Below are 60,948 nucleotides of genomic sequence, written 5' to 3'. Positions count from 1 at the left end.
TTATGTCTGTGTCTCTTTTCCAGCCCTGCAAGTTGCAAGGTTTGAATCTGACCCAGAGATTCATCTTTGTCTAATCCTGGAAAGGGAATTTTGATGTGAAACCATCCAAGAGTTCACACCAATCAAATAGGAAGAGAAAGGGCAGTTGGGGTACCCACCGGTGGGAGGAGCTCCTGAGCCCAGCCCTGGAGGCCTCAAGGGTTTAGGGGCCCCTCGGATCGTGCCAGAGAGCGGAACTGGGGTAAGCAAGTATTGTGGCTTTGTGTTTCCTGTTTCAGCAAGGCTGCTGTGCAAAAAGAAAGACAGTACCAGGAAGGGAAACGCTCAGGGGGCCCCGAGCCATGGATTGAGATCTTGCCCCTTTGTGGAGACCACAGCCAAGACCTGCCCAGGAGCTGGGATGCTTTCCTGATCTGCTGGGGTTGGCGCCTGGGACCTCAGGTAACTGAGAAGGAGGAGGCTTCTGCATCCAGGTTGGGGACCTCCGACTCTGGGGTGGGGCGGAAGACGCTGTCTGCCAGCTTCCCTGGGCTGAAGGGGGAGACACTGTCCACTCCAGTGGTTTGAGTGTTGGATGTGGGGAACCAGGGAAGTGTCCCGTGTTGGTCTCCGGAGGCCCAGCTCCCAGTGTCCTCTGCTCCATCCATTGGATGAGACGAGCCGGGAGTCAGACACCTGAGGTTGTAGGCTCCCAGGAATGGGCCGTACACTTTACAGCTCCCTTCCCCGGAGGGACCCCGTAGCACCCAGCTGCCTTCCCAGCGGCGTGGGTGCAGGCCCTTCGCTCCTAGCTCGTGCTGAGAGCTCTGGACTAGGAAGGTCTGACCATTCATTCATGCAGGAGGCCACTCATCACACACGCAGCCAGGAAGTAGGAGCCAAGACTGGGAAGGGCAGCGACAAAGCACTGTCCGGTGAGGGCAGCGCCCTGGCCTCCCCAGTGGCACCGAGGACAGCGCCCCCGGGCCAGTACCACCTCTTCCCAGAGCTCCAGCTGAGGCCTGTCAAGCTGCCAAGGGCTGCCTGGGCAGTGGCCCAGTGACCTCTCTTTGAACCACACGGGGAGCAGTTCCTTTTTCTCCCACAGCGCATCTCTGTCAGTCAGCCGTCCACATGGCTGCTTGTGTTTAGAGCAAATCAGAATAGTTGAGACCTCCCGAAGAGCTGGGATGATTCTACCCAGCTGTGCCACACCAAATCCCCCAGCTGTGAGAGCCTGGAGTCCGGGAGGGTCTCCTCCTTCCCTGAAGAGCCTTTTCTACTGCCACCCCCAGCTTGGGCAACAGGTGTCAACGTCTGCCCCACAGGAAGTAAAGCAGGGCAGCCACGTGTTTCAACGAACCGGTGCAGACAAAGCCCGTACACTTATCTCCCCTCCACAGCCCTCTGCTCTTCACAGCTGGAGGAGGCAGGAGTGTTCTGCCCAGTTTCCTCTACGAAGCCTGAGGGATAACCTGGAACCACACAGGGAGGGGATCTAGCGCCCCACTTTTAAAGGTGGGAGGCAGGCAGGCGGCACACCGGTTCTTCACTCACCCCCCTTTGCCTCTCTGCCGGGCCTAACTGAGATGGTGGCTGTTTCTAGACCACAAGGCAGCCCTTTCTCCCTGTAGCCCACACCCAGAAGTCAGACCAACAGAGCAACAGTGAATACGGTCTCAACCCGGGACCAGCATCCCTTCCGTGGGGTAAACAATACCTCTCAAAGAGGAAGGGGGCGGGGGGGATTGGAGGACTGGGCATTCTGGGTCCTGGAGTGCTAGGTTGGCTTGGAACCTCTGTCGTATAGCACTGAGTCTTCAATATCCAAGATCAGGAGGACGGGAGTAATAATAATGCTATTATTAAAAGCTAACATTTATTGTGTGTTACGGCCCTGATGCTTAGCATGCATTTTAAGCATCATAACCTTAGGAGGCAGGTTCCCACTTTACAGATGAGGAGACAGAGACACAAAGACAATCAATAGCTTTTCAAAAGCACACGGGTGGTCGGCAGCAGGGCCAGGAGTCCACAGAGTCTGAGCCCATGGCCAGGGGTCCTCGCCTCCCCCATCTGCGGCAGAATAACCAAGGCTGATGGCCTGGGACACCATGAGCAGAGCTTCTGAACATGGAGTTTCCTGCATATCCATTCGTAATTTAATAGGAATGGGCCTCTCAGATCCTTTCCTAAGCTTTAAATGGAGAAAGTGGTAGGTGAGATGTGAAGGGGACCCTGCAGAGTAGGAGCAGGGAAGAAAGCCAAAAGAAACGGGAGAGACACCCAGAGACGGGACGAGCGGACGGGCACTGACAGCTTCACAGTTCTGCCGGGGCTCAGTGCTGCCTGAGACCAGAGGATGCCCCCTCCACACCTGGAGAGTCAGGCACCGGACAGCGGACAGGGCCTGAACACGAAGACTACCCGACTCAGGGTGTGAGCCTGTCCCACCCACCCATGACCCCCGAGAAGGAATGGAATGATCACAGATAGAGAGCAAGAATCCTGCAGAGAGTTCCAGACTGAGCTGGGAGGTGCAGGGACGTGCCAATGATAAGGGCAGAGAGGCTGCTACCTGTTGAGTCTGTCTGACCTCTAAAAAGACCCAAGGGGCCAGAGCCGGCAAACACCTGTGGGCTGAAGCTGAGAAACCCTTCTCTGACCTACGATGCAGGAACTAGGTTTCCAAGGCGGTGGGGAGTGAGGCTGTGGATGGACAGAAGCAGCAGCTGTAAGGGGAAGTCCCTCTCGCTTCATGAGTCTCTGGGCTAACTCCAGGGACCAGTGGAGGCAGGGACCAGAATTTCCAGGGCTCAGAATCCAGCTCAGCCAAAGTGAAAGTTGCTCAGTTGTGTCCAACTCTTTGCAACCCGAGAGACTATGCAGTCCATGAAATTAATCCTTCAGGCCAGAATACTGGAGTGGGTAGACATTTCCTTCTCCAGGGGGATCTTCCCAAACCAGGGATCGAACCCAGGTCTCCCGCACTGCAGGTGGGTTCTTTACCAGCTGAGCCACCAGGGAAGCCCTAAGTCCGGCCCAATTTAGCCAAGCTCCCCGAGGGTTCTGGGAGAACAGACAAAGTTGCACAAGGTAGGTGAGGGAGAGTAGGAAAGAGACAGCAGGAGAAGGGGCGAGGGCTGGGGGTGACGTGAGCAAGCAGGTAAGAGCGTGTGAAGGCACAGCAAGCGTGGCCTCTACACCAAGCCTGGTTCCCTGGGGACTTCTGGTTACTGAGTTTGTTTGTTTGCTTTTGTTTCATTTTTGAAACACAGCCTTATTTAGGTATAACCCGTGTGGTTGCAGAAGACACAATTTGGCTCCGGACGAAGGAAAGCAGACATGCCACCACACTTAGCCCTAACAGGGAGGGGATTCTAAAAAGCAAAGGAACCCTCTGCTCCAAGAGATACTGAGCTGAGAGCTCTGAAATGGCTTTTGGCCAGTAACGGACAGGTGCTCAGCCAATACTGATTTGGGTGATCTGAACCTGAGAGTCAGAGCTCAGTTTATTGGTCCAGGAGTGGAATGTCAAGGGACCGATGTCAGGATCCCACGCCTGGAGGCAATAGTGCGGGGTTTCCCTCCTAAACCACGCCCAGAACCAGGCTCATGAGCCCGCTGCGTAAGGCTAAGCAGAGGGCAGTGGGCGCTGCTCATGGACTGGCTGCACCTTGCAGGGTCTGGCTGTCTGTCCAGGCCTCGAGAAAAGTCACTTGCCTATTAGTACTTGAGTAACTAGGCCAAGAGAGCATAAAGATGCTGGCCTTCCTTTCAGATGGAGGAAGAGGGAGCCAATTTAACTGCTTCTCTAGAAGTTCCTGGAAAAGGCACACGTCCGCATCTGCCATCCAAAGGGCTATAGGCTTTTGGTGATTTTTATCAATTATTTCTCATGTTCCCCTAACTTGGAGGCAGGCTGAGATGTTCAGTCAAGGAAAAAGTGGCAGCCAGAGGAATCTCGCCACTTTACAGAAGGGGAGGCACAGGCCAGAGAAGAGCAGAGATTAGTCGAGAGACTGGACCCACAAGTCCTGAATTCCCGCGTGACATCATCCCCGCCTCAGTTTTCAAGCCACATGTGTGGGACACAGTGCTACTTCTGCCCCTCATCTAGAGAAGTGGTCACTTTTCTGCCCATCTCCTGACCCCTCCCCTTTGCCTCCCTCTTGGCACTGGGCAGACCCGGGCAGCTATTCCAGGAACTGGAAGCCAAGCAACAACAGGTGCTCAGGAGGTCATCATGATCGGCCCAGACCCCAGGCCTGCCCCTGGCTTGGCCCGGTGGGCTGAGAGCTACGAGGCTAAGAGCGAGCGCCGGCAGGAGACCCGCGAGAGCCGCCGCTGCCGCCCCAACGTGACCACTTGCCGCCTCGTGGGGAAGGCCCCGAGGACCCAGCAGAGGGAACAGCTCCGGAGAGCGCGCCAGCAGCAGTTTTTCAGACGGAGGAACCTGGAGGTGGAGGAGAAAGGCGAGGCACAGAGCCCGCCAGCCAGGGAGCCAGGCCCCTCCAGGAGGACAGGCCAGGCCACTGACCTCAAGGAGCCCTTGTCTTGGGCCAACAGGATCTCTTCCCCCAGACAGCAGGTGGGCCATGTTGAGGGACACACTGCCCTGGAGCGGATGGGCTGCGGGAGCAAGGCAGGTGGGTGGGCTCAAGGTCACCGAAAACTGATTTAAATGAAGTCCCTCCTTCCTCAGTCATCACAGAGTCTCCCTTAGCCAGTTACTCGTTCTGACGTTTTTCTTCTTGTGTTGTTTTTTTTGGGGGGGGGGCCTGGGTAAGGGGGGGCTTGTTTACCTACTTTTTATTGTTGTTTTGCACTTGCCTTTTAGGAAAGAGAAAAATAATTTCACAGCTAATTCCTAGTATCCGTTCCAATTCAGTCTATCTAGATATATCTTCTACAGCATTCATTCATCATTGTTCAACAAACATTCACTGAATGCTTACTGTGGGCCAGGGACACAAGCCAGATCTTCTTAATGTCCCGCTTGACTCACACACACACACACACACACACACACGTTTCTTGTCTCCATTCTCCTATAAGGCGGCTGCATCGCCCACCTTCTCTCGGGCAATCCCAGTTCTACTAACTTCACTCACCTAAGGCCACGTCTGGTCCAGGAAACCTTAGCTGCCCTAGCTTCTTCAGGCCACCTCTGCTCCCTGTGGTCCTTACGGGGCTATGAATCCTCGAAGATTGTATAACTCTTAGAGGGCCCGTCAGTCTGGCCTGGGAAGGAGCGGTGTTGACAAAAAAAACCAGGGTATGTTGAAATGAGCTCAGCCAGCAAACCATCTGTGTCTTCCTATCCACGCCGTGAGCACATGGACAGCAGGGACGGGTCCTCTAACGTCCCTGGAGGTGCCTGATATTGTCCCATCCCCAGAGTAGGTGTTCTATCAGGCTTTCTTAGCCAGTGCATCTGTTATCCAACACAGGAGGTGCTGTTCAGAAAAAGGATCCTTGAGTCCAACTGTAAAAGAAAACCAGCGGTGTACTTTCTAAGGCAAGAAGGTTTCTGAATGCTTTCATGGAAAAAAAAAAATTTTAAGAAGAAAACACACACACACACACACACACACACACACACAGTTGCCTAAAGAACTCCTCCTGAACCTGTCAGTTCTGTAAGGTTTATTGAGATTTAATCTGCACGATTAGCTGCCATAGGCATTCCTTAGCCTTTTTGTGTTACATTACAAACATAGAATTTACTAGATTTTAGTTTTAGTTTGTAAGAAGAAAATATTTGCAGACTAATTGTGACGACTGCTACACATTCCTCCCTGTTGCTGGCCTACTTTCTCTTCAGTGACCCTTAGCCATCTTCCAGCTGGCGCTGAGAGGAAGGCAGTCCCCTCTAGAATATGGAAGGCACCCTGGCGACCATCTACTCCAAACTCATCGCTACACAGACAGGAGCCTGAGACCAAGGGAAGGCAGGACCCGACCCCGGTCCCCCTCACTCCCTCCTCAGACCAGTTCTCTTTCCACAGCGCCATGATGGGGGCTTTGTAAGGGGCTGGGATCATGGTTTTGAGAGAAAGTAACAGGAGACCTGGTAAAGAATCTGCCTGCAATGAGGGAGACCTGGGTTCAATTCCTGGGTTGGGAAGAACCACTGGAGAAGGACATGGCTACCCACTCCAGTATTCTTGCCTGGAGAATCCCACGGACTGAGGAGTCCATGGAGTCTCAGAGTCAGACACGACCGAGTGACTAAGCCTTTATGCTTTTAACTGGAGACCAGCCCCGCTCCCCATGTGCCTGGCCTGAGGAGGAGCTGATCCCACCAGCCAGGACCAGTGAGGGCAGGAGCAGGGGGAAGCTTGGGGCTGTGAAGACTAGAATGGCTTCCTTTGGTGTTCTGGACCCGAAACTTAATCACTGGCTCACGTTTCTGCAGTCAGCCAGAGAACCCTGTTCTAAGACGCTCTATCTAGGCTCGCAGCAACACCCTCCTCCCCACTTGCTTTCCAGGTGTCAGGGACCAGTTGCGAGGTCTTTGCGACCCAGCACCATCCTCCTTCAGGCGCCTGGAGGGATCCAGCTGGCCACTGCCCCACCCAGGCTGGTGGCCTTCCACCACAGGCCTCTCCCACCAAGAAGGCACCCAAACACCACCGTGGTAAGAGCTTCCCGCCCTCACTGGGGCCGGCAGAGTATCCTGCCCCAGCTGTCTCAGCTCGCCGGCAGTGGAGAGTCCCCTCACCTCCCCACTCCCCTCACTGCCTCTCCCAGGCCTCCCGAATCATCTTATCCCCTCCCTCTCAGGCACTCAGACAAAGGCAGGAGAAACACAGTCAACAATCAAGAATGATGCCAGTCAGCAAACCAAGTGAGTACCTTTCATGTTCCTGGCCCCAGCTCCCCCGCAGCCCATCCATTCCTCTCTTCTAAGCTTTCACTTGAATACCCTCCCCCAGCATTTTGTGGAGTGGAACACAAGGAACTTCCACATCCACCTTAATTAAGAAAAAGGAGGGCCTTCCCCACCCTATTGGCTCTCCAGAAGAGATGAGAGAAGGAATCTATGCCCTGCCTCCTGACGCGCCTGTGTCTTTAATCCACTGCCGGTTTTGTTTTTCTTCTCTTCCAGTTATGGAGTTGCAGTTCTAGATAAGGTAAGAAAATCCTCATGGTGGAGGTGTAGAATCACATGGCATCTAATCTTCTCCAAGCTCTGGAATTCACTGGTAAACTCAGCTGGGATGGATGGGGCATCCTCTCCCTGGATGAGCACAGACAAGGAAGCCTGGAGGGACCCTGAGTCCAGGAAGAAAATTCACTTAGCACAAGCCAATCCTGGCTCAGATTCCATGTTCTAGGATTTCGGGGAAGCCACAATCTTCTTAAACACCCTTTTTCTTTCTCTCTAGGAAATCATCCAGCTTTCTGAGTACCTCAAAGTAAGTAGCATGAACTCTCCCCTTAGCTCCTCCATCTGTCCGCTCACGTCTCCTCCAGGTTAATTTTAACCCACTTGCATTTTGCCCCTCAGGAGGCCCTACAAAGGGAGCTGATTCTAAAACAGAAAATGGTGATTCTCCAAGACCTGCTGTCTACCTTGATTCAGGCCTCTGACAGCACTTGGAAGGTAAGGGAAACCTTTGTTTGAACAAAGCTCGGGGGCTTCTATATGTGTCCATCTCGTTCTTCTTTCCGTACCATTGCAGCAAGAGAAGGAGCTTTCTCACTACAGAAGAGGCCGAAGGTAGGGTTAGACATCCAACATGTCACAGTAGATATATGGGAGAGCTTGGCTGAATCCAGGGTCGTCAGCTGAGGACCATGTTGCCACTCACCCAGGGAAGACCCAGAATCAAAAAAAGGCCCTCCTTTTTTTAATTTGTTGGAAGAAACAAAAGAAGGTCTCAATACAGTTCTTGTTACTGACTGTGGTAAATATCAACTGTTTTTGTATGGAATTCATATCAATATTAACTTTCAGCCACCATGCACCTACTTCTCGCCCCAGACATGAATGGGAAAGCAGGAAGGGACCTAGCGATTACCTAGTCTAATTTTCTCATTTTGTCCATGAGGAAACTGTCAGGGAAGTCAGGTGACTTGCTAAAGTCACAGTGCTAGTCAGAGGCAGAACTGGAACTAAATTCAGACCTCCTGATTTTAGTTCATTCATTCAACAAATATTCACAGATCATGTTCCCTGCACTGAGCACTAGAAATAATGAGATTAACCAGACAGGGTTCCTGCTTTTAGAAAGCTTGTGGTTTTCTCAGGGAGACAAGATGCCTAAACAGTGAAGAGATATGAGAAATAAAAGAGGTGTTTTCAGGATATAGTAGAATACAAGGGGAGAACCAGGGAAGTATTTATAGTTATATTTCAAGGCATTGACTATCCATATTGTATTTTCCAGGCAAATGTGACAACAAGAACTATATTCTGGTCAGGGATACAGCACAGGCAAAGAACCAGAGGCATGATATAGTCTCCAGCTTTTTATTATCAGGACCCCTTTATATTCTTTAAAAATTATTAACATCCAGGGGCTTCCCTGGTGGTCCGCTGGTTAAGACTCTGTACTTCCAGTGAAACAGGGTACAGTTTCAAAGCCTGGTTGGGGAGCCAAGACCCCACATTAGCGTTACTATTAAAAAATAATATTAAAATCCAAAGAATCTTTATATTTACCATTTAGAAGTGAAAACAGGAATTTTAAAATATGCACTAAGTTTAAAATAACAGTAGACAGATTACATGGGAACTTATAGACTGTTTGAAAAATATTTTTTTTAATTTTATTTTATTTTTAAACTTTACATAATTGTATTAGTTTTGCCAAATATCAAAATGAATCAGAGAAGTGGCCGTGCTTTACACTTATGCAAATATTTTTAATGTCTGAACAGAAGACAGCTAGATTCCCACATTTGCATCTGCATTCAATCTGTTGTTAATACATTGTTTTGTTAAAATACCGGAGGAAAATCTAACCTTACACAGAAATACAGTTGGAAAAGGGAAGACCTTGCAGATCCTGGATTCCAGGGGGTCCACTGAAATTCCTAGACTGCATGTTCACGCAGTTTAATGCCACCAGAGCAGAAAGCCACAGGTGCACAGGCAGAACACAGAGCCTCGCGGGCCTCTGTGAGCATCTGACCGTCCACGCAGATGGCCATGCTTAGAAAGCCAGCCCACCCGGGACAGGAAGGCATGGGGCAAAACTGCGAAGCCCGCAGTGATGTCAGAGACCTCCAGGGCTCAGCCAGCCCTCTTCCCATCGGTCATTGTACCTGGATTTGGGTGTCTGTATTCAGGGCTCCTGCTGCTTAAGGAAGTGGTTTTCATAGCAGAGTAGTTCCCTGAGACAGACAGCTGTGCATGCCAGGTGCTTTCCGGGGCTGAACTAAACTGAGACTGTCTCATTCATTTATTCAGCAGACGTCTGATAAGTCCCGACTATGTGCTGGGTTGGGTGCGGCAGGCACAGAAGGCAGTAGATTTCCCACAGCAGCCAGGAAGAGAAAGACAAGTCATAAATAAACCTAACTGCTGCGTGCTCAAGCTCTAACAGTGCTTTCTACAAAGGGACCCCCCAGACAGAAGAGAAGGGAGCGATTCTTCTGCCTGTGGCGGAACAGGATAGGCTTCAGAGGCAAGGGACCACTTTAGTTGCCTCTAGAAGGACTAAGGAGGAGTTTATCACGACAGAGTGAAAGTCGCTCAGTCATGTCCGACCCTGTGATCCTGTGGACTACACAGTCCATGGAATTCTCCAGGCTTTTGGAATTCTCCACAATACTGGAGTGGGAAGCCATTCCCTTCTCCAGGGGATCTTCCCAACCCAGAGATCAAACCCAGGTCTCCTGCATTGCAGGCCGATTCTTTACCGGCTGAGCCACAAGGGAAGCCCAACAAAGAGAGTAGCAGGAATGATGAAGGGGGAGAGAAAGTAGAAAGGATAAGGGTGCTTACGATAAAGCAATCTAAATGACAACAGGCCTGGGAGTAACAGAGCGTGGGGCAGGGCCGAGTGTGACGGAAATTAAGGGATTGTGTCAGAGGAGCTTCAAAGAGAAGACCTCAGAGAGGTCTCTAGTATTATGGCTCTTAAATTTTCTGCTGAATAGGGTATGTCGAACTTAAATAGTCATGGATTCGCTTTTAAAGGACGTGTGTGTGTGTGTGTGTGTGTGTGTGTGTGTGTATCATGAGAATGCACGACACCCCAGCAGAAACACTGCTGCAGGCAGTAAGCAGGGTAGCAATGGGAGGTGCTTGCCTCAGGTCTGAAGTCCCACACTTAGAAATGTCCGCCCCATCCTGAGAAGGAGTTTGTCCAGTAGCTGTGGAGTTGTGCTCGCTTAGCAGCATATGTACCAGGGACTTTCCCTGCAGGTCCGGTGGTTAAGACTTGGTGCTGCTAAGGCAGTGAGGCGAGGGTTCGATCCCTGGTCAGGGAAGCAAGACCCCACATGGCCAATAAATAAATAACACAGCCACGGAACTGAGTTGAAAGAGATGGATCAGCTCTGCATTTTAAACAGTTCTCTGACAACAGTGAGCACTCAGGCTCTGAGTGGGTGCAGGGGTGGGGAAAGCTCTCCTAATATCCCAGGTAGGATACAACCAGAGCTTGGGGGCGGGGAGGATTTACTGAGAGACATTTCCCAGGCAGTTTCTGCTCCACTCCACACTCCAACAGCAGGGGAGGGTGCAGGGCTTCCTCCGGGGCTGTGGTTTACTCCCTTCCTCCTTCCTCCCCAACTAATACTCACTCTTCTTGTCTTCTTCCTCCCCACCAACCCTCAGCTTCCTGTTTTTAAGAAAAATCATCTCAGATTTTCAGTTAACTGCTCTTGCTTCCCCCCAAACAATTCACCCCCCTTCTTCAACAGAAGGAAAGTCTCAGACTGCAGTACTGGGGAAAAGTAACGAGAAGAGTGTGGCCAGAACAGGGTCTCTGACATTCAGCTACGTTCAGGCCTTCGTTTCCATTTGGCCTCCCTAATTTAAACGCCCAGCTTCACAGGCAGCTCCCTGCAAACTCTGTTACAACACCAGGGACCAGCTCCCTCTAGTGCCTCCAGCCTCCAAGCTGACGCTGGGTCTTTTGGATGCGACAGGCCCTGGGGCACCGCAGAGACTCCTGAGCTGGGTCCAAGCTTCAAAGCAGAAACGGTCCGGGCGGTAGAGAAAGCGAGCCCACAGTATTGGGCAATACAGGCCCGAGCAGGGCACACTTGGGTTTTTAGTTCTGCAAAGTGAAACTGAGATCTTCAGATGACAGTGCAGCGGGGGATTGGCCCTAAGCAACCTCTGCTAGAACACAGAGACGAGAAGTGGGCTGGTGCTTCTGCCGTGAGGTGGTGGTATTTCTGGAGAGCAGGTCAGAGGCGGGGGAAGCAGAGCAGCAGCAGCAGGAGCTGAAGCCTCAGACCGGCACCAGGTGTGTATGGCCTCCACCTCGTTCCCTTTTACACCCGGGGCTACTCTGCTCTCTGAAACTCAGGTCCTGGGATGCAAAGCCCACAGCTGGCCTGTAAAAAGGGCTTTTTCCCCCATACTGTTACCACTGGGCTTCATACAGGGAGACCTAGGGCTCAGACCAGGAAATTGCACACCTCATTTGCAACAACTTGGCTGCAACTTTCCTGCCTGACTTGGGGAGTCGAGGAAGGCAGAGCTGCGGGCCAGAGATGTGTTCAAACCTCAGACTTGGGTGGCCCTTCATCCCCACAGAAGGAGCTAGCCTGAATTGTCTTCTATTACAACATGAATGGAAAAGTAATCTGGGGTGTGGCTAACATACAAAAACAGCTGGAAGAGGCAAAAATATTGGATTAAAACCATACTAAGGAAGGAGAAAGGAGCTACCCAGAAAGAGTAGGAGCCTGGGGGAAATGTAAGAATACCGCCACGGACTTGTTTTCTTCCCAAACTATTGCAAGATAAACCTTCAAGCTCAGTGGGTTTGATTGCATTCTGCATAGTAAGAGTTTGTTGCTCAGTCACTCAGACATGTCTGACTCTTTGCGATCCCATGGACTGCAGCACACCAGGCTTCCCTGTCCTTCACTGTCTCTCAGAGTTTGCACAAACTCATGTCCACTGTGTAGGGGAAAACAGAGTCTGACGACCTGAAGTGCGGAGGAGGAGCTGGGGTGCCGGGTGGAGGGAGTCGATTTCAGGACCCTCGGATTAACAATGAACAGGCCACTGAGGGGAGTAACTTTTCCCAGTCCCTCCAAAGCCAGGAACAGTGGAAGTCTTTGTCCATCTCTTTTATTGGTCCCAAAGCCCTGTGGTTTATTGTAGATGCCAAATCCCTGACTCTCAGCTCTCACACGAGACATTACGAAAAACATTAATAGCAGAAGGCAGTTTGAAAAATTATTTTTGGCAAAGCCTTCTTGCTTTTGCAAGACCCAGCTGAGGAATACAGGAAGCAAAAAGGGGGGGGGGCGCCCCTTGGCTCCCTGTGTTAGAGGAATCAGCCAAAAGATCAAAACAGGAGCTGTGAGATACCACTTCCTGCCTCCCCCAGGTGCCCTGAAACTCACTGAGAAGACAGACCACAGAACAGTCTCCTCTGGCCATTACAGACCAAAAACGGTACAAGAGTTGGAAATGGCCAAGCCGCACGACTGAGGGGCCTTGGCAACTCAGGCCTGAGGAGAAATGCAATTTCTAGACCTCACAAGTGTCCCACCGGGCCTGGCTGGAACAGCCCAGGGAAAGGCTATGAAAACCAGTTACCACTAACGAGACCTACGGCCTTTTCTCTGGGAAACTGGCATCCACGGCATGCCCCCTCCTCCCTCCCCCATCTCCACACACACACACACACACAAAACCTTAAATCATACTCAGGGCTGGAAAAACAAAATCCCTACCTGGGAAAAAGGGAGCCCTCTACAGGTGGGGAAATGAAAAAAGCAACAAGGAAGCTGTTAGCTGCTCAGCAGAAATACTGAAAACCAGGAACATAACGGGCCCTCCTGCCTGCCTTTCCCCACGCTTGCCCTTGAGATCAGCTTCCCTCTTGGTGTGTCCCAAATGCCACCAGACAGATCCAGCTCGTCAACAAGTAAAACATGGCTTTCTTGGAATTCCTCTCACCATCGCAACCACACACGCGTACAAAACCTGCCTTAACACCCTTTCTCCCTTTCCTGCTTTCTTAAAAGAATTTCTCATCTTCAGGGGGATGTGGGTGTGTGTGTGTGTGTGTGTGCATGTGTGCGTGTGGCCAGGAGAGGACAGTATTCACTTGCTAGGGCAAGTGAATATCACAGACTGGGTGGCTTCACCAACAAGAATGTGTTTTTCCACAGTTCTGGAGGCTGCAAGTGTTAGATTAAGCTGTCGACAGGGCAGATTTCTTCCGAGGCCTCCCCTTGGCCTGCAGATGGCCATCTTCTCCCCATGTCCTCACATGGCCTTCCCTCTGTGCATGCCGATGTTCAAATCTCCTCTTTTTATGAGGACACCAGTCATACTGGATACGGGCCCACCCTAATGACCTCATTTTAACTGAATTACCTCTTTAAGGACCTTGTCTGCAAATACAGTCACCTTCTGAGGTACTGGGGGTTAGGATGTCAACATATGAATGCTGAGGGGTGGTGGACAGAGGTGCACAGTTCATACCATGTTGGGGGTAAGGGAGGGAAGGCATGCCCCCCCGCCGGGAGGAGAGACCCCTTTAGTCTTACTGGCCTTTAGGAGTAAAGGACGATGCACTAGACTGAGAGGAGGTGAGGAGTAGAGGTGCCTAGACAGACCGGGGAGAGGTGAAGAGGGAAGAAAAGGGGAGCTTAGAAGCTTTCCTTCAAATGGGCCCCTGCAATGATACCCTCAGCCGTGTGACAGAAAACCTTGGGGTACACAGTGACTTTGGGGAGCAGTCTGATCCTTCCTTCACCTATTCCAGGGAAAGAGGAAAAGACGCTCTTCTTTCCAAACATCCCTTGCCATCTTTCCCCCTCCCCACCTCCTAAAGGAGCCCAGTTCCACAAAGACTGTTTATTATAGGCAGTAGGCTGGGAATACACAGCAAAAGTCTCTGCATGCTATATTTTGGCCCAAACTCACTAATTCATTCCATTTGTTCCAGGGCCAGCTTAATGAAGACAAATTGAAGGGCAAACTGAGATCCTTAGAAAACCAACTGTACGCCTGTACCCAGGTAAGCATTCCGGAGGACGCCTCTAGCCCAGGAGTCTGAAATTAAGGGAGACAGTGCTTGAACCTCAAGCCTAGTCTAGAAACATCACCTGCTAGAGATTAATGCACGCATCCTATTCACCCAGCTCTGGCCTTTACCATTTTCACTTTGGTCTCCGATTCACTCTCTCTATCCTCCTCTCCCTTTCTCCCACTGTCCTTTCCTTTGCACCCTGGGAAAGGAAGCCCAGCACCAGCGCTTTGCCAGCTCCAGGGAAACCTTGAGAATACCTGGAGAAGCAGGGAGAGGCCCTTGGTAAAGATTCAGCTTATCTGGGTAGCACTCCACAGGCCCTAATTTTAGAAGAGATGAATTAGATATTACAGTGAAGTCTCGCAAAATGATTTTCATCCCACGGGCAACTTCTATCTAGCAACAATCCCTGGGAGCAAGTAAAAGACTGTGACTCCTGGCTTTCTGTGGCATTGTTATCCACCTGCAGTAATCTCGATTGCCCTGCTCTTGGATTATATGAGATAGAAAAAAAAAAATCAGTTTTCACACTGAATAAATGATAGATTTCTGACAGGTAGAGAGATAAGTTAAGAGAATGAGGTGGACTAACTAGACTGCTCCCACTTGATGTGTGGAAAATAAGGCGGCCATGTAGTTAGAATTTCTCAGGGGAACAGTTTATCTAGTCTATAGGTTTGCTGATTCACTGCTTTCATTTTTGCAGCATGACCTACTTTGTCAGACCCTTAACTAAAAAAATAATGCCAAACAAGCTTGTAAGAAACTGACATACAATTCAGGATGCCAGTCTACTCATTTTCAATGGGGAATAAAGCTGGCCAGTGACCAGCATGGTTAAGTCCAATAACCTGGACATAGGATCTCAATCAATAACTCCTGTATCTGGCTTCTAATGACAATTCCAAGAAAAGACCCACTCAATATTTAAATCCAAATTTTCAGATGATTCCAAAGCTAAATGGAAATGATTTCATAACGAACTCTAAATTTGCATCATCTAGACTATCTCTTACTCAGTTGGGTAACCCAGAATCAACAGTAAAAGCTTCCGGCTTTCCCAAAATCACAGGGCATAAAAATGAAAAGCATGGGAAGGGCAAGTGAATTTGCAAAGCTGCTCTGGTGTCTTTTTGATCTTGAAGCCAGGAGAAATTTTAAAAATGCTAGGGTATTAATTTTTAAAACTTGAGATTACTGAAGATTGTTCAGATCACTGAGGCTATAAAAACAATTTTATTTTTTTAAAAATGCTCCCTGCGTCAAAGGAGTTTACAATCCCTTAAAGGAGGCAAATAAGTCAATGGATTAGAAATATAGATACTATGTGAACACCAATAAAACTACCTAATCCATAAAGAGTTGGGGGATAGACCTGGTTAGCCAAATTTATCAGAATTTTTATGATTCTTGGGCTGAATCTTGCATATGCAGAAGTTAACCAGGTGGAAAGGGTGGGTCAGGATACTCTAAGTAGAAGCTTCACGGGCAAAAGCAGAGGCTGAGAAGCACAGTGCTTAGGGGACCTACAAGCAGTTCAGCTTGGTTGGAGCAGCATGGAATGAAAGTCTAGGCTCATAAGTAAGCCATGCCATGCCAAGGAGTTTGAACTTCAACCTTAGAACACTGGAAACCAATGAGAGATTGAAGCAGGTTGTGACATGATCAGATAGAAGTTGTAGAAAGAAACCTCTAGCTGCAGGACTGAAAAGAGTTTGAAGGGAGGCAAGACTTGAAGATAGGGAGACTATATAACCCATATAATAGTATTACTAGAGTCTGAACTAAGGAGGTGGCAGTCGACAGAGGATACAGGCACGAGCTGTTAGAGAGGCTGACTTGACAAAGCTTGAAAACCAACTGATTGCTTGGAGAAGGTGAGAGAGAAATCAAGGATGACTCCCTGCTTTCGGGTTTGGGAGACTGGTAGATGATGCTGCTGCTCACTGAGATAGGAGCAGGTTCGGAAAGATGATTTCCTCTGGGAAACGATGGATGTCAAGTGCCTGTGGAAGGCCCCGGGGAGAATGCTCAGCGTGTCCGGGGCAGTTTATCATCCCCACTCACTTCTCACATCACCTGAAGGACTCTCCCTGCCCGCCTCCAGCCTGGAAGGCAGTCCACCAGATTACTGACATCTCTGCCTTGTGGGCAAGGACCGATTTCTTTTCACTTCTGCATCCCTGCTCAGGGCTTGAAACACATTAGCTCCATGTGTCTTTGTTGAATTGCATCCAATTTACAGAAATATTCCCCCTGGGGAATGAAAAAGGTGCTATTAGAGATGGAAGACCAGAAAAACAGCTATGAGCAGAAGGCCAAGGAATCACTGCAGAAGGTGCTGGAGGAGAAAATGAGTGCAGAACAGCAACTGCAGAGCACACAGGTGTGGGAATGCTCCGTGATCCTTGGGGCTGGGAGCCCTGGGGCGGTCGGGCCACAAGGGAGCCAGTGGCATGACTCCCTGGAACCCCTGATGCATCTCCCTCTCCTCTGTTCTCCCTCAGCGGTCCCTGGCTCTAGCCGAGCAGAAGTGTGAAGAGTGGAAGAGCCAGTACGAGGCTCTGAAGGAGGACTGGAGGACCCTGGGCACTCAGCACAGAGAGCTGGAGAGCCAGCTCCACGTGCTTCAGTCCAAACTGCAGGTACCAGGCCCTGAGGGCAGGGAGGTGGGGAGGGAAGGCAGGATTTAGGGGAGGGAGGTGTCGATAGCAGTGACAAGAGAAGATCCTGCTCAGCTGGGGGCCCCAAATCTGGGTTTAGCGAGGACACTGCTCAAGCAAATAACCTAAGTGTTCATTGGAATGACAGCATCCAAATGCAAAGGGCTGGACTGGAAAAACCCACTCTCTGCACCCCATCCCAGGAGGGCATCCAGTTCAGAAATGCCCACTGTTGGCACAGAACAAAAGTCACCAGTTTACTTACAGGTTGAGTATCAACTCACACATCTTGCCAATGTGTTTTTTAAGCCATTATAGTGGATTCTTAGCATTCTCAAGGGTTTCACCATTTCCGATCTGTTACCTTGGAGAAGTTAACTAACCACCTAGGCCTCAGTTTCCTCATTTGTAAAATGAGGATAATAATAGTACTCTCTCACAGGACTGTTGTGAGGTTTTTCATCAATTTTACTTAGTTGGATTGGAATTCTGAGGACCCACCTTTACTGAAGCAGGGATCTAGGCAACCTATTTGGCAAGAGACAACAAGCGAATCATCTTATCACAGGAGAGAACCTCGCTGGCCACTGCCTTCACTGTTCTCTCCCTCAAATCACCTACCAGGGAACTCTCACCAAGTCCCTTTCCTTTTCAACCTTAATTCTTTGTGAAAAATGCACCTACTCCCTCCGCCTTGAAAAAATCGATAGCGTGAGAATGAGAAGTAAAGACAAAGTGAAGTCGTCTAGAAAAGCCATGATTCGGTATTACTGAATGTGGGCATTTATCCAAAGGAATCCCTTGTGAATTTCAAAGATCGAATCCCTTATTGGTTGTTAAGCATGAGGAATAGAGCAAACTGAAGAATTTTAAAACTTTTCCTATTTTTTCCACTTTCCTCAGACTCCCTTTGTCTCTGTTAACTCTACAATTTCCTACAGTTTTCTTCTTCCTTGGGATCTGCCCACCACCTCCACCCTAGCTAGCGCTGACCTGCCTGTCTGCCCCTCCCCCTCCCACCAGGGAGCAGACAGCAGAGACTCACAGATGAACCAGGCCCTACGACTTCTGGAGAGCGAGCACCAAGAGCTGCAGGCCAGGATTGAATGCCTGCAGGAGGACAGAGACCTGTGCAGCTCGGACACCCAGCACCTACAAGGTACCCATCCCCCTGGAGGCTTTGGAGGCCTCTGGGAGCCCAGAGAAAGGGGGCTTGGGTGGAAAGGGGTCAGTCTTCCATTGGTTTGTTTGGTTGACCTGGCGATTTAATTTTACTCTGAGAAAAAGGCAGGGCTGTTTTAATCATCCAAGACCAAGACACAAAGGATCCAGCCTATCCGTCTAAGCCAGAGCAGTTACTCCCATAGCAGTCACATGCCAAGACCGCATTCCTAATTTAAAGGGAAAGGTCAGCAGAAACACCAAGCATAGAGGTTTCCCAGTCACGGCCCCTGTCAGCTGAGAGGGGACCAAATTATACACACATGCTGCTGTGCTGTGCTCAGTTACTCATTCGTATCCGACTCTTTGCGACCCCGTGGACTGTAGCCCACCAGGCTCCTCTGTCCATGGGATTCTCCAGGCAAGAATACTGCAGCAGGGGAGAGGGGGATGGGGAAAGAATACTGGAGCAGGTTGCTGTTTCCTACAACAGCAACTGATATTGTTCCGGACAATACCAGGAATGTTCCTGACCCAGAGATCGAGTTGGCATCTCTTCTATCTCCTGCTCTGGCAGGCAGATTCTCTACCAATGAGCCACTTGGAAAACCCTATATACACATACAAGCCTTAACTCAGCCCACTGTCGACCCAGATGAAATCCAAGGCAGTAGGGTTCTGGTTTACCTCTTCAGAACTGGGACAAGCAGAAGAGCGAGCAACTTCCACTTGACACTGGTCAGAGGCCATGGGCTAGACAGCATCTGTTACTAATTTCCAGCCTCAGGGGTGAGCTCTTTAAGTCTTAGGTTCTTCTATTTTGGTTTGTTTTATTTCATTGTCAGATCAACTCAAGAGGTCAGAGGAGGAGAAACTTGCCCTGGTGACCAAGGTACAGCAGCTGCAGAGTAAGTCCCTTTCCAGATTCTGAAAGTAGCGCAGGTGGCTTTTTGGCATTCTTGGGGCCCCTGCCCCACAAAAGGCATCCAGAGGAGCGACGGGAAGCCCAGTCCTTGGCAGATCCTCTGCCTCCGCTTGTTCAGACCCTCCTCCTGGGCAGTGAGGTCACTGACAGCCCTTCACAAGTTCCACATTAGCCTCTGGCTTTTTCGTTTGTTTCTACTTTTCTCCTCCATGCCCACAAGCACCACCTGCATTTCCCCCAGAACTGCATATTTCACCAAGTGTCTTCTAAGGCAGTTCTTATTTTATATATTCTAATTTATTATGCACGTTTGTCACACAGACCTGTCACTAGGAATGGTTCAGAAAATAAGCTCAGTCTACCTCCCAGTGACATGTCAAGGCCAAAGAGGAAAAGGGGTGTTTCCAAAGAAAAGCTGGCAATTTCTGAAAAGCTAGAGAACCTGAAACAGTGCACAGCTCTGCTGGTTGCCTCCCACCTTAACCTCTGACGCCCCGACAGAGAAGTTTCATGCCAAGAGCAAGGAGTATAAAAGCCAGGCAGCCTCAGGGGTCAGGGAGAAAGAACACCAGCAAAAGCTGGGCTCCTACACAGTCGGGGCTGAATGGGTAAGTCACTTCCAAATCATGCCTTTATTTATTCAGCACTTATTTACTGAACCCTACCAAATGCCAGGCACCAACATACACTGAGGATACGGTAATGAACAGAACTGGCGTGGTTTCCTCCCTAATGAAGCCTACATTCTAAACAGACACTATAGTGAAGTATGGAGTTTCTATGAACAAATACGTGTCAGGTATTAACAACTGCTAGAGGAAAACATACAGCAGGTTAAAGAGAAAACAGTTGCTATTTCACACAGGGTCAACTGGGAATGTCCTTCTTCTAGGGTAACATTTACGCAGAAATTTAAAGGTACACGGTAGGAAGAGATATAAGGAGGGTGTGTTCGTAACAAAGCACCACAAGCTGGGTGACTTAAAGAACAGACATTGGTTTTCTCATAGCTCTAGAGGCTGGAAGTCTCAGATCAAGGTGGAGGGCAGGGTTGGTTCCTTCTGAGGGCTCTGGGGAAAGGATTCATTCTAGACTGCTTTCCTTGGCTTGGAGAAGGAAATGGCCTTCTCCGTCCAAGATGGAAATTGCCATCTTCTCCATCTCTTCACACATCTTCCATCCCATCCACGTCTGTCCAAATTTTCCCTTCTTGTAAGGACACTGCTGCTGCTGCTGCTAAGTCGCTTCAGTCATGTCTGACTCTGTGTGACCCCATAGATGGCAGCCCACCAGGCTCCGCCATCCCTGGGATTCTCCAGGCAAGAACACTGGAGTGGGTTGCCATTTCCTTCACACTAGTCAATATTAAAATAGGACTCTAATGTCCTATTTTAACTTGATTACCTCTGCAAAGAACCCATCTCCAAATAGGGTCACATGCTGAGGTACTGGAAATCAGGGTTTCAACATATGAATTTGGGATGGGGGGGAGTGACGCAATTCAACCGACTACAGATGGGAACATAATAATTAAGGTCTCAGCAAAGTTCTGAAAAGATACTCTTTGCAGTAAATGTGCTAGCACAGACAAGTTCCTTGTGTTTTCCAACAGGTCTGCTTCAGAATCAATCCTTGCAGCTTCAAAAACAGGAGAAACTCTTAACAAAGAAAGGTCAGCAAATTCCTTTCCACAAATTCTAAGATATTGCTCTTTCCTTGCCCTCCTAGAGGCAGAGGGATGGACTACATGACCCTGTGTCAGGGATTCTTAGGTCAGGGAGCTAAAGGAGCACTTTAAGGACTCATCATTGGCTCTGAGAACACTTTAGCTAGTTAACCTCCTATTCTGAGAGGTATATAAACTATGGAAAGGATTTCTACTCCCTCTGAAAACATATGTCTGTATTGAACATTTCAATAAATTGATTTTGAACTCAGGATTTTACGTCAATTTTTACCCTTGACTTTCCAAACCAGATCCAGCTCCCCAGGTAGAAACTATGTCACATACAACAGTCACCTCACTCTCAGCCCTCAAGTCTGCTGCCTCAGCTTCCTGAGAACTCACCAAACACCTGGAGGGGGCGAAAGCTCCTCCCTTACTCCCTGCACGTGGCCCTTTGTTTTCTCATCACGATCACTGGGTAACACATAAAGCAGAAATGACTATGCCCACGTAGGATGGGTAAGAAAATCAAGGTCAATGAAGGGAGCTGGTCGTACAAATTAAGGCTACAGCTATGACAACAATCCAGAATTTCTGACTCCCAGTCCAGGGCTCTCTTCCCCAAGATGCAGACTGCCAAGGGGCTGAACAACCAGCGCTAACTACATGAAGATGAAGTCTTCATGTTTATGGTTATGATTGCCATTCTCACCATTTTGAAACAAGGACAGAAGGAAAATGGAGTTATACTGAAGCATCCAGGAAACCCACTAGACTAAAAGATGTGACCTGCAACCAAAGAAGCTAAATAAGCATTTTCTAAAAGCATCTGGCATTAAGCAGGACTAACGATAGAGAAAAGATACCAACCTTGCCCTCGAGGGGCTCTAATTCCAGCTCTCTGTCCAGGCTGAGCATGGTCCCAATGAGAGTTCTTTAAAAATCAGAGAACTGCCAGCCGTGCAGTGTGGCCAGCGACAGGCTCCTCCTTGTTCCCCCAGTCCTTTTCCCTCTCCCCAAAGGGTTCTCTCGGTGTCAGGACCTTTCCTCAGAGGTGTGGGCCTCACTGTCATTGAGAATCTGGCTGCTTTTTTAGATCAGGCTTTGCCTGTGAGGAGCCCAGAGCCCTCCCATAACGAAGTGGAGCCTGAGGGTCCAGGGAAGGAGCAAGACTTGGATTTCAGAGACGAGCTCCAGAAGAAAACTCTGCAGCTCCTGGCCAAGGAAAAGGAGGTGAGGTGGTGACCTCAGAACAGGAGGGACTCATCCTCCAGCGACAGGGAACCTGCTGGAAGTCAGTGAGACAGCAGGCACTTCAGAGCTGAAGTCGTGATTAGATGCCTGTAGGTATTCCTTGGCCTGTATAAAAACGTCTTCGCTTTCAGCTTGTCAATCTTTTCCTTCTTTATACCAGTCTTAATTCAAGGTTTTACTAAAGAGTTACTTTTCAGAAAGTCAACCTAAACTCCAACACATTTAATAAATACATTAACTCCTCAAACTCTGTGGTACAATGAGTATCTTAAAACTTTACACAGGGTCTTTTAAATAACAAAACTCTTCCTACCTACATACTTACAAAATACATATGTCCGGAAGTATTCACATGCAACTCGCTCCCCCAAAGAGGCTTGCACTAAGATCACTTCCAGGTCATCTGTGCTGTAGGAACTTCCCTTTTGTGTGTCCCTATTTACAAAGCACTTGCACATAACAACTATCACACAAAAGCACTTACACGTATAGTACAAAATATAATATGCATTCTATATGACATATATAATATGCATTACACTTAATGTAAAATATGCATTTAAATGAACACATTATGGATAAGCTAGGCGAGACTGTCGAAAGGCAAACTGAAATCTCTGACAAAGGCTGGGAAGGGAGGATGGCGGTAAAAATGACCATGAATGACAGGGTAGCTTACACAGGGCCTTCTCCCCTCCCTGGGCTCTGTCCAGAACTATGGTGACGACCTTGGTGGTATTCTCCCCCACAGTGCAGAGAACTGCTTTCGGAACTAGACAACCTCAGTGACGAGTACCTCTCCTGCCTGCGTAAGCTGCAGCACTGTCGAGAAGAGCTCAGTCAGAGCCAACAGCCGCCCCCCAGAGTAAGAGCCCGAAATGATGGTGGGATGCTTCCTCCCTCCCCCAACTCTTGCCCGTAAAATTGCCCAGCCCCTGCCAACATCTGGCCAGCCTGCTCCGCTCAGCTTGGTTTACACTGTACTGACAGTATAGCAACCATGAAAAGAAACACTGGCTCATGCCTCCAAGCCTAATTTTCATGGAACTCTTGAGCCTGAAGGGAAAAACTCACTACTGGCTAAAGTATGAAAGGGTGTACTTTCAGTCTATTTTGAGCACAGTGGCAAGAACAGAGTGAAGAAAGCAAGAGGAATATAAACAGAGAATAATATAATTTTGCTCAATTGTTTTCCACTTTTGATTTCTATCAGTTTTTAAGTACCTGGCCCCTGCTGGCTGTGGTTTGCTGGTCCACTGACCTTTGGTAAAGTGATTGTATCCCAAGAGAGGTGGCAAAGTGACAGAGACAGTGATACAAAAAGCTTTCTCTCCTCCACCAACCCAAGGTTTCCTACTGGGCTAGAAGGGGAAGGAGGAAGATTATTTTTGCCTGTGTCTTCTCTGACCAACCCACGGCCTCTTTCTCTTTTCTCCCCCTCCCTCCTCACAGAGGCAGTGTGGCCGATGGCTCCTGATGCTGATGGCGCTGGCTGCTATAGCGGTGGCAGTGATGCTGGCCAATAAGGACAGCCTGATGCTCTGGTGACAGCTGCCTTGGGTGAAAATCAGAAACAAGAAATTCAAAAAAAAAAAGAAAAAAAAACCCTCAGGTTTGGGTACTTTAAGGTCTGGGTTTTCCCAACACAACTAGGATTTATGACTATTTTTTAACCTGCTGTAAAAATAAACAAATAAATTTCACCTGATGGTCTGTCCCGAAGAACTCTGTTTATTCCTGAAGCATCCCGGTCTACTCTCCCTAGTCCAGTTCAGCACAGAAATGATAAATGGATTACAGTATTCTTCCCTAGTGTCCTTGAGATACTCGCAACTGACACTTGAAATGATTCCCAGTTGCCATCCCTGACCTACAGCTGATCATTTACCAAGCACCTTCCACACGGGAAAAGTTAAAGTCAGAGGGCCACAGCCGGCAGTGTGACTATCTCAGAGGAGATGCTGAGGTCAGCAAAGTCATTTTGAGTCCTACATCGAGTTCTAAGGTCCTTCTCCCAAGTATTTAGAATGTCCCTCAAGGACAGGAACAGGCTCTCTGGCACACTAAAGGAATACAGCAAGACCGGTGGTTGACAGCATAGCCATGAGATCCGGGCAGTGAACACTCGTAGTGGAGTCTGGGCTAAACAGTTGTCCTCTCCTTGGTTCTCGTGAAAAGTATAGGGGACAGGATAGCCCAGGAGGATCCCAAACACAGTACAGAGATTCCAGGCTGAGGAACACAGCCTGCTGCAGGAGACTGCCAGAGATCGGTCCCTCTGCAGCCCCTGCAAATGTGTGATGATCTCCACCACGAGGGCCTTGAAGTCCTGAAGCTGGTCCAGGGAGCAGACGGCAGGGTAAGGTTGAGAGCCAGAAACATCCACAAAGGCTATACTACCAAGCAGCACCTGCTCCAAATGCCGACGCACATACTCAGGATGGACAATCAGGCTGTTCTCTGCAATCTCGAGGACGTGAAGCCCCTGGGTTGGGAAGCCCAGGCCCCGCAGCTTCTCCAGGTAACTCTGGATTTCGGGTGCCCCTGCAGAGCTGCAATCGTACAGCAGAGCTGGCTTCAGTCCCCTGGCCACAGCCAGCACCTCTCCAGCGAGATGAAGGCAGACAGCTCTGGGAGGGCCCCGTCGCTTTCCCATGCCCAGGGTCTGCTGAGCAGCTGCCACCAGCAACTGAGGACTTGGTGTTGACATGAGATCTGGTAGCGACAGTAAGCAGGGCCTTCTTAACTAGCCACAGTTCCCTCCCCTGGGCTGCTTCTCTAACCTCCAGGCACTTGAAGAAGGGCCTAAAAACAAAGCAGAGGATTATTAACACCAGCTAGTGACTCAGCCGAAGAAGGAAATGACAACCCACTCCAGTGCTCTTGCCTGGAGAATACCAGGGGCGGGAGAGCCTGGTGGGCTGTCATCTATGGGGTCACACAGAGTCGGACACGACTGAAACAACTTAGCAGCAGCAGCAGTGACTCAGCAGGAAACCTGCCAACAGCTTTTCCTTAAGTCTTACAGCATCTTCCAGAGGTCGTTTTCCCCTCTGCTTTGGAATGTTAACCCCGCCCAGACAAGACAGGGTCACCAATGCTACTTGATTTACTCGTTGACCCAAGTCTCCATCAGTCCCAAATTCCTGTGTCTTTCTGGCCTATGGTTAGATTTATATTGTAACTGGCGTCCATCCTAAGTTTGATCTGCTGTAATTTACTTCCTCTGCTTCAAACTTAAGGGAGCTTGGGGCACAGAAGAGAGAGCGAGCAGATTTGAGAAAAATTCTGAGCATTTCACCCAAAACTGCCTTCTGAGTAAAGTTCTGGGTTTCAAAGGCATTCTCTTTCATTTCCAACTCCTCCTTCTCTTCCAGCCAAGAACAGCTGTAAGAAAACCAATCTAATTAAACTCACACACACTAGAATGTGGCCTACCAACCATCTCGCTGCGTGCCTGCTCCGTCCGGTCCAACTCTTTTGACCCCATGGACTGTAGCCCGCCAGTTTCCTCTGTGCATGGGATTCTCCTAACAAGAATACTGGAGTGGGTTGCCCTGCCCTCCTCCAGGGGATCTCCACCCCCCAGGGATCGAACCCGCGTCTCCTGCATTGCAGCCAACTGGGAAGCCACCAAGCATCTCACCGAGACATAAAAGTAAACAAATGAAACCAGCTAGAATTGTAAGAAGGTTGTAATTTAACTTCTGACGGTCCCGCCTTGCCCTACTAATGGACATTTTCGGGCTCCAGGACAATGGGCTCACCTCAACCCCCACGCCGTTTCGTGAACATAGCATCCTGACTTGTTAAATGAGGCAGAGTTGTCTCTCACACATACTGATACCTACGTTCTCCTACTTCCGCTGCAGGCTCGCGGGCTCAGGAACTCCTTCCAGTTTCCTGCCCCTTGGCAGGAAGGCCGTGAGGCCCGTGCCCTCAGCAGCAACAAAGCTGGAAATTCTTCTCAGCACGGGCAAATCCTTCACTGCCTTCGGGGCCCAAGTCGGCGAAGTCGGCCTGTTGCGCATGCCCGACACAACCCCAGTTCCGCCCCCTTCTGTGACGTCACCCAGTCGGCTCCCGCGCCTCGCGTTAGAACCACCCAGCCGGAAGTGTGGGCGCCTGAGGCCCAGCCCTTTCCGGCCAGAGAGGCATTGCCCCCACCCGTTAGCGTAGGAACCGAAGGGGGAGGAGTGGAGGAAAGCAGGCGACTGAAGCTGGTCGTTCGCCGCCTCTCCTAGCGTCCCGCCGCTTCCCCACGTTATGTATTATTAAGTCCAGTGTCCCACCTGACCCGGAGGGCAGAAGCAGAGCACGCGGCTCCGGAACACCGTTTGATTTGTTTCTGGAGAAGTTCACTTTCCTCTCCAAACGAAACATCTCAAGATTAGCGACGTGCTTTACAGATCTTCACTTGTAGGTGGTGCTGTAAAGCTTTTTTTCACTTTGACCTGCCTAAGCCCTGAATCTGAAAGGCTGAATTCCGAGAAGTGGGTGGACAAGTGTCCTGGCCAAGGTTCGTCATCTCTAAATAGGGCGTGAAGGGCATGAGTGTTTTCACTCCCAACAGCTGTGTGCTATGTATGCTTCTAGGCGCTGGAGGTATTGGCAGCTAAGGAAACAGCAAGAAACCCGCCTTCGTGGAGCCCAGGCTGTAGGAATTCAGTTTGCTGACTTCACATGAGAAATGGGAGTCAGAGATGGAGAAGCTTTTCAATCAGGTCATTAAGAAGAAAACGTTATTTCACTGAAAGGTTTACCAGCGATATGACCCATACCACGAAGGGGAATAATTTCTTGGGAGAAATTCACATCTAAAGAAATGGCCCAAACTTGTTGATACATGAGCAGAGTAGAGGCTAAGGGGAACTGCGGGCACCTACCCTGGAAGTTTCACTCCTGGCTGTACCTTAGGTCTTCAGACTGTGAAGAGAGACCACTGTGGAGTGGAGGCGTGGCCAACTTGGAAGGAGGACCGGCTTATAGGGCTTCCATTTTAATGTTCTTAGCTCAGAGGGAATCAGAGTAGAAACTAATTTTAGAATTTTTTCCCTCGCTGGGTTTATTTTCCCGTAGTAGTTAGCAGTCAGTCTCTCAAAGGAAAGACTTATTTAGTTCATTCATTTATTCTGACAAGAAATATTTGAGAACATTCTATGTACCAGGTACTGTGCTGGGGCTGGCAGCACAGTCCAAGACACACAGTCCTTACCTCCAGCAAGTTTGCAGTCATGCAGGACACAGATACTGAGCAATTACTAGGGAATTGATTATTCTGAAAGATAAGTGTAGGGTGCTCTGGGGACATATAGCCAGGGACCTAATTATATGACAAGGGACCAGCCCAGATCCAGCATTTGCCCTCTCATTTATACCTACAACTAGTTTTGGGTTTTTTTGTCCCCAGTGAGACACCATGACAAGTTTTCATGCGCCATTTCACCTCAAGGTTGGGAGGGAAGAAATGTTCTTTTTTGTTTCGCTTATCAATATAATGTGGTTTGTGTCCCAAACCACATGCAGGCGGTTCCAAAGTCTGCTTTTGAACAGGACGTGCAGATCCAGACTGTGACCAACCCAATGGGGAGAAGGGTAGACAGTGAAGAAAACCAAACGCTGGTGACACCGCCTGAAGGCGCGGAAGCAGAAAACACCCAGGGAGGCTGAGGTGGAACAACCGAAGAGAGAGCAGACTCAGTTTCCAAGAAAGGACACCTGGCAGCAGGACCAGAGAAGGAACCGTGAGCGAGACCAGTGGAGAGCCCTGCACGCACTCTCCCAGTGTTCTGCAAAGGATAAACAACAAACTCTGCTATTGGGTTAAGGCCTCATAAAACCACTCATTCATTCCTCTGACATATTCATAAGCTGTTCATTACATACTAAAAGTTCAGTCTTTCTTGGCACCTAAACACTATGCTCTACACCCTTTGCCAGCTCACATTTTCTGGGCCCTCATCCAGATGGGCAGCCTGTTAGCATCACGTAGAAAAAGGGGACGGGCCTGGCCCAGATCCAACAGTTGTCCTCCCAATGTATTTACTGTGGATTTTTTTTTTTTTTAAACTTTGAACTATACAGACACAGAGGCAGCCAGATGTCAATTCCAAATCCCTCACTTCACCCACTCAAATGCTCCCAAAGTATAAAGTTTCTATACCTTGCATATTTCCTGGTCTCTAGAAACCCAACTTCTGCTCTCAATTGAGCACTCAGATTTCTCTTGGTCATACTTTAGTAACAGTAGATCGACTAGGTCCCTTAGAGACCCGAAAACCACAGCTTAAGCATTCCGAATAAACAAGTACCATTGCTACTTGTAATTGAGGGGAGCTTATGGTTTTTGAAATAAAGGTAGCCCAACTTTTTAGCTAGCTCAACTTCAGTAGCAAGTAGGAGGTGGCTTTAAGGATAGCAGAGCAGATGTGGACTTTCTTAATACGATATGGCCCACAATAGGTTTCAGTATTCAGGAGGATTGGGGCCTGCAACCAGAGACTAGCATCTTGTTTTCCATTTGGGGCGTGGAGTTTAAATTATGTAGAATTTCACCGTAAAAAGAGTAAAAGGGTCAAGGGCAAAGTGAAAGCGAATACCAGTTTGTGGTAGCCATGGCTGCAGTGTTCTGCACCACTCTTCACCTTAATTGTTCAAACCCACCTACCTCCACCCAGGAGGGAAACGTGCAGGTTTGTACTACATGCGTTTTTTCCAGAAAAGCACTGCCCAGGCCTTCTTCACCCTGCCCTTAACATATTCAACACCCTGTTTTTCCCAACTACAAAAAATCCAAATGAGAGGAAAACACCTCCATGCACAGACGAACTGTCCTTGTCTCTTCTGTAGTCAGAGGCGTTTGTCCTGTGGGCCCAGCTCAGTGTCAAGTCTTCCTCAAAGAAGGGAAAGAAGAACAAGGGAGCTTTATCCTCTCTGAAGGCTCTCACTGAGTCATAGACTCTCATCTCTCTCTCACACACAGAGTGGTACAGACATACCTCATTTTATTATTGTGCTTTGCTTTATTGCACTTTGCAGATACTGTGTTTTACAAATCAAAGGTTTGTGGCAACCCTGCATCAAACAAGACTAGTGGCACCATTTTCCAACAGTATTCGCTCACTTCATGTCTATGTGTGACATTTTGGTAATTCTCACAATACTTTAACTTCTTTTTTTGTTATGGTGATCTGTGATAAGTGATCTTTGATGTAACGCTTGCAAAAACTTTATGACTCATTGAAGACTCAGATGATGGTTACCATTTTTTAGTTAAGGTACGCACATTTGTATTTTTAGATATACTGCTATTGCACACTTAGACTACGCCATAATGTAAACATAACTTTTATATGCCTTGGGAAACCAAAAGATCTGTACGACTTGCTTTACGGCAATATTCACCTTATTGTGGTGGTTTGGAACTAGCCTGGCAATACCGCCGAGGTATGCCTGTATGTGGTAGCAAGTTGAACACCTGACCACAGAATCCCTAACCTTTTTCTATGTCAACAGCTTCCTTTTAGAAGCTCAATTTGTGAGCTTTTACTCCACAAGCTGGGTGACTTTCAGACTTTGGCACCTATTTCTATTTAGATATCAAGCTTAGTTCCTAAGCAACCAGCTGGCACCCCTCCCTCTTTCTTCCCCCATCAGGGAACCAGCCTACTATACTAGCATAACAGGTCAAACGGAGATCAATCCTGGACAAATCAGTGCTTCAGGGGACTTTAATGAAAGCAAAAAAAAAAAAAAAAAATGGCGCAAGAACAAGGCAGAAGGGTTCTGTTCTAGGCAGTTTTGCCTTGTACAAATAGAATGAAGTCATCAAGTCAGAGTCTTAAAGCTGGCATTATTTCAGGCATCATTCTAACTCCTTCACTTTACAGTAACGAATATGAAGCCCAGAGGTTAAATGACTTGGTTCAAGGTCACCCCCCTGGAAGCAAAGCTGCAGTTAGAACCCTGTTGTCCAGACTCCAGGCTAAATCTCCTTCTATTGATACTACATTATACTGGGAGGTTTAAAGAAGAAGAGGAAAGTATGAAGGGTGATTTTTTTTATAAATTAAATCAACTTTAAAAGCTAGACATACTTGGAGAGTCAGAGACTACTAATGCTGTTAGAAAGAAGAAAGGCTTGAAAGCTGGTTAAATCTGAAAAATAAAAAATATTCATATGTACAATATTGTAAAAAAAAGGCATTCATGATTACTGGGCTGGCAGGGTAGTGGGCAATTGCATGCTGGGGGCGGGCTGCATAGGCTGCCAGCTTTCCTGGGTTTGCAGGATGCGGTACAGCTGCTTCAGCTGAGCAACGATGTTATCCTTGATGTCTGGAGTTGAGATCTGCAGGCGGACACTGCCACTGTCAAAGGATCGTGTGAAGTCACCAGAAAACATCTCATAGATCATCCGAGCCACCACCGGAATGACCTGTTCAGGACACAGAGCACACAGGTATCCTCTGAGAAAAAAGTTCAGAGAAAGAAAAAAAAAAAAAGAAAACCAGCAGGAGGGACCCAAGGTTGAAGGAAGGACTAGTGAGGCCATGGGGAAGTCCCCAACTTTAATGTCTAGACACAAAATATGCTTTTATCTCTCTGGACTATCCTGCCAAGGTTCACTTTAGAATTTGGTTCAGATGAAGGTAAAGAACCGAGAGGCAGCATCACATCACATACCTAAATAAATAGCTGCTTATTGACAAAGACTTTTACCCAAATTTCATCTGTTCACAGCCAAACCCAAGTGGTCTTGTTGCCACTTTCCAGAATATGTCCTTAAAGTAGCTCAAAAGACTTCTAAAATTAGGCTTCTGCAAGACTCTAAAGTCAGTGAGAAAACAAAGTCTCCCGTGAATCAGTAATTTGCCTTGACAACCCTCTATTCTCCAGCCTGGTTCTACTGTACAATATACAAAACTTTGTTGCTACTCCATCTAATAGGATTAAAATGCACACAGGCTGATGGATCCCTCAACTCAGAGCTCAACCCCAGACCTATGGGCTAAAGCATTGATAAAAAGGCAAAGAGTTGTTGACACTTATCTCCTCACCTGAACCAAGATGAGTTTCCTTTCCTGGGGTTTCCCATCTGGCCATTCTTCCCCGAAGCATAAGTAGATTTCAAATGGTGGCTGCTTCTCTATCTGTCCTTTCTGGTGGGCAATGAGATCTGTAGAACATGGGAGGGCAGTTTGGTATACTGGGTCATTCCATATCCATTCAGTAAATACCAGCTTTTATGTTATGTTGTCTGGCATAGTAGCCACTTGCCACATGTGGCTACTGCATTTAAATTCACTAAAAGTAAATGGTTCCTTAGTCACATTAGTAACATCTACATACTCAACAGCCACATGTGGCTAGAGACTAACATACCAAACTACACAAATATAGAAGATTTTCATCATTTTAGAGGGTTTTATCGGATACCACTTAAACTAGACTTGGGGTTCAAATCACACTGGAAAATTTACATCTCATTCCTCTCCTTAAATATACCTGCTTGAATTTGCCACTCAAATATGTCCCAAACAAAAAGACTATATGTTTAACCAATTATGATGAGTAGGGTCACCTTCTAAAGTGAAGGATAAATAAGTTGGTGGACTCTGGGGAGCAATGAAAGGCTGTCTCCCTCTTCTGCCAACAAAGGAACTACAACCAACCTAAAACTGGCTTCAAATATGTAGCTTTGGAGTGGAACGTCCTTCTGCCCCGGTCACTTTTATTTTTTAGAATCAAGGTTCTCTTCTACCTTGACTTCTTGCTGAAGAAACTGTTTCTTTAAGAACTTTGCAGAGCCAGGAGAGGCGGGGCAGGAAGAAGGAAGACATACTTGCAGGGAGCTGTTCCCACCCATCAATCCTCTGAAAAAAGACTCACCACTCAGGAACGTTTCCAGACAAAACAGTTTGACCTTCTTTTGTCTCTCAATCAGGTTGGGGGCAACAAGTGATGGGGCACATGGCCCAGACCAGTACACCTTGCACTGGCACAGCCTGATGGCGTAGATGGCGTGCCCGCTGACCTCCAGGATCAGTCCTCTATCCATGACGTCTAGCAGCTTGCTGGTGAACAGCTTCTGCTTCTCATTGGTGATGTGCTCTGGCCCCGGGAACTTGACCTGCTCCAGGCTGACGGGACCAAAGAGCTCCTCCTGGTCAGGCATGGGACCCAGGTCCCCATAGAAGAGCCGGCAGCCTTGGGGGTTGCTCACGGTCATGGTCTGCCCATATTCCTTCCCACGGTACTGAAACTTGATGTCCAGGTCAGTCACTGCAACGTAAGACGGGACGGTGAGAGTCCTGCCCCACTGCTCTGCCTGTCCATCCCTAAGACTCGTGCAAGTCCATTAGGATCAAGCCATCTTTCAGCCAGCGTCCAGGAAGGCCACTGGCATAGTTATCCTTCCTGCAACACAGGGAGACATCAACATATCCTGGGAGTATTCCCTCAAAAGGCTGCCTTGAAGCAAACAGTTCAGAGTCCATCTATACTATCTTGGTTCAATCACCACTCCCTAAGAGCTAGAATTCCTCCAACCAAAGTTCTGGGTCCTAGTCTCCCCATTTTGTACTGAGTCTTTACATCAACAGGCGTTGGAAGGAGCTGAAAAGACTAAGGCAGCATCTGGTTTGTGTTGTCATTTTTGACTCACTGTTTAAAGAAACCAGAGAGACAATAAAAAATACCAAGCCATCTTTCTGAAAAGTACACAGATGAGCACACACTGTCGATCTGTTCTAATAATACATCACAAAAGGACACAGTTCACAGCAAAGTAAATTTTCACTCAGCAAATGTCTATTGAACGCTATAGGTCTTACCAAAGCTATCAGCCTCTTGGACAAAATGGTAGTTTCCCCCCACCCCCGGCCCGCCCCCTACCGTGTGTATTGTGAAAGGGAGAGGCAGGACATTGATTCTTCACTGAGATGGATTTGTGCACAATTCAGAAAGAGAGATTCTCTGGATCCTAAAGCCCCTCAAAACCCAAGAGCCTCCTTGACCAAATCCACAGTCATTAACCTCCCTTTCCCACAACTAACCTGGTCCCCAAATATCCTAGGCAAACTGATAAACCCAGGCCTTCCACCCACCTAAGAGGTGAGTAATGCAGAGCTGCACAGCAGCCAATCAGAGGATCTTCTTGGGCAAGCAGGTATGGGCTAATGTTTCTTTACTTCTTCCCCAGTGACTCATCAGCCAGCCAGGAACCAGACACAGAGGCTGCCTGGGGGACTATTCTATACAAGGCAAAGAAATGGAGGCAGAAGGTGGGGCAGGAAATGGACTATAATAGGAGCTGAAGATCCAGTTAGGAAACCGAGGCTTACTTACTTGGGAGTGAGCTGATCCACAGCTCTGGAGAGCTATAGAAAGGCTGTATAGGCGCCTGAGGCACTTCCATCTCCAGAGGCTCCGTTTTGGGCCACACTGCTTCAGGGCTGCAGTTGCCCACACTGCAGTTGCCCACACTGGCTGGTGCTATGGGAGAACCTAAAACGGAAAGCTGTGGGTGAGCTGGCGGGGTACCACTCACATACCACCTGGGTTGGAGGCTCTAAAACCTTAAAGGTCTAACACTGGACCACAACTCAGTGTAGCAGCCCATCAATAATGCCCCCAACAAACACCAAAAAGAAACAAGGTTCTCCTGCTTCTATAACTGCTTGTGAGTTCTTGCATCGACTCATAATTCTGACAATGTACATTTGCTGATGACTAACAGACAAGTGAGTTTTCTCTGGGATTAAATTAGAATGGGTATGAATGTGAGGTTCCCTGTTGCAAAATTTGGGCCCAGCAATTAAATAGAAGTTGGTTGTCTTCTGTAAAATAAACTCAACTAAACTGATTGATTAACTTTGAGTGTTAATACATAGAAATTCATTTAAAAACAAACAAATACTTTATATGCATGAAACTTCTAAAAGGATACTCAAGAAACTGGTAAGATCTGTCTCCTCCAGGAAAGGAACTGTTTAGAGAAAGGATGGAAGGAAAATCTTTCAGCTGATTTCCTTTTTGTAACATTATGAATTTAAACCATGTAAGAGTATTATTTATTCCAAAGTATCCAATTAAAGAAACTGAGGCTCAAAAGGTCAAATGACTTGATTTTAAGTCCCATAGTAGCAAAGTGAAAAGAACTTGAGAGAATGAAAAACCCATGCTATTTCCCTGCTATTGTCAAAGTTGGCTCACTCCAAAGTTTTCAGATTTCTCCTCCTAACCTCACCTTTTATGCATCTATTCTTCAACAACTCTTCTTTCTCTGCCCAACAGCTCTGACATCACAGAGGTTAATGTTTCTTTGATCCTTTGTGTACAAGTCTGGTTAAATCTATGTGCCCATTTTACTTTCGTTTTTAATATATGTTCACATGTTTCCATAAAGGACCCAAGGTGGCCCGTAACATAAGGCCACAGAACAGAATCTTGAATAAGACATGAAAACAAATAGGAAATCAGAAAAACATTTTTTAAATAGTAAAAAAAAAAAGTATATATATCTTGGAAATGAGTTGTATCCTTTTAAGGGGTGAGAAGAACAGAATGAGTCAGCCAAGGATTTGGGAAAGGATCTCACGTTTCCAAATGTCCAAATCTTAAAATTTCACTAAATGGGAATGTAGCTGTGGCAATATTAGCCTGAGCGAGCTCTATGATGACTGTCTTTACTCATCACTTGGTTGCAAAGTTATAAATGACAGGGTAAGTGAAGGAAGACAAGCAGACAGGTAAGAGTCATTTCTTGACTCTCCGAGGAAGGGGCATCATCTAGAGTACGGTATTCCAAAATCCTAAAGGAATCATCTTGCCATACTGAATTTTCTAGGTGGCAAAATTATCTCATTTGACCCATAGCAGCCAGGTAGCACTAGTGGTAAAAAAAAAAAAAAAAAAAAACTTGCCTGCCAATGCAGGAGACATAAGAGATTCGGGTTCAATCCCTGGATTGGGAAGATCCCCTGGAGGAGGCATGGCAACCCACTCCAGGATTCTTATCTGGACAATCCCATGGACAGAGGAGCCTGGTGGGCTACAGTCCATGGAGCCGCAAAGACTGAAGCAACTTAGCACACACGCACAGCCAGATGGAACTTAGAAAGGCAGTGAAAAGCTGCTCAACTGAATGCAAGTCACGTGACTAGGAGCGTGTCAGTGGAAAGTTCAAGCAAAGATGCTGCAGAAGAACAATTCGCCCTGTGTTTGAGAATCCTCGGTACAACGGAAAATGCAGTACCTGCTCTGTCACACAGTGACCCTCAAACCTCTCAACTCATTTTTCCTGGGAAGCTGAATTCAAAAGGTTAAAAAAAAAAAAAAGATAAAAGTCTCTCTAGTAGATAAATTTTATCAGAGCCTAGTATTAAGAGCTGTAGAAGCCACAAGGGTCCCATGATACAGTCTTAGCAGAGTAGACCCTGTTAAGGGAGTGACAGAAAATTTATAGCAAGACAAACACCAGAAGAATTGGCCTACAATTCATGAAAATGATATCTGCACTTTGACCTGAAGGAAATCAGCAAAATTTATAACAGCTGGTATATTTGTATGCACGATTGAGAATGAATTTCATTTTTTAATTTCTCTGAATTATCACATAAGACTCAGAAGATGCTCTCTATGCCTAGAAGCCACCCCCACAGGGATAACTGGGCCTAGGAATTCCTTTGCCTATGACCCCTACTTGCTAACAGACTGGCAGCCTGGCCACAGGGTCCAGTCACTGCTCCTAGGGCAGCGGTCGATATAGTGTCAACAGTTGCAAAACAAAAGCCCCTTACCTCCTCTTCACCCCTCCGCACCCCTCCATCACCCCACTCACCATTGATGTTCAGGAAGGGAAGGTGTCCTGAATGGGGACGTGGTGCTGTGACTGGTCCAGCTCATCTTCCTCATCTTCTTCATCCACATCATTGTCTTTCTCATCCCAAGGAGCAGACCCAGTGGATCCTTCCCAAAAAACAGACACACAAGCCCACAAGCAAGCCACTCACTTTTCACTGTCATCCTGGTAGCTGACCCACTGTTCAAGCTAGCCACTGCCAGCACAGAGGCTCCTGGGGTTCAGCGTGCACCCCCAATGCCCTAGCCAAAGTGTGGGGACCGAAGGTGTTCACCACCCCCACCTTCCAGCTCCTTCTCTAGAACGCTAATGTAAGCTCTCATCCCCCCCCACTATCCAGGAGCTGCACACCCTATTCCCTTCTCCTAGAAAACTTTTAACTTCTACTCTAAACCTACTTTGATGCATTAACATCCCTTTTAAGGACCCAAGGATCGCAGCTTCTCTCCTTTGTAAACTTAATGTGACAACAGAACCTTCCCTCATGGCAGGGCCTCCCTAGATTCACTGGAGGTCAAGTCTAAATCATCTGGCTCTCCAGTGATTTTGCCTGGAGAATCCCAGAGATGGAGGAGCCTGGTGGGCTGCCGTCTATGGGGTCGCACAGAGTTGGACACGACTGAAGTGACTTAGCAGTAGCAGTTGGATCTTACCCTACAAATTCAATGACATCCACCCATCATTTATAAAGAGAACTTATCAGCTTTTAGAATGTCATGTTAATTGATTCTTAGAACAGCCTTTGAAATAGGCAGGAAAGATGAGAGCCCAGGTTTTATAATGAAAGAAACTGAGGCTCAAAAGGTCAAAGGACTTGATTCAAAGTCCCATGGTAGCGAAGTGAAAAGAACTAGGTTTAGAACTCAGACCTTCCAAGTTTTAATCCCTCCTCCTTCTAAACTACCTGGCCTCTCTTCTCAGTGTTGAGCCCAGAGAGAAGCTATTTTTACAGAACTCTATGCTCCCTCCATTTTCTAAGGCTTCAGTGTTCCACTAAGTGAGCAGGAACACCTTGGTGAGTTTATATCTTTTGTTCTCTGAGCCTTTCCAGCGACAGAATTTCTTGTTCAGCAGTCATAAACATTCTAAGCAAGGCAATTTTCAAGTCGACTATCTCTTGAAGGGTCTAGCCAGGAACCCAGCACACTGTCCACCTTCTCCCCAGCAGCTGGGGCCTCACCTGGGTTAATGATCGAGCCCTGGGGCTGGGGGATGTCACACACTTGATATATCTTCACTGGGTTCATGGGCACCTCCTTGGTGCCATCATACATCAGGTTGAATTCTCTGCTCTTGTTGAGAGCACAGCGGAGCTGGGCCTTCCATTTAGCTGGGTCGGGGTCATCTACCCCTTCCTGGTACTTCCCTGTCTCCACAGCCCAGGCCTGAAAAACAGGAAACTGCAGTGAATGCCTGCTGTTGCCCAGACACGCTGCAAAGTGTGCCCACCCTCCCGCATGCAGGCACGGACACACGTGGGCCTGCCTGGCCCAACCCCAGTGTACAGAGGCTGCAGCAGGGAGCACCACCTTGGAGGACCAACCCCAGTGTACAGAGGCTGCAGCAGGAAGCACCACCTTGACGGACCAGGCGAGGGAGGGCCGGAGTGAGATTAAACCAGATGCAAATATAACCTTGTGCAAAGAGGAGCCTTATCTCAAGCATTGGTGCCAGTTGGTGACTACAATGGCCATAATGAAGGGCTGAAAATAAAGAAACATCTGAAACAAATATACACTAAGATACTAATGGTAACTTTGAAAGCAGGAATGCAGATAATTTGTTTTACTTAATTTTTTTGACATGAGTTGCTTATATAACAAGAATAAAAAGGAAGATGGCATATGATTTGAAGCGTGTGGTCTTGCTGTCCCTCCCCTTCCATCTTCAATCTGATGCACAAATAACTGCAGAAACCAAGCGCCTTTAGGACTAAAATAGCCTGCGGGAGGGCAGGACACGCACTCTGAGAATTTCAACTCGCCGCAGCGGGCGGCGGAGGGCCTCAAGTCCTAATAAACTCACACTGCCTGCCTTTCCCTACTTTCTCAAACTCCCACATTGGGAACATTTCTCTGGAAACACCAGTGGCTGGTGGCCTGGGCCAAAACCACTGTGGCCTCGCCGCTCTGGTTTTCAGTTTCCAGGTCTAAGAGGCATCAGCTTTCTGCTTCATGGGCTATCCGCCCTTCCCCACCGTGAACATATTCTCCATGTCCATGCTTTCTTCAGGCCTGTCTAGTACGTCCTGGTGCAGAAAACGGGGGTGTCGTCTGCTGAGGACTCAAGATCGGGAAGCACACAGCAGCCTGTTCAAGCTGACAGGGCCCGTCGCTCGTCCAGCCCACCTCCCCGCCTCCAATCCTGACTGTGGACTTCTTCCTCAAGCCCAGACGGAGTTTTTCTGCCTTGTCCTCTGAGTACTCTGGTCTCTCTCAGTCATTCCCTGCAGAGCCTCACAGTCACGAGGAAGCTTCTTCCAATAGCCAACCTGAATCCTTATCCTCTGATGCACTCACTTTTTCCTACCCTCTTCTGGGGCCGGAGGGGGCTCCCCTCCTTGCTGTGCAGTATGGAGTGAAGGGAGCTGACAAGGCTACTGCCCTCAGCGTAGCAGGCTCCATTGCATCCAGCCCCGGGTAGGCGATCTCCACCTCACTGGCCCCCAGTGTCCAGAGAGTCCTATCTCCAGTTGCACCTGGCGGTGCCTGGCGGCTACCTCTCCCTATTTTCCCCTCCATTTGTTTGACCTCCAGGTCCGCTCACTTCTGGCCCCACTCAGCTGGCTTGGGCAGTGCTGACTTTGGCACAGGTCTGCAAATTTCTGTGGCTCCCTGAATCCCTGCCTCTCCATGGAGAGCAGCCAGACTAACCCAGAGCCTTTTCTGCTCACAGCACAGCCTCGCTCCTGGGCCCATTCAGACCCTGTGGAGGACCTGAGGCTGATGCAGCAGAGGGTGGTATCCACCACGTGACAGCCATTGTCTTCATAAACAACCCATGTTCAAACCCATTCTGAGATTCTGGTCACCGGGCAGGTCCCTATTTCTCTTCCAAAAACAGACACAGTCTCTGCATTTTTATGGCAATTTATGAGTCCCTTTCTAGACGTTTATTTCACTCAATTCTCACAACAATCTCATGAGGCAGGCAAGACTGGTTTTATCCTGATTTTACCGAAGGGGAAGCTAAAGCCCAGAGAGATTATGTGACTTGTTCGAGACCACACACGCGAGTGCCGGTAGTGGGATCTGAAGCCGGGACTCACAGCTCCTGGTCAGAAAGGGCTGTCTGATAATGGAGGGGCAGCAGATAGGCCTGGATTCAAATCCTGGCCCCACCACTATGTGATTTGGGCAAGTTACGTAGCCCCTCTGAGATTCAGCTTTTACATCTACAACAGGAGGGTAACATCCTCTTTTCAGCATCATCGAGAACTAAATGAGATAATACTCCTAGAGTGTGGAGCAGATACCCTCTTAATTCTGGTCATCACCTCGACACCCTTATGCTGCCAAAGGCCTGCCAGAGCTTGGGATCTTTGAAGGCACCCTCATTCTCCTCCTGACACCCAGACCTCCCCTTAGCATGCCGCAAACAGATGCACAGATATAACTAGGACAGAGCAGCTGCACGCAGCCACCTTTTCCTCAAGCCCTAAGGATTCAGAACATTCTCGTGAGTGGAACCTTCGGGAACCAGCCTCTTTCCCCATGGCCAGCCACCATCAGGCACTTCAGTAACAAGTCCGGCTGCAGGCCAAGGCAAGAGGCCAGACCAGGCCCATCCTCCTTGATGCCAGCTCCAATAATTGGTGCTGGTTTCCAGATGGTTTCCTTACCACTTTTATATCATTATTAAATTTTTAAATTAAAAGCACTGATTTACTTTGTAAGTATTCACAGGCCAATTTTTTTCTCTACCTCTTGTCTCTGTACCCAATAGAACGGTTCTAGGATGGCTCTCCTTTGAGGTATGAGTCCACCTCTCCTGGCCCAATCTCAGCCAGAACCTGGGGCATCAATCTTTAGAGGTTCAGAATAGAGACTGGATTTCACTTGACTTCCAGCTGCTAGTCAGGGAAAAAATGGAGAAACTCATTTCTCCGTGTTTTGGAGGTGCAGGAACTAAAGTTACTCAAGAGACAGAAGACTGACCAGCACAGAGAAGTCGGTCTGGAGTGGAGGCACAGGCTCCAGAGTTACAAACCACATAATAGCCCTTCCCACAACTACCTTCTCACTGACTTCCATCTTAGATTTTGGTTTCACTCACATTTTATAAAGTGTTACGTGATTCAATCTTGTTTTCAGTTAAGCAAAATAACTCTCACATCCAAGCTATTCTTTAGTTAAGAAAACATTTGTAGAATAAAAACCTGTAATTAAATCACCTTTCATTTTTTTAAGATGGCTCAGGGGTAAAGAACCTGCCTTCCAATGAAGGAGACAGGGGTTCGATCTCTGGGTTGGGAAGATCCCCTGGAAGAGGAAATGGTGACCCACTCCAATACTCTTGCCTGGAAAAAATCCCATAGACAGAGGAGCCTGGAGGGCTATAGTCCATGGGGTCGCAAAAAGTCAGACACGACAGAGCACGCATGCATAGGTGGATGAGGCAAAATGTTTTAATTCCAAAAGAAACTTGCAGAGGGCCCTCAACACCCATTCTACAGGCTGTTAGGAGCCTGCTACCTGCTACCAGGCAGAACTCAGCAGTTCTGCCTGGGTCTGGATAGCCATTTCCAGGCCAGAGCAAGAACCTTGAGTGAATGAAAGACTGACTGCTGGCTGACCCTCCAGAGCTCTAGAACAGCCTCAGCATACAGGCAATTAGCAGGAGCATAGCCAGTCACACGTGCCATCCCTTGGGATGTGAGCTGAGTACCTTGGACCGATGGGAAAGAACAAACGGCCTCGACCGTAATAACAGACATGCCCCAACAAGAGAAATCACTCTGCCTGCTAAGTCTGTCCCCCCACCCGCATCAACGACATTCTGCTGCCTCAGCATCTTGGATCTAGCACCTTCTTCACGCCAAAATTGAAAACAAGACAATAAAAACCAGAAAGGCCTGAGAACTGGAAAACGTTTCGAGTGAGACCGTAAAAGAAGACCTTTACCTTGAAAATGGTGTTTTCCTCCTCTTGCTGGGGGCTGTGCCGGGTGGCATGTTTCCAGGGGATCTGGAAGCGTTTGGAGTCCCTGTGTAGCCAGATGAGCCCTGGGTACAGACCACTATCCACTTGGGCCACCAGCCAGGGCTTCAGCCGAACTCTGCGGGGGTGGAGGGCCATGATCTGGGCTGGGGGGAAGGGGAGAAGTGGGGAGAGGAGAATTAGGCCAGCCCCTGGGAAAAGTTCCCAGCCACTGTGCCCCTATGATAGAGCTACAGTTTCATTAGATTACAGCAAAGAAACTAAATATGGGAATAAACTGTGCCAGGTGGGGAAGAAAAGAAAAGAGGTTAAAAGGTTCTTTTGATTCTTATTCCAAAGCCATTTATTTTTCATGCTCCAGCCAAATCAGACTTATCATGTAAGTAGATCACATTTCTTCTATTTAAATCCTGAGGCAGAAAAATAAAAAGATGATGTCATCCCTGCTGGAACACAGTCCTTCCTGAAGTACCAAGAGAACAGAAGGGAAATTGCCCTTTTCAATCTCATCTTAGGAGAGGGAAGAAAAAAGTTATGGAAACAGCAAAGGATAGACAAGAACCTGAAGCGCGCGCTCTTTTTTTAGACAACTACGGAATGACAGCATCGTGATGAGAGAGAAGCAGGCAAAGGGGTGGGTCCTGGTTGCAAAGTCCTCACTCACATAGATGAGCAGGCAGTGTATCCACAGGAATCTGAGAGCTGCGCCTCAAGTCAGGTTTCCTTGCTCTGAGCCACCCAAAGGTTCTGTACAGGGCGGGGAAAGGGGGGGAAGGGGAGTGTGAGCAGGTTATCCCTAGAACAATCCAGTGCTCTGTAACTGAGCTCAGAAGCCCCGGAATAATCAAATATCACAGTGCCTAACCCTAAAGTCCGAAAAACAGTCATGAGACACGCTCCCTACTGTTAGGACAGCCTCCTTACCTAGGTCTGTTTATCTCCCCCACAGAGGCTGAGTGGAACTGATTGGCTACAGGAGCCAGCCTGGGTAAAGTCTGCAATTGATCCTCATAAAAATAGAAGGGCTCAGCACAGCCTAGCAGATAACATTTGGTGCCATCGGGGGAAACAAAGGCCTGTCCCAACTGGGTGTCTACAGGAAAGAGCAATCCCTGGAGAACTGCTTGCCTGGGATGTTGCATTTAGACTTTTTTTTTTTTGGTGTTCTTATCTCACTTTGTTTTTACTTTCACGTGAGAAACTGATGCCTGCAAAACAACGTTCATTCAACAAATATTTGTTCGTCAGCTACCGTGTGACAAGCGCGAGGTCAGTTATTAAACACAATGTTTTCATCAGACTGCCTGAAGAAATCCACACTGGAATTGCTCAAACCCCACAAGAACCTGAGAAAAGGAAGATAAATAAGTCACCTTCCCACCCAGAAAGATTCCCACCGGGGCTGTGGTTCAGAAATCAAACCAGTTGAGTCAGCTTAAATCTCCCCCTCAGAGGAGCTTAGCTGAGGGGGTGGCCCCTAATGCGTCACGTCTTTCCCAGGCCAGCCTGCAAACAAATGGGAAAACGCAAACCCAGCTGGGTCACCGGCACTTTAAGAGCAAAGCAGCGCCTGCCCTCACCTGAGCCTTCTGACCCAATTACCAAGCCCTGCAACTGAAACCTGCCCCCCTGGGAGCAGAGCTCCCCGTGGGCAGGCGTGGGCAGGCGTGGGCAGGCGAGGTGGCATGGGGTGTTCAAGTGCCCTCTACCCCCAAGTTCTTGGCCTTGAGGTAGGTTGCTCCATAGGGCAGCAAATCAAGCTATCAAACCCCGGAGAACATTTACCTTATAAGGTAGGAGGGAATGCATATCCTCCGCAGGGCAAGTTCTAGCCTTCCCTTCTTCAGTTCTGGCCTGTGATGATGGGGGGGGATGGGGCGAAGGAAGAACCAAGAGAACCGGAAATGGATGGCAAACGGGTCCAACCTAGTAAGGGGCTTTTGAGAAGATCTACTGCAATATGGTCAGCCCTCCTATACTGTTCCCTGGTGGCTCAGGAGGTCAAGAATCTGCTTGCAACGTGGGAGACCCAGGTTCGATCCCTGGGTCAGAAAGATCCCCTGGAGAGGGAATGGCAACCCACTCCAGTATTCTTACCTGGGAAATCTCATGGGCAGAGGAGCCTGGCGGGCTAGAGTCCATGGGGTCACAAAGAGTTGGACACAACTGAGCGACTAACACACTTACTGTAATATGGTCAGTCCTGTGTCTAGGACTGGCAGACATGTGAAATCCACCCCTTGAAGGATTGCAGGCTTTGAAGAAGAGAGTTCCTCCTAGTTGATCCACGGCACATCATGAAAAAAATTAAGGCAATCAAGCCAACACAAGGAACTGCACACAGAGTGATGGGGAGGGAGAAGTAGCCACCCATAGAGATCCGTGATTAAGATCTAGAACCCTGTGTTCTCAGCATTCTCCCAAGATGGCAGCACGCAGGGGCAACCCTGCCCAGCCTCCTCCTCCCTGCCCCACCTCCATCACAGCTAACCCTCCCCATCTTCTCAAAGCTGACCAGTATCTCCACCTGCCACCCAGTAAATAAGACTACAAAAAAAGGCAGAGAGGGAAAATTGGGAGGCAACCAAAATAGCAGGGGAAAACAGCTAATCAGACATTCATAGGCTGCAGCATCTAGCAGCTATTAACATTGAGGCATCTGAAGAATTTTTATTGGATTTAGGAAAATCTTTATATATGTACTTAAGAGGGAAAAGGCATCATACAATATTGACTGGGTAGTATCTCTTCCATCTTGTAACGTAACATGCACTTGTGAATATATGCACATAGAATTTTTAAAGGGGGTAGAAATAAGATATCGATGCAACGAGAAGTTCTTAGTCGTTACCCCAGTAGTTACCTTAGCGATGGTAGGATTGTGGGTGACTTTCACGCTTCCCTACATACTTTTATGATTCACATTTTCCTACAATGACATGTTTTGATTCATAACTTAAAACCAGAACACTACAAGTAATATATATATGTTTTTTTTTAACCACAGGAAGCTAAGACATTTCTTGGCCACTGGGAGGTAAAAAAGATGATGGCCTTCAGCTAATAGAAACCATGGTAACAACAATCCTCTATATCTACATAGGCTTTATAGTTTTCATGCACGCTTTTACTTAATGTGTCTGACCTCATCCTCATGATCTAGAAGTAGTGTTGTTATCATCCCTATTTTACAGCTGGGTTAACTGAGGCACAGTAAAGTGTTTTGTCTGGGGCCTGGACCCAGTACTTCTGAGTCAGAGTGTGCTGTACCATAACCTGGCACTGCACCCAGCCCTCCAAGTCTCTCCCTTCTTCTGTACACCAAGAGAGTAAACCAAAAACATCGACAAAGATCCAAGCAGCACAGAGGGCCAGTGAAGTGCTTAGGGAGGAGACTGCACGACACCCACCCTTAAACACACCTAAACCAAAGTTTTCTTTCAAAACACTCTTGCCACCCAAATCCCAAGGCCCACAGAACAACACTTGCCTAGTTGAATTCAGCTCTGGTTATCTCTAGCCGCCATCATAGCAAAATTCAAGGCCTGAGTCTCCAACAGGTATTCAACCAGCCACAGAACAAAGATGCTCACCCAATCACTCTCCTCACTCTGGGCCCTGAGCACAGATGCTTTCAGCCTCCCCAGGGCATGAACTGTCCTCTCTCACACCCCCAGTCCAGGGAACAGGCCCCCTAGAAACACCCGCACTGCCATCTCTGCAGCCCCTGCCCGGACTACTTTCCAGGAACACCCTGAAGCCGAGACTCAGCTGTCAATGATTTTGCTCAGAGTAAAACACACTCACTCTCATTTCCTGCAGACAGGCCTCAGGCGATGGTCCTGCTTTTTTCCTCCCTCCTCCTGGAGGGACCTGAAATGCCATCTTCCGAGTTCCCCAGTCTTTCCTCCATTTAGTTCAGCCCTGTTTAGGGGTAAATTCTGAACCTCTACCCATGATTCCTATGCCCTTCCCCGCTGCTTGATTGAAGTTGGGGGCTGGAGAGAGCTAGCGACCCTGTATGGGGTGCTGGTGTCAAGTGTTATACAAACATCTAAGCCTAAAGTACTGTTCTGGGTCGGCACCCCGCCGTCACCAACCCCTGCTCAAACGCGCCTTCTTCCTCTCCCTTCCTGGCTTCCACTTTTGACAGCCACCAAGAGAGCAGGGGCGCGTCGGGATGACCCCTTTACCACACAGCAGGCTCCCTGTGAACAGTGGCACCCCGGGCCTGCTTTCCAGCCCAGCCTGGAAGACTTTCCCCACTTCTCCACACCCGCCCTCCAGCCCCTTCAGGCGAAGAGAGCCTCACCCCCAGAGCAACCACACCCGGCGCCACCCTCCTCAGCACCTCATTTGGCTACTTGGAAATCCGCGGGTGTCTCCCAGGCCCAGGGCGAGGGGCCTGACGGTGCTAAACAAATTCCAGGAGAGAAAACAAACTGGCCGAAGCTACTGGTTGCCCCGACCCGCAATTTTCCAAAACACCCACCAAGATCAAGGGCCGGCTGGCCGGGTGGCCGGCCTGGGAAATCCCCTCTGTGGGCAGCGAGGGCCGGCGGAGTGGCGAGCCGGTAGGACCAGAGGGGTGGAGGCGCCGTAGCGCGCCCCGACGGTGGGTGGGTGGAGGCTGGGAGCCGCGCACTCCCGCTGGGCGGGGAGGGAAAGGAAGTGGACCGAAGCGAGGGGTGGGGAAGGGTCCGGCGATCCCAAGCTGGGACTGACCATCCAGTAGCCACCTGGGCCACAGGGACGGGCACCCAGCCCTAGAGGACATCGGCCGACGCACGGATGTCCCTAAGCAAGCTCTCCTCACCCCTGCAGGCTCTGGAGGGGACCCTTCACCAGCGGGCGTGCCCTCCCTTCCCCAAGCTAGTCTCCGGACTTTGGCGTTCCCACCTGTCTTCAATCCGGCTGCCAGAAGCGAACGTCCCTCCGAACCAAGTCCCCAGGTACGATCACCGCCGCCACCGCGCTCCTCGACCCGTAGGGCGAGCAACGCCTGGCTGTGCGCTGGTAGGGATTGCGGGCTCCGCTCCCCGCCCCGCGCCGGCCCTTACCTGCCCGGCCCAGGTGCGCTAGGCTCACGTCAGCGCCCCGCCCGGGGACGCCGCGGCCCCCACCTCCGCCGTCCGGCCCCGCCTCCCAGGTGTAGGCCCGCCTCCCAGGTGTGGCCACGCCCCCACATCCGGGATTGGCGGGTCGCGATAAATATGATACTCTGTTCCTGGGGGGCCCAGGCCCTCGCAGCGCCTTCCCCACCGCCCTGCCCTGCTTCTTATTCAGGCTGAGAAAGTAAACGCCAGGATTCAGGTCTCGACCTGACCCCTCGGGGCTCGTGGGCTTGTCCACTGGAAGCGACTGCGAGGAAATCTAAGTCGAGAAGATTTAGCTCTAATTCGAGAAGGGGCCTCCCTTCCCTTCTGCCCAATAATCACCCCTTCCGTATGGAGGTGGTGCTAGTAGTAAAGAACCTGCCTCCCAAGGCAGGAGACATAAGAGACATGGCTTCAATCCCTGGGTCAGGAAGATCCCCTGGAGGAGGGCATGGCAACCCACTCCAGTATCCTTGCCTGGAGAATCCCATGGACGGAGGAGCCTGGCGGGCTACAACTCCATAGGGTCACAGAGAGTTGGACACAACTGAAGCGACTCAGCACGCATGCATGGAGACGGTTAACTACAAATAAGGGTTTAGAGATTGTGGGTTGGCCCTATTACCTGTGGGCCTGTGTAAGTGGAGCAGGGTGTGGGGAGGGGACCCAGGACACTTGGTCCCTTCTGAGGAAAGCCCTGTGGCTTCCAGGGCAGGAATTCTGCTTCTACTCTGCCCCTTACCCCTGTGACCCTGAGTAAGTTCCTTAGATGCTTGGTTTCGATTTCCTCATCTATTCAATGAAAATAATACTTCTGTCTTTTCCAAATACTGTCTGGTAATGATTAAAAGCATGGCCTCTGCAGCCAACTATTGGGATTCAAATCCAACTCCATCAGTACCATAGACTTGGGGAAGTTTTCCTAAGCTGTCCGTGCTTCAGTGTCTTATCTGTGAAAAGTGAAAGTCATTGAGTCGTTTCCTACTCTTTGCTACCCCATAGACTATACAGTCCATGGGGTCACTAAGAGTCAGACACGACTGAGCGACTTCACTTTCACTTTTCACTTTCATGCATTGGAGGAGGAAATGGCAACCCACTCCAGTGTTCTTGCCTGGGGAATCCCAGGGACGGGGGAGCCTGGTGGGCTGCCGTCCATGGGGTCGCACAGAGTCGGACACGACTGAAGTGACTTAGCAGCAGCAGCAGCAGACTATACAGTCCATGGAATTCTCCAGGCCAGAGTACTGGAGCGGGTAGCCTTTCCCTTCTCCAGGGGATCTTCCCAACCCAGAGATCAAACCCCAGGTCTCCCACATTGCAGGCGGATTCTTTACCAGCTGAGCCACCAGGGAAACCCATGTGTAGAAGGATGTAAATAATCATATCTACCTCAAAAGGGTATTGTGAGTATTCAAAAAATTACTTCATATAAAGTGCTTGGAATGATATTTGGCACTTCCCAACTGCAGTTGGGAATACCATTTTTATCGATGTGAAGATAAAAAGTACCATAGAGGCAGTGTCTCACTGAATAAACAGAATCTCCTACTATTAATTTTTATTTATTTATTTATTCATTTTTAAATACATATTTTCATTTATTATGAATGATTATTATAAGCTATTATAAATGGTTCATTTATAATAAATTGTTTCTTTTATCCATTTGCAGCGCTGGGTCTTCTTTGCTACATGTGGGCTTTCTCTAGTTGCGAGCAGGGGCTACTCTTTGTTCAGCTTGTGGGCTTCTCACTGTGGTGGCTTCTCTTGTTGCGGAGCAGAGCTCTAGAGCACAGGCTTAAGTAATTGCGGTGCATGGGCTCAACAGCATTGACATCCGGGCTTAGTTACTCTAGGGCATGTGGGATCTCCCCAGACCAGGGCTCAAAGCCGTGTCCCCTGTATTGGCAGGTGGGTTCTTAACCACTGGACCACCGGTGGACATCTCTTACTATTACTTGAAATGCAAGGCCTGTATGTCCCCTAATGGGTGTCTGATAAACGTCCCCTCACCTTTCCCACTGCAGAGCACCTCAGTCCCTACAGAGTGCATGCATACAGTGAGTGGAGGAGCAGCACGTGGGATGCTGCAGCACTGGGCTGTCACAGGGAAGAAGGGGCACAAGCAGGGTGCTTAGAGACCATGGTGAAGTAGTGTTATGGACTGAACTGTGTCCCCTAAATCCAGATGTCGAGGTCTGATAACCCCTCGTGTCTCTGACTGTGCTCTGACTCGGAGATAGGGTCTTCACAGAGTTAAACAAGCTAAAATGCAGTTATTAGAATGGGCCATAATCAGATATGATTGGTGTCCTTATACAAAAGGGAAATTTGGACGTAGAGACAAATAGACACTGAGGGAAGAGGATGTGAAGAGACACAGCGAGGAGACATCCATCTGCAAGCCAAGGAGAGAAGCCTGGGACAGACCCTTCCCTCCCTTGAAGTCCTCAGAAAGAACCAACCTTGCTGAGACCCTGGTTTTGAACTTCTGGCCTCCAGAACTGTGAGATAATACATTTCTGTGGTTTAAGCCCCCTAGTCTGTGCTCCATTGTTCCAAATGCAAACTAATTTGGAAACTAGCAAACTAATATAGCTAGGTTGGAGAGCTCCAGATTGGTAATAATGCAGACTGGATTCCTAGTCCCAGTTCAGCCTAGGGACACAGCCAGCAAAGGCCTGAAAAGGCAGCAAGGTCCAGAGCCTGAATCAGCCACTGCTTGTGGCCACTCTTACCTTCATGCAGGGAAAGGGGAGGGCTATCTCATCAGCACAGCCAGCCTATTACCACTGGTGAGCTCATTGGACAAGCTGTACCTTCCATCTGGCCCAGGGCTGGGCTCCTGACACCAAACAAACAGTCCCCTGCAGGTGTATAAGTGGGATGTGGGGGAAGACCACCAGAAGAGTGTCGTTTGAGGGGAACCAAAAGCTGAAAGCATGAGCCCACACACAGACACTTACTTTTGCAGTAGCTTAAATTACCATAACTAAGGTGATTTCTTAGTGATCTTCTTTGGAAGGCACTTTCTTTTTTTTTCTTCTTTTTTGGCTCCTTTGCATGGCCTGCAGGGTCTTGTTCCCTGACCAGGGATTGAACATCTGAGGACACAGCAGTGACAGCTTTGAGTCCTAACCACTAGACCACCAGGGAATTCCCTAGAAGACGTATATTTTAGAAGCAGAGAATTTGAGTTGGGAGGGCCCTTCAAATCCTCTAGTTTAGGGGGGAATTAGGGATGTTGTTTGACCCACAAAATTGTTTAAACATCAGGAGATTTCACAAAACATCCAGAGTCTTAGCATCTCTTAAAGAGTTAAATGCCTGGGACAGCGTGGGTTGGCAGCTCCATCAGGCAACAGCTGCCCATTTAAAGGGAGTCTACATGTAACAGTCGGGACAACCCCGCCCGACTGGATTCACTCATTTACTTTAATTGCCTGATCCTGCTGGCATATGACCTCGCAACCTCTAGTCCAGATATCCCTTTTTTAAAGGTGAGAAAACTGAGGCCCAGAGAGGTCAAGTGGTTTGCTTGAGGTCACATAGTAAATTAGCTGCAGAGCCAAGACTAGAGCTCAAGCCCAGAGCTCTTTCCTCCTGGATCCTGTTCAGCACCCTAGCCAGAGTCCATTCTGACTGTGCTGCACTGGTTGCAAGTTACCCATGCATCTGGACACTGTTGATACTATGGTGAACAAACCATGGTTCCAACTCTTGTGTCACCCTACTAAAGAACCAATGAGAGGGAATGAAGCAAGAAGAATTAAGGTAGAAATCAGGAGGAACTTCCTGGCTCTTCAAATGAGAGCTGGCAAGAGGCCATCCTGAGGTCTCTTTTGCTTGAGACATAACCTTATCTGCTTGGTCTGAGGAATCAGAACATCTTATGAGTCCCTGTGATGGCGCTTTGAAGCTGAAACTCCAATACTTTGGCCACCTGATGCGAAGAGCTGACTCATTTGAAAAGACCCTGATGCTGGGAAAGATTAAAGGCGGGAAGAGAAGGGGACGACAGAGGGTGAGATGGTTGGATGGCATCACCGACTCAATGGACATGAGTTTGAGTAGGCTCCGGGAGTTGGTGATGGACAGGGAATCCTGGGTGCTGCGGTCCATGGGGTTGCAAAGAGTCGGACACGACTGAGCGACTGAAATGACCTGAACTGTGAGGGCTCTAGAGGAATCTGTTCTGTGATCTCAAAAGAGCACTCTCAGGATTCAAACATCCCCAACGCGGCTTGAACCTGCAGTGTTCCCAGGCTTTTGCCCTCTGTCCCTGCTCAGGTGAGGCACTGCTGAGTCACTCATGAGTCTGAGTTTCAGGCAGTGGGATGTATGTTTCAGCACAGGCGCCCTGATTCACAACTATAGGAAATTGGGGAATTTCCCTCTCTGGCTCCCAGGCAACTCTTAGCTGGTAGTGTTGTTTAGTCACTCAGTCGTGTCCAGCTCTTTTGCGACCCCATGGACTGTAGCCCACCAGCCTCCTCAGCCCACAGGATTTCCCAGGCAAGAATACTGGAGTGAGTTGCCATTTCCTCCTCCAGGAGATCTTCCCTACCCACAGATCGAATGCACATCTCCTGCATTGCAGGTGGATTCTTTACCACTGAGCCACCAGGGAAGCCCTTAGCTGGTGAAGTGGGGTCTTTTTCATGACCCTGAAGCTTTAGCCTCTACAGTATGAAACACATGACAGTAAAGCCATGTGACCCAAATCCTACTCTTTTCTTGGCAGGGCAGAGGGCACGGCAACTGGACCCTTTCCCAGTGGCTCAGTACAGTGGAGAGTGTTCCTGGAAGCAGTGACAGCAAATAAGCTCTGAGACGAGCCTGAGCATCCGTGGGGCTGCTAAAGAAGGGGTGGGGACTAAACAGTCCGATTCTCTGCTAAACAGTCCGATTCTCTGCTCTGTCAGAGGAACTCAGACCCCAGCCAGCTTCTGGAAGGCAATTCTGGAGCCCATCAGGTCTACCCTCAAGTCCTTTCAATGTCCTGGTTTATCTCTGGCTCCATCAAGGGTTTCAAGGGACTAGGGCTACAAGGAGCCTAACACACTGTCTGAACCACAGCCTAAATTGTAACGCATTTTGGTGTTGCCTCTTCCTCTGTCCCCTCTCCATCCATAGACTGCACCCCGGAATGCCATCCAAATCCTAGAAGCATTGAGATTTCTGCAGCAGAAATAAATACATAAATGAATCTCACGTTCCAACCTAGACAGTGACATAGACTTTGGCTCGAGACTTTAGGAGAATTCCCAAGAAAGTGTTCACGATTATTTGTTTCTGACTCTTTTTATCCATGGACCAAGCTGAGCCCTGGTAAGTGTTCTCAGAGAAGCAGCCTTCTTTATTACAAACTTGGGTCTGTATGAGAGGAGCAGGAGGAGGAAAAACGAGACTCAGTAACTCCCTTGGAAGTATAAGAGTCCACTTCCATCTCCCCTGGCAAAGGAAGCTTTAGACCTGGAGACAAAAGAACCGAATAATAAGTTACAAGCACCTTGAACATGAATGTTCATAGTCCGCATTTCAGATATGCTGCTCTGCTGGGATAGAGCGATGCTGTGATTCTAACTTCACTGTCAGCACCAAACAACCGATCCTGTGCTTATCTGCGGCTGTGAAAGAGATCCTGGATATGAAAGCTCTCTGAAATTCACAAGTGGGTGGGAGGGCTTCTTACTGCCATTATCTATTTTTTGTTTCCTCCTGTAAATCATTCTCTCTATGCCTCAGTCAAGTCTCTGGGGGCAGCAAGGCACAGGCCAGACAGAAACTCTGGTAAGCCACGAGTTCCCAGCACAGGGTCAGGCGCAAGGTAAACTCCAGGAGCATAGGACGATGTGTTGACTTCAGAAAAATGAGTTGTCTGGGGATACAGGATCTTTGGGGGGCAATGTGGTGAGAAACTGGTTTTTTTTGTTGTTGTTCAACGAGACTGATTGACCGAATGTGTTTTATCTTGTCTCCCTCCCCAGGCCATTCCAGTAAAATGACAATGAAGGAATTTAAAGAAAGGGTATTAACCCACAAGGTTAAGAGAGGACAAAAGCACGAGCAGGGAGATAAGATGGGATGAAAGATTTCAACAGAAAATATTACGAGATGAAATATTATTTCAACAAAAACAAGGAGTGGGGAGGTCTGATATTTTGATTATAAAGCTTTCAGTACTATTTGATTTTAAAGCAGACAAGACATAAAATTTAAGAAACATTTTATTACGAGGACTTCTTTCAAAAGAAAGGAGAAAGGGCCCCAGGGAGTCAGGAGAGACCTGGATGTCAAATCTTTCTTTGGTACGTGGTCACAGCAGAGCTTGTCACTGTTGCTGTCTGAGCCCAAGCCCCTTCCTCTGAAGGGGGCTGAACAAATCCCACAGTTGCCTTCTAGTCCTAACAATTAACCACTTCTACAGGTGAGTTCTTGGAGAAGGCAATGGCACCCCACTCCAGTACTCTTGCCTGGAAAATCCCATGGATGGAGGAGCCTAGTAGGCTGCAGTCCATGGGGTCGCTAAGAGTTGGACACGACTGAGCGACTTCACTTTCACTTTTCACTCTTATGCATTGGAGAAGGAAATGGAAACCCACTCCAGTGTTCTTGCCTAGAGAAAACCAGGGACGGGGGAACCTGGTGGGCTGCCATCTATGGGGTCACACAGAGTCAGACACGACTGAAGTGACTTAGCAGCAGCACAGGTAAGTTCTATAGGCATAACTGACATCCTCAGAAAAACCTGTACTTTGGAATTAGTCCAAACTTGTCTCGAATTTCCCTTCTTGCAATTCCTAGCTGTGTGAACTGGCTGAGCCTCAGTTTACTCAGCTCACGCACAAGGATACTGCCCATGTCTCAGACCTGGCAAGAGGATTCAATGACATAAGTCAAGCAGCAAGTGTTCCTTTTCTCCACTGCTGCACCTCCCACCTTTAGGCAGGGATCTGGCACCAGGCATTGGCTTAGTTAAAACCCAGAGGGTTCAGAAATGAGTTTGGTTTGGTTTTGGTTTAGTTGCTAAGTCGTGTCCGACTCTTTGCAACCCCATGAACTGTAGCCTGCCAGGCTCCTCTGTCCGTGGGATTTTCCAGGCAAGAACACTGGAGTGGGTTGCCATTTCTTTCTCCAGGGGATCTTCCCGACCCAGGAATCGAACCCGGGTCTCCTGCATTGCAGGCAGATTCTTTACCGACTGAGCTATGACAGAAATGAGTTACAGTGTATTTATTCTTGGGGCAGAGAGAACAGTGAAGCACCTCATTTCTGTTGATTGGACTACAGGCAAGGTCCAAGTGTGGATGTCTGAGCCTAGTGAATAATTCCTTTGGGGAGATGTCGTTAACTAAAGGGCAGACAAGGGAGGGCATAAATGAGAGGTTCTTTGACCAAGTACCTGCCCCACCTCCACCCCTCTATCCCTCCTCCCCTCCTCTGTGGGAATCTCTTAGCAGAGTCCACATACCCAGCCTCAACCTAGATTAGCCTCCTATTCAATTACTTGGGGTTCTGCAGAAAAGGTAAAGATGGTGTCCACAGGGATTTCCACTCTCTTGAGTGTCTCTGGACTTGCACACTGATTTCCACACTATGGGCTCCCTTCCACACTAATTTTTTTTTTACATCACTTGAAACTTTAGCTGTATAACTTTCAAAAAGGTCATCCAATCTGGAGGCTGTCCCTGGGCGCTTACAGCCTGAACCACATCTCAGGAAACTTACTGCCTCCTATTGTCTTCCTCTACTCCTACTGAAGACCTCTGTTTAAACTTTCACTTATATATCCTTCTACTATTGTGCACGCCTCCCCAGCTTCCATCCCCACCCTAATCTCTCCTAAGGTCCTTTGTGAGCTCTAATTGGTTTACTTTCCTCGTCGAAAACATTCTGTAAGACTTAGAGGAGGAACTTACAGTTGCCAGGGGGAAGGAATAGTTAGGAAGTTTGAGATGGACATGTACAGGCTGCTATGTTTAAAACAGATAATCAAGTAGGACCTACTGTACAGCACAAGAAACTCTGCTCAATGTTATGTGGCAACCTGGAGGGGAGGGGAGTTTGGGGGAGAATGGAAACATGTACATGTATGATGTGAGTCCCTTCGCTGTTCACCTGAAACTCTCACAATATTGCTGATCGGCCATGTTCCAATATAAAATTAAAAGTTTAAAAACATTTCTGTGACTCCTCAATGTTTATTGAGTCAAGAACCTTGATTCACTCAGCCAACAAAGGTTTACTGTGTATGTACTGTGGGCCAAGCTCTGTTCTAGGTGCTGGGGATACATCACTGAGCAAGAGAGATAAAATCTTCTGTTCTCCTAGAACTGATATTCCAGCGGTGGAGACAGAGTAACCGAGATAAATAAATACGGTAAGTAAAGTCAGTTGGTGATAAGTTCTAAAAACAAAAAGGACTTCCCTTGTGGCTCAGCTGGTAAAGAATCCACCTGCAATGCGAGAGACCAGGGTTTGATCCCTGGGTTGGGAAGATCCCCTGGAGAAGGGAACGGCTACCCACTCCAGTCCTCTGGCCCAGAGAATTCCATGGACTGTATAGTCCATGGGGTCGCAAAGAGTTGGACACGACTGAGGGACTTTCACTTTCACACTTTCAGGAAAAAGAGGGGGTGAGGGAGAAGTAAAATTTTAGATTAGACCCACCAGAGAGAAGATGACAATCTGAGTAAAGATCTAAGATCGTGAACTCTGAGGATAGCAGAGGGAAGATGGTTCCAGAAAGAGGGGCTGGCAAGTGCAAAGGCCCTGGGGTGAGAGCACATTTGCCCAATAAAGGATGAGCAGAGAGGTTGGAATGAAGCCCGAAGCTGGCAGAGAGTGAGGAGAGAACAGAGGTTGTTGGGCTGTGAGATTTGAGATCTGATGCTGCAGCTTTCACTCTGAGAGAGAGGAGGGGGCCACTAGGGGCTTTTGAGCAGAAGAGTGGCAAGGGGTGACTTGTTTTGCAGGATCCGTCTGGCTGCTGTGTTTCAGGCGGAGAGAAAGGAGAAAAGGGCCAGAGAGATGAGTTGAAAGGCTTCTTGCTGGCCCTCATCTGTTTGTCCAGTCGCATCTCTTACTATTCCACTGCCCTGCCACCCTAATCGATGCTTCTTCCCAAAACACACTTTGCAGCTGCTGACCTATCACCCTTGATGAAGCAGCTTCTGCTTGAAATAATCGTCACAACCAGAATAATTGCTGCTGCTTATCCAGCATCCATAATTCCATTCAATTTAAGTGTTGTCTAATTTCACTTACATGGTTTCATTTAATGTTTCTATTTTGTCCCTATTTCTTGGGAAAGCTGAGGTCTTTTACAAGTTGTTGCCAATGGCAAGGTCCCTGGGCCCAATCATAACATAGAGAACCATCAACACCTCTTTGTTCTCAAGTGAACCATTTGATTTCTTTGCGGGTCTCCAGACTGTGTGACCTTCTGAGCAATGCCTCACAGGAATGACCCACAAAGGGAGAGGAAGATGTTTAAAATGACCCTTGAAGATGAACATCAATTATCTGCATAGAAAAACCAAAGCAAAAGACATTTTAGTCAAAGAAAATAGCACTACAAAGCACCACACAGAATGGTCAGGAAGTTGCAGTTTGCTGGCATGTAGCATTTATAGTGGAGAAGGAAATGGCACCCCACTCCAGTACTCTTGCCTGGAAAATCCCATGGGCAGAGGAGCCTGGTAGGCTGCAGTCCATGGGGTCGCTAAGAGTCCGACACGACTGAGCAACTTCACTGTCCTTTTTCACTTTCATGCATTGCAGAAGGAAATGGCGACCCACTCCAGTGTTCTTGCCTGGAGAATCCTGGAGACAGGGGAGCCTGGTGGGCTGCTGTCTATGGGGTCGCACAGAGTCAGACACGACTGAAGCAACTTAGCAGCAGCAGCAGCAGCAGCATCATTTATAGGGAGGCATTAAGCAGGAAGCTATAACCAACCTAGATAGCATATTAAAAAGCAGAGACATTACTTTACCAACAAAGGTCCATGTAGTCAAAGCTATGGTCTTTCCAGTAGTCATGTATGGATGTGAGAGTTGGATGATAAAGAAAGCTGAGCACCAAAGAATTGATGCTTTTGAACTGTGGTGTTGGAGAAGACTCTTGAGAGTCCCTTGGACTGCAAGGAGATCCAACCAGTCCATCCTAAAGGAGATCAGCCCTGGGTGTTCTTTGGAAGGAATGATGACCTGGAGAGCATGATTTCCTTTGAAAGGAAACAGCCCTAGTCTGGTTGGTAGTTGCTGTGCAGAAAGGCGGCCCAGTTTTGCCCACTGGGAAATCCAGATGTGTACATACAATCTTCCAACAGTTTATATGTTTGCAACAAGTTTTTCAAAAATCTTGATTGCCTGTAAACCACCCCCCAGGAGCTGCCCTTTGGGGACTACTGTCTGGGGTGTGAGTAAGCGCCGCTGTGTTCTCAGAGCTTGCCACAGGGCCTGGCAGTGAGTCAGTGTTCAAACACATTTGCTGAGTGCATGTGCATGGGTTATGTATTAGGATTCCCATCTTACACTGAGGAAACTGAGGCTCCTGGAGGGTAATAGATGGTGTGGGAAAGGCCACAGTCACGTTCAAGGTCAAATCTCTGAACTTGGAAATCAGCAGAATGTCTTGTAAGAGAGACGGCTTAAGAGTAGAAGAGTAGAAACAGCTCTTCATCAGACCCCTCCGCCAGCCCCCAGCCCCTACCCAGGTCGTGGGGACAGCCCCATGTCCTACGCACACTTCCACCTGATTTCGACCCCGCTGGGGAACTCCCCATCCCACTCTCTGGGACTGTTTTCCCTCTCTCTTGTTCAGACCTAGGAATCGGAGATGAGGCAGCCCATTCCCCACCTGTCCCTCCTCAGCCCACTGACATCTGTAAAATGTTGAGTTGCCAGCAGTAACAGTCTCTTTGGGGCCTTTCAGATCCAAACAAGGACCCATCAGATCTTGCTGGCCAGGAGTCTGGCCGACTAAATCCCTAAGGGTACCAGGTAGCCTCAAGGCTTTTCCTGCTCTCGATCACTATTTACAAACATTTATCAGCAGAGCTGGGCAGAGCTGCTGCATACATAGAAATGAAAGGAGGTGGGAAAACGGGAGAGCCAGGGAAGGGGAATTTGGGGAAATAGAATATCAGTGTTGGAGGCTTCTAAAATCAGAGTCAGGATTTCTGCTAAGATGCGCTCAGTTGACATAAAATCAGTCCTTCCTTCCCTTCTTTCTTCCTCTCTTCCTCCCTTCATCAAATCAGACCATAGGTTGGTTATTCAGTCAAGGAACACTTATTGATCAGTTCAGTTCAGTTCAGTTGCTCAGTCACGTCCGACTCTTTGCAACCCCATGAATCGCAGCATGCCAGGCCTCCCTGTCCATCACCAACTCCCGGAATTCACCCAAACTCATGTCCATCGAGTCGGTGATGCCATCCAGCCATTTCATCCTCTGTCGTCCCCTTCTCCTCCTGCCCCCAACCCCTCCCAGCATCAGAGCCTTTTCCAATGAGTTAACTCTTCGCATGAGGTGGCCAAAGTACTGGAGTCTCAGCTTTATCATCAGTCCTTCCAAAGAACACCCAGGGCTGATCTCCTTCAGAATGGATTGGTTGGATCTCCTTGCAGTCCAAGGGACTCTCAAGAGTCTTCTCCAACACCACAGTTCAAAAGCATCAATCCTTTGGTGCTCAGCTTTCTTCACAGTCCAACTTTCACATCCATACATGACCACTGGAAAAACCATAGCCTCAGTGTTCAACAAATTCCCATAATTGGCAGGTAATCATTTGAATGATGCCCATGACCTAAGTGTGTCACACTTTATTCACTTTTAGTTTATTAAGGATAACGTGAGAAGGAAACACTAGCATGTTTTACCAACTATTACAGTTGGCAGGGGAAAGCTGTTGTTGTTCCCTATGCAATTCTTAGAGTAATCCGCCAGTTTCTGGACTCCTTCCAGGATCTCGGATCTGAAAGCACAGTCGCGGCTCAGTGCTCTGCTTTCCCTACCAGAACCCCCTTCTGCTGCCTTGTTTGCCAGTCAATTCATCTTGCACACATTCATTTTCCTTAAATGGATTTATTTTCAAGTCCACTCAAGGGGGGAGTTTTCTTAAATTTAATTTTTAAGAGAGACTTTCTTCTCCGAGGTCATTCAGCTGGGGTACATGGTGAGTAGGAAGCTGGCCAGGCCCGACCTGTCTGACCTCATGCCCTTTCCATTAGGTCATGGAAGGGAACCCGAGTTGCCGAATGTTAAATCTCCTCCACGGGCCCAGAGTGATCTCCTGGACCATCTGTCTGTCCTGGGGGCGTGAAGAAGGCACGAGAGGCTCTGCCCTTGACCCTGAATGACTTGAACCCGTGGGCTGGATCTGGGGCTTTCTAGGGGCCTGGGAACCTCTCTCTAAGGGCGTCAGTGTCTGGAGGCCCCGAGAGTTTCGGGAGTTTCGGAGCAGGCCCGGCAGCCTCCCAGGTGCTCTTCTGCACTGTGGCAAGTGCCAGCTCGCCTTCGGCTCCCGCCCAGCCCGGGAAACCAGAGGTATTTCTAGCTCAGGCCCAGACCCGTCCCGGCGGCCTGGATTCCACTGCCGAGGCAGGGCGCTCCTCAGTGCCCAGGGACCATTTCTTTCTGGGGTTTGTCACAGAGGAATTTCCATTCCAGCCGTTCAGGGCGATGCGGGCAGGTGGGTGGCCACGGGGCTTCTCCCTCAAGCTACGGAGGGCTGGGGTCGATAGCAGGGCATCGAGGGAAGGGGAGCTCTAGACATTCCATCCCCGAGGCTGTTTCATCCCCAAATCCAAGGCGAATAGAGAAGTTGGGAAGGCTGGACTGTGTGCCTGCCCCACGGCCCAACCCTGAGTCCCGCCTCGGATCGCTAAAAGAAGGACCTTCCCACAGGAGAGGCTAGGTCTGGGCAGGTCTGGAGAGCCCCGATCCCACGGCCCTGGGGGAACACGCCCCAGCTCGCTGAGCTCTCCGGTAGGCGTCTCTGGGGGTAGGAAGCCCAGCCTCTGATATGACCGGGCTGGGTTTGCATGTGCGCATGCATGCGCCTGTGAGTATATGTGTGTGTGTGTGTGTGTGTGTGTGTGTGTGTGTGCGCGTGTGTGTGTAAGCAACAGATAATCGTTTAGTGAACCCATGCACTTTTTGCTTATTTGAAATTCAGATTTAATTGAGTGTCCTCTACTTATCTGGCAACTCCAGTAGAGAGGGCAGGGTTCAGGAGGACTAGACTGAGGTTGACACTCCATGCCCCTGGGTCTCCAATTTCAGGGAGGCCAGGGCCAGTGTCTGGACACATATCCCTGCTCCCCACCCTGAAGCGAGAGAATTCCTTGAGCCCTGCCTTTCCCACAGAGCTGGGGCCCCTCGGACTTCAGACTGTAGTTCTGCAACTCCAGGGCCTTTCATGTCAACTGGTATGCAGCATCCTGGAGTCCCTTTGAAGATGAAAAGCTCTTCTGAGAAATGCTCGGTTGTTGTAATTAACGTAATTAAAAGCAATTTTGCTCACAGCCCTGTAGGAAATTGGGGGACTTCGATACCTCACTCTCCCAGGAAATGGCCAACCTCTTCCAATCCAGTGTTGGGGTAGATGTCCCTGCCAGCCCCAGTCCCTGCTCCCACCTAACTTGACTTCATTTTTGTTTTGTTGCTAAGTCGTGGCAGCCTCTTTGTTACCCTATAGACTGTAGCCTGCCAGGCTCCTCTGTCCATGGAATTTTCCAGGAAGAACACTGGAGTGGGTTGCCATTTCCTCCTCCAGAGGATCTTCCCGACCCAGGGATTGAAACAGCGTCTCCTACATTGGCAGGCGGGTTCTTTACCACTGAGCCACCAGGGAAGACCCAACCTGACTTAGACTCATCTTTTTACCTGTTCAGATGATTTTTCACTGCAAGACACCCGACTGTCCCTGCACAGTAGTCAGCCTCTCTGGGGAGATGTCTGTGCCTTTTTGATGATCGGTAAAGCCTGGAGCTAGCTACTCTAGCTCTGGACCAGAGAGAAGGGGTGCTAGCTGCTGCCATCTCTCCTCCCAACCCAAAAGCCCTGACCACTAGGAGCAAACTCTTTTTTGATTCTAGGAATTAGGTTCTTGCTGTGCCACGTGACCACACAGGAGGTGTGTAAGCGTTTCCTTCTGAAGGTAACTAGTCATACAGTGGTAACCAGGGCAGCTAGAGGTCATGCCCAGAGTATGTTGTCTTAATTATTTATTTCTAGAAGTGCACCCTTCTGCTTTCCCCAAGGAGGTGATCAGCTCTTGCACAGGAAGAACCAGAGCGTTTCATTCTCTAAAGGTGTAGCACGGAGGAGAGACTCAGCATTATGAATTGGGTTGTGCCAAATTAAAGTTTGTGATAAACCAGAGAAGGATGTCTGCCTTGCTCTGAATTCCCAGGGCTCTTAGCAGCTAGCTCTGGGTTTCCTGGCATACCTACCGTATGATTTTTATCTGGCCTGTTATATGATTGTAAAGACTTACAGAAATGTTTTCTGCTGTTACTGTTGACAGTACAACCCTCTGCCCAAACCGGCTGAAGCTTCAAGAATTTAGACAGTTGACTCTGATGATGGCAAATCAGTGAGAGGTTATAAAATTTTCCTATCACCTCAAACCTGACTTCAAAAATTTTGTATTTGTCCTACCCCAGACTCTCTTAGGAGATCACAAGAAGGAAAACTAGAGTCCTAGACCTCAGAAGAATAAGGTGTCAGTGCCTGGTCTTTATAGCCTGTTCCTTTCCCATACATGTACATACAGACAGACACACATGTACACACACAGAGAGACTCACACACACACACACACACACACACACACACACACACACACTCACCTGGGAGCAGCAGAGTCAACTCCTCCCTACCCTGTTTCATTCAGTTTAACAGGGACCTGTGCTTAGACAGTAAACAATGCTCAACAACAGGGACGCTCACCCTGAGCTTTGTAGATCTAGTCTCTTT

The 60,948-nt window shown here is 48.7% G+C and overlaps 3 protein-coding genes and 1 long non-coding RNA gene across 7 annotated transcripts; 2 read left to right on the top strand and 2 right to left on the bottom strand.

Annotated features, from left to right (window-relative positions):
• Window positions 1-270: 270 nt before the first annotated feature.
• Window positions 271-23,542, top strand: TRAF3IP3 (TRAF3 interacting protein 3). Of its 3 annotated transcripts, NM_001113245.1 has the most exon segments (16): window positions 271-441; window positions 4,166-4,570; window positions 6,475-6,622; window positions 6,769-6,832; window positions 7,094-7,118; window positions 7,374-7,403; window positions 7,496-7,591; window positions 14,085-14,156; window positions 16,414-16,554; window positions 16,676-16,813; window positions 17,855-17,990; window positions 18,838-18,900; window positions 20,530-20,589; window positions 21,680-21,816; window positions 22,589-22,702; window positions 23,290-23,542. In NM_001113245.1, coding segments are annotated over 15 exon segments (1,665 nt in total). In that variant the 5' UTR covers window positions 271-441; window positions 4,166-4,225; the 3' UTR covers window positions 23,386-23,542.
• Window positions 23,543-23,547: 5 nt separating this feature from the next.
• C16H1orf74 (chromosome 16 C1orf74 homolog) lies at window positions 23,548-25,848 on the bottom strand. Of its 2 annotated transcripts, none has more exons than XM_005217343.5 (2): window positions 25,605-25,848; window positions 23,548-24,642 (listed from the first exon to the last, which is right to left on the bottom strand). In XM_005217343.5, the coding sequence occupies exon 2, from the start codon at window positions 24,545-24,547 to the stop codon at window positions 23,756-23,758; it is 792 nt and encodes a 263-aa protein (XP_005217400.1). In that variant the 5' UTR covers window positions 24,548-24,642; window positions 25,605-25,848; the 3' UTR covers window positions 23,548-23,755. The 2 variants fall into 2 exon arrangements, with proteins under 2 accessions (XP_005217400.1, NP_001093811.1); NM_001100341.2 differs by having other exon boundaries at window positions 25,689-25,806.
• A 68-nt stretch (window positions 25,849-25,916) lies between these two features.
• Window positions 25,917-27,696, top strand: LOC101907807 (uncharacterized). Its single transcript, XR_812138.4, has 3 exons — window positions 25,917-26,356; window positions 26,434-26,561; window positions 27,364-27,696. It is a non-coding gene; the product is annotated as an uncharacterized lncRNA (long non-coding RNA).
• Window positions 27,697-29,549: 1,853 nt separating this feature from the next.
• IRF6 (interferon regulatory factor 6) lies at window positions 29,550-45,922 on the bottom strand. The gene is given in 10 exon segments (NM_001076934.2): window positions 29,550-30,274; window positions 30,897-31,015; window positions 31,729-32,121; window positions 33,187-33,345; window positions 35,681-35,696; window positions 35,699-35,808; window positions 36,882-37,086; window positions 40,825-41,006; window positions 41,525-41,607; window positions 45,760-45,922. Coding segments are annotated over 8 exon segments (1,401 nt in total). The 5' UTR covers window positions 40,999-41,006; window positions 41,525-41,607; window positions 45,760-45,922; the 3' UTR covers window positions 29,550-30,049.
• Window positions 45,923-60,948: the final 15,026 nt, after the last annotated feature.

Source organism: Bos taurus, chromosome 16, assembly GCF_002263795.3.
Source record: "Bos taurus isolate L1 Dominette 01449 registration number 42190680 breed Hereford chromosome 16, ARS-UCD2.0, whole genome shotgun sequence".
In the NCBI taxonomy this organism is placed as follows: Eukaryota; Metazoa; Chordata; class Mammalia; order Artiodactyla; family Bovidae; genus Bos; species Bos taurus.
This window is presented reverse-complemented; position numbering and strand designations above follow the sequence as displayed.

Coding starts and splice junctions, on each gene's coding strand:
- TRAF3IP3 (NM_001024476.2), top strand. CDS start 4,226: ATGATCGGCCCAGACCCCAGGCCTGCCCCTGGCTTGGCCCGGTGGGCT. Junction 7,404..7,495: donor AGCTTTCTGAGTACCTCAAA/GTAAGTAGCATG, acceptor TTTGCCCCTCAG/GAGGCCCTACAAAGGGAGCT. Junction 7,592..14,084: donor CCTCTGACAGCACTTGGAAG/GTAAGGGAAACC, acceptor CATTTGTTCCAG/GGCCAGCTTAATGAAGACAA.
- C16H1orf74 (XM_005217343.5), bottom strand. CDS start 24,547: ATGTCAACACCAAGTCCTCAGTTGCTGGTGGCAGCTGCTCAGCAGACC.